We start from the raw sequence: 72,089 nt of genomic DNA on the forward strand, positions 1-72,089 counted from the left end.
TTGTTCATCTTTATGAACGTGAGTCTGTCTACATTATCAGTGGAGAGCCGCGTGCGCTTATCTGTCAGCACACCACCAGCAGCGCTGAACACACGTTCAGACAGAACGCTGGCTGCGGGGCATGACAAGATCTCCAAGGCGTAAGTGGCTAGCTCCGGCCATTTATCCAGATTGGAAGCCCAAAAAGAGCAAGGGTCCAGTGACACAGTCGTGGCTTCAATGTTTACTTGGAGATACTCCTGTACCATCGTCTCTAGGCGTTGACTATGTGTCAGACTTCTTGTCTCCTGTGGCCTTGCAAAGGATGGGCTAAAAACGTGGTGAAATGATTCCGCAAAATTGATGTTACCAGCAGATACTGTGGTTCTGTTATGGTTTGAGTGCTGAACACTTGACGGTCCCACTGTTGGCAAGTTGGAACTGTGAGATTCACTACGTGCACCACTGGTGTTTTGTGGAAAAGCACATGTAAGATTCTGCAACAGTCTCTGCTGATACTCCTGCATGCGTGCATCCCTTTCTTTGGCAGGAATAATTTCGGCAAATTTACTTTTGTACCGGGGATCTAACAGTGTGGCAACCCAGTAGTCAGGATTATTTCTAATTCTCACAATTCGAGGGTCATGTTGCAGGTAGTGCAGCAAGAAGGCACTCATGTGTGTTGCGCATCCAGGAGCACCAAGTCCCTGTTGTGTTGGTGGCGAGGTAACAATCATGCTTCCTTCCTCTGTCCTCACCCCCCAACCTCGCACAACAGAAATGTGATCAAGGTCTCCCTCATCTGATGAGTCTTCCATCAGTTCGTCCTCCACTTCTTCCTGGGCTCCTGCACCTTCCTCACTAGTTTGGCTGCTACCATGCGCCCTGGTAAAACCATCTCCCCCACCCTCACATGCCTGCCGCCTTGGTGCTGCCGACCGTCTGGACCTTGCAGATGTTAGCCCTTCCGCATACAACTCCTCCTCCTCTACTTCCTCCACCTCCTCTTGTGCCACCACCTGACTCCGAATTCTGTTTAACATGTGCTCCAGCATGTAAATCACCGGAATAGTCATGCTGATAATGGCATCATCAGCACTAAACATCTTCATCGCCATTTCAAAACTGTGCAGAAGGGTGCATAGGTCCCTGATCTGAGACCACTCCTCCAGCGTGATTTGCCCCACCTCTGGATCTCGTTGGCCCAGGCTATACGTCAGAACGTATTGCACCAGGGCTTGTCGGTGCTGCCACAGTCGCTGCAACATGTGCAGAGTTGAATTCCACCGGGTAGGCACATCGCATTTTAGCCGGTGAAGTGGAAGGCCCAACGACTTCTGTAGAGATGTAAGTCGCTGAGCTGCGGGATGCGAACGGCGGAAGTGAGCACACAGCGACCGTGCCCTCTGCAGAAGGCCATCTAGTCTGGGATAGTGGGCTAAAAATTGCTGGACAACCAGGTTCAACACGTGAGCCATACAAGGCACGTGTGTGACATTGCCCCGGCGAAGGGCCGCACCCAGGTTTGCAGCATTGTCGCACACGGCCTTCCCTGGTTTCAGGTCCAGTGGAGACAGCCATTCATGAAATTGGTTCTCCAGAGCTGACCACAACTCCTCAGCTGTGTGACTCACATTTCCCAGACATTTCAAAGTAAAAACCGCCTGATGACGTTGAGCCCTACTGCCAGCATAGTAAGGAGGTGTGCAGGATCCCTTCTGCGCAGTTAGAAAGCTTGTGGCATGACCAGACAGGCTTTGGGTGCAGGTGGAAGACCGAGAGGAGGTTGAGGAGGCAGAAGCAGTGGAGGAACTTTGACATAAAGAGGATTGACGCACAACTCGTGGGGACGGCAAGACTTGGACAGCAGCCCCTTGTCCTGCTGTCACCATAGTTACCCAGTGCCCAGTCAGCGACATGTAACGCCCCTGTCCATGCTTACTCGTCCAAGTGTCTGTGGTGAAATGCACCCTGTCACACACAGAGTTTCTCAAAGAAGCGGTGATGTTGTGTGCGACATGCTGGTGGAGCGCAGGCACACCTTTCTTTGAGAAGTAGTGCCGACTGGGCATCTGGTACTGGGGCACTGCGACGGACATAAGGTCTCGAAAATCCTCTGTGTCCACCAGGCGGAAAGGCAGCATTTCTGTAGCCAAGAGCTTGCAGATGGTGAAATTCAACCTCTTAGCTTTCTCATGGCTAGGAGGAAATGGTCTTTTACTTGTCCACATCTGAGGGACCGAGGGCTGGCTATTGTGCTTAGACGGGGTTGATAAGGGTGTCCCCGGCAAACTGCCGGTCTGTGAGGAAGATGCAGGCGGACATGTTAGGTTGCCTTGATCCAAAGGTGGTGCTATCGATGTCGGACAGCGCTCAACACCAGCTGGTGTTACCACCTCCAAAGAAAATGATGACCTGCCAATCACGCTGGCTGTTGCGGGTAAAGAGGTGGCAGGTCTGCGCTCCAAAACAGGTGTGACTGCTGTCCCCCCAGTCACAGAGGATGAAGAGGCCGCGGATGCACAAGATATGGCAGACGGTGGTTGGCCCGGCCGGCTAGGCCGCATTGTAGCACACTGAGCTTCCCACTGCAACTTATGCTTCATGTCCATGTGCCGGTTCATGCATGAAGTACTCAAACTATGTATTTTTTGGCCTCTACTTAGCTTTTGCTGACAAATGTTACAGATAACACGAGTTGGGTCATCTTTATCGATCTGAAAAAATGCCCAGGCTATGCAAGGCTTAGCACCCATGCGACCTGAAGAGCCACCACGACTTGTGGTGAGAGGCAGAGTTGTGTTTGAGGATGCAGTTGTTGACGTGCTTCCAGTACTACGTCTCTGTCCAGGAAGGCGCAACCTGACCTCGTCGTCACTAGCATCTTCCTCCACCTCCTCTGCTGACCTCATCTCTTGGCTGACTGTGGGTTGACAGTAAGTGGGATCTCCAACCTCATCATCATCACCCTGTGTGTTATCACACCCGTCGTCCTCAGAGCCAACCTGTTCCTGCCCTGACAAAAAACTAAAGTTGTTGCTCCGATCAGGTATTTGAGTCTTATCATCATCTTCCTCATTGTCTCCACCAACAGGAGTTACAGTTTGGGAATGAGGGTCTACATTATGGTCAGAACCTTCTGCGTCTGGTCCTGGATCCGACTCATAAAGATTCTGGGCATCAGTGCAGATCATTTCCTCGTCTGGATTCACAGAAGTGCTGGAGTCGACCTCTGATTCCCAGGCTATAGTATGAGTAAACAGCTCTGCAGACTCAACCATCTGTTCTACCTCATACTCAGACGGGCAGCTGGAGATTTGGGAGCTGTGAGGAAGCAAGTGCGATTTGGGTGACACCTTTGAGGACTGGAGTATTTGTGATGTTGAAGTTGATGTGGAGGAGAGCCCACTTAAAGGAGCACTTGATATCCGTTGAAGCACCTGCTGTTTTTGTGCCTCATCTGGAATTTGTAGCGATTGGCGTGGCCGTAAGAAAGGGATCTTATCACATTGTCCGCTAAAAGAAGTAGACATTTTAGTTTGGCTGGAAGATGGTCTTTCTTCTGCAGATGTTACTGTTGCTTTAACACCTACCCCACGGACACAACCTTTTTTCCCCTTCCCAACACGCCTATTCCCCTTTCCACCAGCAGCAGGCCTTTTTCCACTCATTTTGGTGGTTAACTAATTCACAACTCTGGAGTTGTTTGCACAAAAAAACAATGGATGGTAACCGAGCAGAGCTGAGTGGCCAAACTGTGGTATTAGGCCAAAACTATTGGCTGGGTTAGATGCAGAAAAAAATTATATTCAATTTGCAACCTGATGGAGGTCAGTATAGATGGACTAATACAACAAGTCCCACACACAGCTAGAAGCCCAATATTTTTTCAGAGGTAGATGCAGAAAAAAATATATTCAGTTTGCAACCTGATGGAGGTCAGTATAGATGGACTAATACAACAAGTCCCACACACAGCTAGAAGCCCAATATTTTTTCAGAGGTAGATGCAGAAAAAAATATATTCAGTTTGCAACCTGATGGAGGTCTGTATAGATGGATTAATAGAACAAGTCCCACACACAGCTAGAAGCCCAATATTTTTTCAGAGGTAGATGCAGAAAAAAATATATTCAGTTTGCAACCTGATGGAGGTCAGTATAGATGGACTAATAGAGAAAGTCCGACACACTGCTAGAAGCCCAATATTTTTCAGAGGTAGATGCAGAAAAAAATTATATTCAGTTTGCAACCTGATGGAGGTCTGTATAGATGGATTAATAGAACAAGACCCACACACAGCTAGAAGCCCAATATTTTTTCAGAGGTAGATGCAGAAAAAAATATATTCAGTTTGCAACCTGATGGAGGTCAGTATAGATGGACTAATACAACAAGTCCCACACACAGCTAGAAGCCCAAATATTTTTTCAGAGGTACTGTAGATGCAGATAAAAATTATTTTTAATTTGCAACCTGACGGAGGTCAGTATAGATGGACTAATAGAGAAAGTCCGACACACTGCTAGAAGGCCAAATATTTTTTCAGAGCTAGATGCAGAAAAAAATTAGATTCAGTTTGCAACCTGATGGAGGTCAGTATAGATGGACTAATAGAGAAAGTCCCACACACTGCTAGAAGGCCAAATATTTTTTCAGAGCTAGATGCAGAAAAAAATTAGATTCAGTTTGCAACCTGATGGAGGTCAGTATAGGTGGACTAATAGAACAAGTCCCACACACTGCTAGAAGGCCAAATATTTTTTCAGAGCTAGATGCAGAAAAAAATTATATTCAGTTTGCAACCTGATGGAGGTCTGTATAGATGGATTAATAGAACAAGACCCACACACAGCTAGAAGCCCAATATTTTTTCAGAGGTAGATGCAGAAAAAATATTCAGTTTGCAACCTGATGGAGGTCAGTATAGATGGACTAATACAACAAGTCCCACACACAGCTAGAAGCCCAAATATTTTTTCAGAGGTACTGTAGATGCAGATAAAAATTATTTTTAATTTGCAACCTGATGGAGGTCAGTATAGATGGACTAATAGAAAAGTCCGACACACTACTAGAAGGCCAAATATTTTTTCAGAGCTAGATGCAGAAAAAAATTATATTCAGTTTGCAACCTGATGGAGGTCAGTATAGATGGATTAATAGAACAAGACCCACACACAGCTAGAAGCCCAATATTTTTTCAGAGGTAGATGCAGAAAAAAATATATTCAGTTTGCAACCTGATGGAGGTCAGTATAGATGGACTAATACAACAAGTCCCACACACAGCTAGAAGCCCAAATATTTTTTCAGAGGTACTGTAGATGCAGATAAAAATTATTTTTAATTTGCAACCTGATGGAGGTCAGTATAGATGGACTAATAGAGAAAGTCCGACACACTGCTAGAAGGCCAAATATTTTTTCAGAGCTAGATGCAGAAAAAAATTAGATTCAGTTTGCAACCTGATGGAGGTCAGTATAGATGGACTAATAGAATGATGCTATGCCCAAAAGATTTTACTTCACTAGGTGCAGTAAAAAAATTGGTATTCTATACACAGGTGGTATATCTTGCAACACAGATAGGCTACTCCACTGACTAACACACTCTGCAATAGGCCAAAAAGGATTAGCTTTGCTAGATTCAGCCAAATGCTGTGAAAAAAACTTGCACAGCACTGGCACAGACCTGCCTGGCAAAAACTGATAGGAACTGATGTAACCTAGTCCTGAAAAGGACTCCAATTACAATTAGTCTTTACTCCCACAACCTATCTATTTAAGAGCACAGACCTGCCTGATAAAAAGTCGTAGGAAATGCTGTAACCTAGTCCTTAAAAGGACTGCAATCACAACTATTCCCTACTCCCAAGCTATCTGTATATTTGTGCGAAAATTGGCTTGAAATTAACAAGGTATAGCGCACACAGCAACAGCGGTGCCGTCTAACACGCAGCTGCAGCAGTGAGAAAATGGTGGCGACGGGGAAAATGGCTTGGTCTTATAGGGCAAGGACATGTGACATACACTGCCAATGACACATGCCCTTGCTTGTGTGAAAAAAAGCACTTCGCTCCGTGTGTGCGCTGCTGATAGGCTGACAGATTGCACCTCCCCACTGTAAATGCGGGAAAGAGAAAAAAAAATGGAGATCTTCATTGTTCCTGCAGAGATCCATCCCCTGCCCCTCCCCCCACCCCGCTGTACACTCAAACTGCGTATTAACATTAATTTTCATCATTACTGAGAAAAAATCCAGTTATGATTTTGGTGCACGAACAGTTATCGAACATAACCTCGAACAGCCGAATTTTTCTCAAATTGTTCGTGTTCGCCGAACGGCTCGAACACCGCCCAAAACAGCTCGAATTTGAGATTGGCGAACAGTTCGAGTAGAACAACGCTCATCTCTATTCATGATAGCGCTAACTTTGCAGCTGCTTTGGGGCTCTTGAGCGGGGTAGAAAGGTGAGCCCTCAGATTCAAATCCTCTGGGGGGCACAGTGTTTTTCAATCTGAAACAGCTTCTCAGTGGGAGTTGTATTTCACCACAGCCATATTCTTTAGCTTGGTGAAAGGACTGGCTTAGAGGGAAACCGTATCTACCCCGGCTGTCATTTCTCCGTCACCAGGTTCCGCCCATTGTCACACACGACCATGCCTGGCTGAATGTTCAGCAGTGAGAGCCACAGATCAGGCTACTGTATTACAGCTTTCAACAACTCTGCAGAGCTGGGCGGTTTGTCACCTAAGCATTAAGCATGTTATCTTCAGCACAGCCTGATGCCGCTTGGCCAAGGCAGTGCTGCAGCGCTGTCAGCTTGTGACTGATGTGGTCATTTCAGAGATGAAGGAGGAGGTGCATGAGCTGAAAAATGTGATTACGTTGAGTTAAATTGGTGACGCTGTTTTTTATACTAAAGAAAGATCCTATTGTTTTGTTTTTTTACGTTATTTTTTAAGACAAATGCATTCACCGGGAAATGTCATTTTAACATTTTACAACCTTATCTGGCAATGTGGTGTGTGACACATCATCAGACACATCCTGTTTTATTTATGATGGAGTGACTCTGAAAGTCATAAAGCCTATTTTTATAGGGACATCAGACGGCCCTTACTATTCTTAAAAGGCCAGCAGTCGGCCCTCGCTATTGTTAGAGAGCCATCAGCCGGCTTTGCTTTGTTGTTCCCATTATTAACGAGTGGGTCTCCTATACTGTTATTGCATATGCAGTGACTGCAAGGGCTGCCAAAAATTTTGACGCAACCCAATACCCCTTTGAAGAGACATAGAGGAGGGTCTCAGTAAAAAAAATGTTCCCATTATAAATGAGCGGGTCTCCTATAGTGGTAATGCACATGCTGTGACTGCAAGGGCTGCCAAAATTTGCGAAAAACCTCACTAAGAATTTAGAGCAGGGCCACAGTAACAAATACGACATGTTCCCATTAGAAAGGAGAGAGTCTGCTATACAGTTATAGGATATGCAGTGAGTACAACGGCTGACAATTTTAGGAAAAACCCCACTAAGAATTTAAAGACACATGGAGCAGGGCCACAGTAACAAGTACGACATGTTCCCATTAGAAAGGAGAGAGTCTGCTATACAGTTATAGGGTATGCAGTGAGTCCAACGGCTGACCAATTTTATGAAAAACCCCACTAAGAATTTAAAGACACATGGAGCAGGGCCACAGTAACAAGTACGACATGTTCCCATTAGAAAGGAGAGGGTCTGCTATACAATTATAGGGTATGCAGTGAGTCCAACAGCTGACCAATTTTAGGAAAAACCCCACTAAGAATTTAAATACACATAGAGCAGGGCCACAGTAACAAGTACGACATGTTTCCATTAGAAAGGAGAGAGTCTGCAATACAGTTATAGGGTATGCAGTGAGTCCAATGACTGACCAATTTTAGGAAATACCCCACTGAGAATGTAAAGACACATAGAGCAGGGCCACAGTAACGACAAATTCCCATTAGAAAGGAGAGAGTCAGCTATACAGTTATACGGTATGCAGTGAGTCCAACGGCTGACCAATTATAGGAAAAACCCCACTAAGAATTTAAAGACACAAAGAGCAGGGCAACAGTAACGACAAATTCCCATTAGCAAGGAGTGAGTCTGCTATACAGTTCTAGGGTATGCAGTGACTCCAACGGCTGACCAAATTTAGGAAAAACCCCACTAAGAATTTAAAGACACATAGAGCAGGGCCACAGTAACAAATACGACATGTTCCCATTAGAAAGGAGAGGGTCTGCTATTCAGTTATAGGGTATGCAGTGAGTCCAACGGCTGACCAAATTTAGGAAAAACCCCACTAAGAATTTAAAGACACATAGAGCAGGGCCACAGTAACGACAAATTCCCATTAGAAAGGAGAGAGTCTGCTATATAGTTATCGGGTATGCAGTGAGTCCAACGGCTGACCAATTTTAGGAAAAACCCCACTAAGAATTTAAAGACACAGAGAGCAGGGCCACAGTAGCGGCAAATTCCCATTAGAAAGGAGAGAGTCTGCTATATAGTTATAGGGTATGCAGTGAGTCCACTGGCTGACCAATTTTAGGAAAAATCCCACTAAGAATTTAAAGACACATAGAGCAGGGCCACAGTAACAAGTACGACATGTTCCCATTAGAAAGGAGAGGGTCTTCTATACAGTTATAGGGTATGTGACGCGCCCCTGGGCCTGTCTCGCGCTGCGTTGCGCATGCGGGAGCCTACCCGGAGCCGGATCAGTGGAGGGTTGTAGTCTCGTGGCGGTGACCCGGTCCGTGCCCAGGGAGTCAAACTAGACGGCAGTCTATTAGTAGTAAATAGTTGATGACTACGCCACCCGTTGAGTGCAGCCAGGGAGCTGCTGCTGCAGGGCAGACCGCTGAGGCCGGTGGTAGGATTGTGCAGCGTGATAGTATAACCCCCAACGGGAGGGGTATGGCCTCAGGGCAGCCGACGTGGATGATGGGGGTAGCAGGAACCACTCAGAGACGGTACGGTGTAGTTCAGGGTCTTTACTGGTAACAACGATAGACCCTCCCGGAGTACTTGCTAGCAAACGGGGCCTGGTCAGTCTTTGAGCAGATGGGATCTCCCCTGGCCAGGCGTAGTTGTAGGCCTCACAAACTGACTGTACTCTTCTGGCTACCTTACTAGAAGCTGATGTAAGTAGCCCACGTCCCTGAGTGTACCGTGTGGTGCTCACCCGTATGGCCGGTGACTCGGGGCCTTCTAATGGCTTCCGCTCCACGATGGCGGTGCTGGTCCCACGCGTGTGACCGTGCCTTCGGGCTTCTGGGCCAGAGGACCTGAAATCCCCTGCCTGATGGATTCTGCTGCTGGGTAGAAGTTAGTCCCCACAGCCTCGGACTCCGGGTCCGGTAAAGAATCTTCTTAGTCAGGGCGAGCGCTGCAGCTGCCAGCCCCTGACTCCTTGGAACTCTCCTGTTTCCTATGCTGCTTCTTGTCTCCACTCTCCTTGTCTGACTCACCCTGCCTCAGCCCCGGGTTTATACAGGGGAAGTTCTTCCCCTCCCAAGACTGGGCAGGAGGTGTGGCATGCACAGGATCCCTGACCAAAGGACCTCCCACTTGCTCTCAGACATAATATCTCTATCACTGTGGCAACCAGACCCCTGGGGTGTCACATTCCCCCCTAGTGAAATTTAGTACTCCGGGACTAAACACATTTAGAAAAACATAACAAAGCATAACATTAACAATACTATAAGAAAAACACATAAGATGGTTACGGCGTGTCCGCAACCGGATGCAGTCTTTGAAGAAAAGCAAAGGTGTCCATTTCACCAACACAGGGAGACGTAACCAGGTAGGGGTCTGTCCTACCCCGAGTCCTTAACAGTCTCTAGTCCATCCTGGGTTACGCTCCAACTATATACAAGGATTCCCGGTAAATCCACCAAGGTTTCCTAAAAATAACTAGAAACACAAAATTATACACAAGCAACAAGACACAGAAAAACATAAATAAAACTATTTTTACACTTCAAATTCTCCAGCGTGCGGGTAACTGGCCTCTAGTGGCCCTAGTGGACCTACGGAGCTGACTGTCTGGCCCTGAACTACAGGGTGTAGGAGCTGTCAAGGGTAAACTGGGCAGCTGTCTACCGGCTCTTTGTCTCACTAGGGGTACGGCAGGCTCACTATAAGCAGAGGGTTGATTCTCCTGTTCTACTCGTGTGGAGTCTTCTGCCTCCTGGACCGGCTGTTCTTCCAGCTCTACCCGTTGCTCCGCAGGTTCTTGGAATGATGGTTGGAGGAAGGTGAGTACGGGTACCACAACTGCACCATTGACTTGAGTCCAAGACTGAGGGAAGTCCCCGAGCACGGTACTAACCATATCTTCCCTTTCTTCCACGGGTCGATGGTCTTCTCCCGGTCCGCCTCTGCTACAGGAACCTGCCAGTACCCGCTAGTGAGATCCAAGGTAGAGAAGAAGTTAGCAGATCTTAAAGCAGCCAATGACTCCTCTATCCTTGGTAAGGGGTACGCATCCTTGTGTGTGATACGGTTGATTTTCCGGTAATCTACACACATCCTCATGGTGTTGTCTTTCTTTTTGACTAAAACTAATGGGGCTGCCCAGGGGCTACAACTATCCCGGATTACCCCAGCCTCCTTCATATCTCTAAGCATCCCCTTGGCGTGTTGGTAATGTGCAGGGGGTACGGGTCGATACCTCTCTTTTATGGGAGGATGATCTCCCGTGGGGATGCGATGTTCTACCCCCTTGACTCGCCCGAAGTCTAACGGGTGTTTACTAAACACTCTCTCATACTCTTGAACCACCCGATAGACTCCTTGTTTCTGATGTGAGGGAGTGGAGTCAGTACCCAAATGTAGTTGCTGACACCAGTCCTCCATGTCTTTCTTAGAGCCGTTACCTTCCTCCGGGTGAGATGGAGGCAAGGGTTCCACAGATTGTATAGAACTTTGATTAGTGGTATATAATTTGGCTAGCGTGGCATACCGGGGCAGGTACACTTCCCTCTCCCCGATATTTATTATGCGAATGGGCACCCTCCCATGGCGTACATTGACCACCCCCCGTGCTGTCAAAATGGTGGGCCTACTGTCTGAGTAAACTGGTTCTACCATTGCCTGGTAATCTCTACCTCTCAGACCAATAGCTGCCCGGCACCAAATCATCATTTCACTTTTTGGGGGCATGGCAATAGGAAAAGGGTCACACATTCTTACGCTACCAATCTCACCGCCGGAGAGTTCCACTTGTTGCCGTTGCATCAGTGCCCGGATCTCTTTCTGGAGCACCCGCTGCTCGCCGGAGCTGGCATTCTTGGCAACCTGCTGTAAAAGGAAAATCACCTCTGCAAGACAATTTTCAATTACATTAGTTCCTAGAGTTATTTTTGGGTGACTCTCATGTTTATCGATATCTACAATGATCAGTCCCTGTGCGGCCAGTTCGACTCTACCAATTTTGATGGTCACCTCTTTAAATCCGATCTGTGGCACGGGCTGACCATTGCTGGCGATGATACTCAAGTCGTCGTCGGGGTAGCGGGTAATATCCGAGTCATTCCAGTACTGCTTGAAGAGCACGTACGGGATGGTGGTGACCTGTGACCCGGTGTCCAGTAGGGCACTCATGGGAATGCCATCCAGTACCACAGGCAAGACTGGACGTCCTCCCACATATCTGTCGCGCCAGTTCGATGGGCCTGGTGATCTTTTTCCTGGGGGTTGGCCCTCTACCCCAGGTTGTGCCCGTTTAAAGAACAGTACCTTGCCATATGTCCGGGTTGATTGCAGCGGCGGCAGATGGGTCGTCCGTCCTCACTGTATCGGTCACTGGGTCTTCCTCTGGCCGGTGGGGTCCTCCTTGGTCGACGCCACGGGATGTCCTCCGGTCCGGATGCCAGCTGGATCTTCCCTGGGGTGGAAACCTGTAAAGACTGCACAGTTCGGGTTAGCGCAGCAACGCTCTTAGCTAGCTCTTGGACCTGATGGTGTAGGTCTGGAGCCGGGTCATTGTCCAAAGCCTGCGCATCAGCTCCCACAGGCCCTGCTGACAAGGGCGCCGCCTCCTGGTAGTAAGTGGTAGTGGGGCGTCTGTGGGTCACAACGCCACCTGGTGCCGGTTCTCGGAGCACCCGGATGGCTCTGTCCTTGAACTGTGCAAAGTCCAGATGGGGATCCTGTAAGGCCATTGCCCGCAACTGGGTTCGGTGGGCATTGCAATATAAACCCTCTATAAATTGTTCAGTCAACAGCCTGTCCTCGTTTCCCACCCCATCAGGGTCGGTCTGCTTTATGGCCCTCAGGGCCTCTTGTAGGTTTAGTGCATAGTCCCTTATACTCTCATGCGCTCGCTGCTTGCACCCGTAGAATCTAAGCTTAATCTCGGCTGAGGTGCGGGTATCAAAGGTGTCCTTCAGCCGGGTTAGTATCCCTGCGACAGTCTTCCTCCCAGGTGGCCAGGATTTTACTTCCCTTTTGGCTGCCCCGGTTAGTTGGGCCACCAGGATGCTCACTTTTTGCTCTTCTGTGAGGGGGTACACCTGGAAGAGGCTATCCAGCTTTTCTCTAAAGTCATGCAGGGTATGTGACTCCCCTGAGTACTGGGGTAGCCAAGCTGCTCCCGGGATATAGGGCATGGTGAAGGGCATAACTGCAGCAGCGGTAGCGCTGGCGGGGGTTGAGGCAGTGAAGCTCTCCTCCGTATCCGACATCTTCCTCCCCCCTAGTGGACCGTGGCCTACCTTGCGATGATCCTCTTCCGTAGGCCGCGGCTCCGCAGTGGATCGTCAGGGTTGAGGACCTTCCGTCGCGCTCCTGTGACGTCGGCGTCTGCTGGGCTCCTTCCAGGACCTTACGCAACGTCCGGACGTGAGGCGGGGCTTCAGTTCTCGCGCGCTTTCGGAGTCCACGCCCCTCTTCTTCCCGCGCGGCGTCCTCAAGATGGCGTCCAATGGCGGGAAAACTCCACGGATGGCGGGAAGAAGGTCGAAGATGGCGCCGGATGGCGGGAAACCTTCACCACTGGTAAGTTTGAACAGTCTTTGCTTTTCAGGCACGCAGTACCCGGTGGTTGCGGGCACGAAATCCTGCCGACTACGCCAAAGTTGACGCGCCCCTGGGCCTGTCTCGCGCTGCGTTGCGCATGCGGGAGCCTACCCGGAGCCGGATCAGTGGAGGGTTGTAGTCTCGTGGCGGTGACCCGGTCCGTGCCCAGGGAGTCAAACTAGACGGCAGTCTATTAGTAGTAAATAGTTGATGACTACGCCACCCGTTGAGTGCAGCCAGGGAGCTGCTGCTGCAGGGCAGACCGCTGAGGCCGGTGGTAGGATTGTGCAGCGTGATAGTATAACCCCCAACGGGAGGGGTATGGCCTCAGGGCAGCCGACGTGGATGATGGGGGTAGCAGGAACCACTCAGAGACGGTACGGTGTAGTTCAGGGTCTTTACTGGTAACAACGATAGACCCTCCCGGAGTACTTGCTAGCAAACGGGGCCTGGTCAGTCTTTGAGCAGATGGGATCTCCCCTGGCCAGGCGTAGTTGTAGGCCTCACAAACTGACTGTACTCTTCTGGCTACCTTGCTAGAAGCTGATGTAAGTAGCCCACGTCCCTGAGTGTACCGTGTGGTGCTCACCCGTATGGCCGGTGACTCGGGGCCTTCTAATGGCTTCCGCTCCACGATGGCGGTGCTGGTCCCACGCGTGTGACCGTGCCTTCGGGCTTCTGGGCCAGAGGACCTGAAATCCCCTGCCTGATGGATTCTGCTGCTGGGTAGAAGTTAGTCCCCACAGCCTCGGACTCCGGGTCCGGTAAAGAATCTTCTTAGTCAGGGCGAGCGCTGCAGCTGCCAGCCCCTGACTCCTTGGAACTCTCCTGTTTCCTATGCTGCTTCTTGTCTCCACTCTCCTTGTCTGACTCACCCTGCCTCAGCCCCGGGTTTATACAGGGGAAGTTCTTCCCCTCCCAAGACTGGGCAGGAGGTGTGGCATGCACAGGATCCCTGACCAAAGGACCTCCCACTTGCTCTCAGACATAATATCTCTATCACTGTGGCAACCAGACCCCTGGGGTGTCACATATGCACTATCACTAAGTATATGGGCTGACAAACACTTACCCCTGGGGGGTATACATGAACATACTGTATCATAAACACCCTTTAAAAAAATTATGTGGGTGTTGCATCATGGACCAAGGTCACCCTGGTGATATGGTGGTGGAGGATGAGGATGAGGAGAAGGAGGAGACCAAGAGCAAATAGCCAAAATCAGGAAGCGTATATGTGGCACCCCAGGGGTCTGGTTTCCACAGTAACAGCAATGTTATGTCTGAGAGCAGGTGGGAGGTCTCTTGGTCAGGGATCCTATGCATGCCACACCTCCTGCCCAGTCCTGGGAGGGGAAGAACTTCCCCTATATAAACCTAGGGATGAGGCAGGGTTAGTGAGTAGAGAAGAAGTAGAGACAGAGAAGAGAAGCAGATATAGGAAAAGAACATCAGGAGCTCTGTGGGAGCAGTGCTATAAGGAGTCAGGGGCTGGCAGCTGCAGAGCTCGCCCTGACTGAGAAGCTATCACCGGACCCGGAGTCCGAGGCTGTGGGGACTAATCTTTACCCAGCAGCAGAAACCGCCCGGCAGGGGATTTCAGGTCCTCTGGCCAAGAAACCCGAAGGCACGGTCACACGCGTGGGACCAGCACCGCCGTCGTGGAGCGGACGCCACTAGAAGGCCCCGAGTCACCGGCCATACGGGTGAGCACCACACGGTACACTCAGGGACGTGGGCTACTTATACCCGCCTCTAGCAAGGTAGCCAGAAGAGTACAGTCAGTTTGGGAGGCCTACAACTCCGCCTGGCCAGGGGAGATCCCATCTGCTCAAGGACTGACCAGGCCCCGATCGCTAGCCAGTACTCCGGGAGGGTCTATCTTTATCACCAGTAAAGACCCTGAACTACACCGCATCGTCTCTGAGTGATTCCTGCTACCCCCATCATCCACGTCGGCTGCCCTGAGGCCATACCCCTCCCGTTGGGGGTGATACTATCACGCTGCACAATCCTACCACCGGCCTCAGCGGTCTGCCCTGCAGCGGCAGCTCCTTCGCTGCATTCAACGGGTGGCGTAGTCGTCCAGTGTAGCACCCTGAGGATTCGGCTGCTACAGGGGTATTACACCTCAAGCCAGAGGTGTGGTATTCCACTCCCGGGTAAGGATGGAGTGTGGAACTGAGCTCAGATAGCTGCATACACTACATACATCCCATTTCCGGGGGACAGATCGACGGTACTCCCACCAATATATGTGCAGGTACGATAGTGTCTGTCCCTGGCTGGAGTGGGAGGGGGGTGGAACATCCCAGTAGTGTAGGGGCAGATAGGGGGAGCAGTCTGGGTAAGGCTAGGAGCTCATTGGGTGCTGGTCACCTGAGCTCACACATAGAGGGAGTATATAAGGTGGGCACCATCTTAGAACAGGGTCTTTTGTAGAGTGAGTCAGCCTTTGTAGAGTCAGAGGAGCAGAGCAGAGAAGCTCAGCCAGAAGGGCTGACAGGGAGTTGTGGTTACGGCTGGGCCCAGCTCCAAGGCCAAGTCTGAGAGAGAGAGAGAGGAGTCAGAAGGACCCAGAGAGAAGAAGAAGGAACCCCAAGACCCCAGAATACAAACAGCAGGGTGAAGGGTTGGCACCCAGGGTACCGGATCCCAAGCTGGTGGAGGCCACTAATCCTCAGCCAGAGACCGGAGGTCGTGGGCAGGATCTGCCACGACCCTCCATAAATCCACTAGGAGGGCATACCAAGTATAGGGTCAGGGAACCCAGAAGAGGTGCACCCACCAAGAGACCCGAGGGAGCCGGACATAAGTGGATCCCTAGTGAGAACGGCCAGAAGAGAGGGAAAGTCAGACAGGAGCTCAGGACCACGCTCCAGAATTGCTTGGGGGTTGGCCGAGTCCAGGACCTGGTGGACGCAGCACGGCTCGGGTGGTCGCTTCAGGCCAGAGTGACCATAAGAACACCCGTAAGTAAAAACCCCTGAACTGCACAGCCCGACTCTGAGTCTTCTTGCTTAGCTCTCCTGCACCTTCACAACCACCATCCTCTACATCTGACCCCCTGAGGCTATACCCCTCCCGTTGGGGGTTATACTACCACAGCTGCACACATACCACCAGCCTCAGCGGACCCTTCTGCAGCGGCGGCCTTTTGACCGCAAATCAACGGGTGGCGTAGTCGACACTAAAGAACACCAATAACATCTGTAAAGACTGCCACACACTGAGTTTGACACCCTGGGCACGGACCGGGTCGCCGCCACTCGGAGACTACAACCCCCATCTGATCCGGTTCCGGGTAATCCCCAAACAGCACTGGCCCAGGGGGCGCGTCATCCAACATCTACCGCTAATACAACGCCACTTAGTCTGACTCCCTGGGCACGGACCGGGTCACCGCCACGAGACTACAACCCTCAACAGATCCGGCTCCGGGTAAGCTCCTGCATGCGCAACGCTGTGCGACACAGGCCCAGGGGTGCGTCATATACCCATGTGTGTGTGTGAAAATGTGCATGGGAATACACCTCCCAAGAAAAGACACTGGATTTGAGTTTATGTTATGCTGCTATTATTCGGTGATGTTGAGAAGTCTGGCTCAATCCAGCCCTTGTTCACTTGTCAGCCTGTCAGCATTTTCAGTTGACAGGCGGATGCACTTATCAGTTCTAATTCCACCAGCGGCACTAAAAACCCGCTGTGATAAAACGCTAGCGGCAGGGCAGCCCGGGACCTCCAAGGCATAGAGAGCCAGTTCATTCCACGTATCCAGCTTGAATACCCAATAATTATAAGGCACAGCGGAATCAGGGAGGACGTTGTCATGGTTGGCAAGGTACTCCCTCAGCATCTTCCCAAACTTTGCACTCCTTGTGAGAGTACCCCGCACCTCAGGGCCTGTGCGATGGGAGGGTCTGATAAAACTGTCCCAGAACTTTGACAGTGTTCCCCTGCCTCTGCTGGATTGCATTTGTGTCTCTCTCGCCTGGTTGGTTGTTCAACGAACTGTGACAACTGTGTCCTGGTTGGTTGGTTGTCCAACGAACTGTGACCTCTGCCGCCAGCTTTTTCAGATGGGAATTTTTTTAATAGTTCCGCAACAAGGGCCTTCTGGTACTGCCCCATTTTTGTAGACCTGTCCGCCTCAGGAATAAGACATATAAAGTTCTCCTTGTAGCGTGGGTCTAGAAGTGTCACCAACCAGTAATGACTGTCACCCAAAATTTTGAGAACGCGAGGGTCAAGGGAAAGGCAGCGTAACATAAACTCAGCCATGCGTGCCAGATTACTAACAGGCAAGACTTCCGTGTCCTCACCAAGAGGACGACTGACCATGCTCTCCTCCTCTTCTTCTCTTTCCTCTGGCCATCCACGCTGAACAGACGGTATGACAGTTGTGCAGGTAGTACCGTCTATAGCTCCTGTTCTTCCTCCTCTTTCTCTTCCTCATTGTCACCCAATTCACGTTGGGATGAGATGAGGCTGGGCTGTGTGTAATCACGCTGTATGGTTCCTTGCTCCATCTCATCATGCTCTGCCTGCATCCTCTTTGATTGTGAGCAGAAAGCATTTCAGAAGACAGAGAAGCGGAAATGTGACGCTAATTATGGCGTCATCGCCGCTCACCATCTTGGTGGAGTCCTTAAAGTTTTGGAGGATGGTACATATGTCTGACATCCATGTCCACTCCTGAGGTCTTATGTGTGGAGTCTGAACTGAATACCGACGGCCTTGTTGATGCTGGTACTCAACAACTGCCCTCTTCTGCTCACAAATCCTTCCCAACATCTGCAGTGTTGGGTTCCAACGCGTGGGGACATCACACACCAGTCTTTGAGCTGGAAGCGGCAAACGCTGCTGAAACACGGCAAGGGCGACGGAAGATGTATGTGACTTTCTAAAATGGGAACACAGGCGGCGTATTTTAACAAGCAGATCCGGCAGCTCCGGGTAGGATTTGAGAAACCGCTGAACCACAAGGTTAAGCACATGGGCCAGGCATGGTACGTGTGTGAGCTCGCCTAGCCTCAGAGCCGTCACCAGGTTCCGGCCATTGTCACACATGACCATGCCTGGCTGTAGGTTTAGTGGTGTGAGCCACAGATCTGCCTGCTCTTTCAGAGCTGCCCACAACTCTTCAGCATTGTGCGGTTTGTCACCTAAGCATATTAGCTTCAGCACAGACTGTGCCCCTTGGCCGAGGCAGTGCTGCAGTGCTTTCAGCTTGTGACTGATGTGGTTATTTCAGAGATGGAGGCTGAAGAGGAGGAGGAGGCTGAGGAGGATGAGGGGCAGGAGCTGTAGACTGTGGGGGCAACCCTGATTGACCCCACAGCGTAATCCCCAGCGTCAGGAGTACGTGTTCCGTCCCAAGGTCCAACTGGGTCCCGGCTTCCACTATGTTAACCCTGTGTGCCGTCAGCGAGATGTACCGTCTCTGCCCACAAGCACTTGTCCACGTGTCCGTAGTTAGGTGGACTTTCCCGGTAACTGTGTTGTTGAGGCCACGGCTAATGTTTTGGGACACATGCTTGTTTAATGAGGGGACGGCAAACCGGGAGAAATAGTGGCGGCTGGGGACCGAGTACCGAGGGATGGCCGCCGCCATCAGGTTGCGGAGCGCTTCTGTCTCCACGAGCCTAAAAGGAAACATTTCGAGCGCAAGCAGTTGTGAAATGTGGGAATTTAGTACTGTGGCCTGTGGTGCGTTGGCTGCGTATTTGCGCTTGCGTTCCAAGGACTGGGATATGGACAACTGAACTCTGCGCTGGGACAAGGATGTGCTTCCTGATGCTGCTACTTGAGAGTGTGCAACGACAGGTGTAGGGCAGGAGGTATCTTCGCATGCACCATGGACAGGGGATTGGCTTGCAAGCACCATGGACAGGGGATTGGCTTGCATGCACAATAGCGGAAGAAGCAATGGTGCCACCCACAGACACTGTTCCTGGACCCTGGGGTTCGGCCCACAAAGTCGGGTCCTTTGCTGCCATGTGCCTGATCATGCTGGTGGTGGTCAGGCTGGTCATTTTGCCACCCCTGCTGATGCTGGCCTGGCAGGTGGTGCAAATGGCCTTTTTGGGGTTATCGCAGAGTCTTTAAAAAACAACCAGACTCGGGAAGACCTAACAGTTGTACTGGCAACTTCCTTCGTGTTGGTGCTGTTGAGCCCAGGGGATGGGGATGACTCGGCGCCCGGGCCTTGCCTGATTTTGGGGGATGTCGCGGTAGTCGGCTCCCGGGCCCGTACCCTGGGCCTCTTTTTAAAAGAAAGAGGTGGATAATTATGTTTATAAGTTTGTGACGCCACCTGTGGTGTCTGGTGAGGCTCACCAGCGCTGCGGCAGCCCACTGAGGCCGGTGTTAAGGCAGTTTGCGTGGTATAGCTCCCAACAGGTGGAGCTAGGCCTCAGGGCAGCGGGGATGTAAGGATGCAGGACAGATGGGACCCAGCTGGGTCCCAGAGCAAGAACAGGGACAGACACGATAGTCACTCCAGTACCTTTTACTGGTGGTATTCAAGGCACAATCCGGAGCACTGTAGGGTGAAGGGTGCATATCACTATCCTCCCCAGTGAGCGGGTGTAGGGCCTCCTGTTTCTTGCCTTTGTGTAGTAAGTTTCTGACCTGCCTGAAGCTAGGCCTAACTTTGTCTCTGTCCTGCACCGGCTGACTTTGTGGTAGGGCCTTCTCTTGGAGTACACGCTCCCAGCTTGCGGGGCCTCTGTGACTCCTGGCTCTGTTACGTATCAGTTCTTGGGTGATCCTGGGACCTGAAGTCTTCCAGGGGTCTCCGGTTGTCTCTACAGGGGGATATACGACCCTGTAGACGTGGACCCGGTGTCCGGTATATGTTTTCTGGGGTGAGCTTGTACAGCTCCTCTGCCCCCAATGCTACTCACTCCTCTAGCCTTCAGCCTCGCTTGAGGCCCTCACTAGGCTATACACACTAGCGGCAGCTTGCCGCACTTCACCGCTCTTATGGCGTCGGCACACCTTAAGCTCACTATTCTGAACTACAACTGAGTCTGGACTGTGCTCCACTGCAGGCTGACCTCTCTCAGGCTTAACTACTACAGGAACTCTCTCAACAGACTGCACTGCCTAGCTCCACCTTCCCTATTTATATCCCTAACTGGCTTCCTCTGGTGGTCTGAGATGGAAGGTGGAGGTGTGTGTGTGCTGTGGGGGCCTCTTGTGGAGGAATCCGTTCATGCACCCCTCTAGGATCTGTGGCACTCATGCGCAGCAGGGGCGCCACATTCCCCCCTAGCAAAGCTCAGCACTCCCGGGCTGAAGTATATTTTGAATAAACATGAACAATAACAATCTTCCCTTTATGGGAGGCACATTCTTAAACATTGCATACAAACATTATAAATAACAAATATATACATATATACCATAAGCAACCTCAGAATTTAAGTCTCTTTTGGTGAGGTTCCCCGAAAGGATGTCCATCTCACAGGGCAGAGTACTTGGTAGTTTGAGGGACCTGTCCCAAACCCTCAACGTAGGACCTGGGATGGCTGCAGGGCATGAAGATCCCGAGCTGGACCTCCAGGAGAGCCACTCAAGACAGGTTTTACTTCTGAGGTCACCTAGAGGGGCACTCCAGGGAGTGCAATTATTTACAAGGAATAGTTTTTGGGCTGCACATAGTCCTCAGCCACAAAGTTCTGTATGCAACAAGGGAAGCGTCCGTATCACTTAGATTGTCCATTATAAGGCAAAACACAAGTTAATAAATACATATACAGGAAAATACACAATACTATGCAATATTATACAATACCCCAGGGGCAACTATCTACACTTGTCAGAAGTTGAACTATTTTATTCAGTGTATCTGACAGGGATCTGACCTTTGGTACTACGAATGGACCTGCGTGGTACTGGAATGCGTGAGGCACTAGTACTTGCACTACCTCCCATTCTGTCAGTACTAGTTGTGGAGGGGCTGCTAGACTGCTTTGGCCTCTCTGCGGGACTGGCAAGTATACCATTAGCTGGGCCTTCCTGCTCTGCTCCTACCGGGGATCCTTCGTCCGGGAATTCTTCTTGAGCAGGCTCTTCTGGGGAACTTACAGGTTCTTCTTGCTGTGGGTAGAAGGTGATTGCAGGTATAATTACTGCTCCTCCTAGTTGGGGCCAATCTGCCGGGAAATCTCCTAAGTCAGTGTGTATTACTGCTTCTTTAGTCTTCTCCGGGATAATGGGAGGCACTTCTCCTTGGGGCTTTAGCAGGTCTGGACACAACTTTAGGTGATTCCTGGATACTGTTGCAGTCGTCCTTCCTCCGTCTCTACTAATTATGCAGGTCTTCTTATTATCAAATCTTGAATTCAACACAGTGTAGGGTTCCCTCTCCCACTGGTCATCAAGTTTGTGGTTTCTTATTTTCCTTTTTAGTACTACTTCACCAGGTGTGAAGGGTTCTGCTTGGGCACCTCTGTTGTATTGAGCTTCCTGCTTGTCCCTCACCCGTGTGAGACTGTCTTCAACACAGGCTTGTACTCTTCTGTACTGCTCCTGTCTGGCCGTGTCCCAGTCCTCAGTGGTCACATCCGCTTCTGGTTCTACAACACCAAGCTCCAGGTCCATGGGCAGCTTTCCTGGCCTTGCTCGCATGAGATATGCCGGAGTACAGTTGGTGGAACTTACTGGTATGTGGTTGTACCGATCTACTAGGTCAGGTAGTAGGTCTGGCCACTGATTTCTCTCCTCAAGTGGTATGGTCTTTAGCAGGTCGATGATGATGTTATTCATCTTCTCACAGAGATCATTGGTTTGTAGGTGGTACGATGTAATTCTTATCTTCTTACACCCGTATAGATGTCAGAATTCCTTGAACAACTCAGCCTCAAAGGCCGGGCCTTGGTCTGTCAGCACCTGCTCAGGATAACCATGGGATCTACAGAAATACGCTTGGAACGTCTTTGCTGCTGTCTCTGCCGTCAGGTCTTTGACAGGGGCGACCACCAGGAAACGTGAGTAGTAATCCACCATCGTCAGAGCATAAGAGTACCCTGACCTGCTGGGGGACAGCTTGACATGGTCCAGGGCCACGATCTCCAGGGGTCGAGTCGTCTTGATGGGTTGCAGGGGTGCCTTCTGGCTGCTGTAGTCTTTTCTTCTGAGGCCACAGGGTCCACAGTCCCGGCACCACCGCTCAATGGAGCTGCACATTCCTACCCAGTAGAATCGACATTTCAGCAGGGTCTCTAGCTTTTTTCAGCCAAAGTGCCCCGCCTGATCGTGGTAGGCCTCCAACACCATTTGGATGTCTGTCTTGGGGACCACTATCTGCCATACCATCTCATGGGTTTTTGGATTGACGTACCTCCGGCACAGCTTCTCACGGTAGATAAACAACCGGCTTCTCTCGTTCCACAGCTGATTTGCTTGCAGAGACGCTTCCTTTTCCAGGGAGGCACCTTCTTGGGTTATCAGCTCCTTGATGCGGCTGACAACCGGGTCACTGTCCTGGGTCTCTTTCCAGCTGTGGTGAGGCAGGGGGTTTAACGTCTTTCCACGCTGCCTCCTGGAGGCTCGTTGCTCGTAGATCATCCCATTCCGGTGAAAGGCAGGTAGCTCAATCTCTTCCAGGTCATCCACTTCTTCTTCTGTGTTTGACTGGTGAGGCATCCTGGACAGAGCATTGGCGTTGGCGTTCTTGCGGCCCGCCCGGTATTTAATTGTGAATTGATAATTTGACAGCCGAGCCATCCATCGTTGTTCCAGTGCTCCTAGCTTAGCTGTTTCAAGATGGGTCAAGGGGTTGTTATCAGTGAAGGTAGTGAAATTACTGGAGGCTAGATAGTGCTTGAACCTTTCAGTGATGGCCCAGACCAAGGCCAGGAACTCCAACTTAAAGCTGCAATAGCTCTCCGGGTTCCTGTCGGTCGGGTGGAGCTTCCTGCTTGCATATGCGATCACTTTCTCTTGGCCATTCTGCTTCTGACTTAAGACAGCTCCCAGTCCTTTGTTGCTGGCATCAGTATACAGCAGGAACGGTTGGCTGTAGTCAAGGTAGGCCAGGATCTCATCGCCTGTCAGGATCTCCTTCATCTCCTGAAATGACTCGGCTTGCTCCTTACCCCAGTGGAACAGGGGATTTCTGCCTTTGGGGGACTGTCCTACCTGGAGGTCTTGCAGAGGGGCTGCTTTCTTAGTGTAGTCTTTTACAAACCTCCGGTAGTATCCTACTAGTCCCAGGAACTGACGCACCTCCTTGAGGCTCTTCGGCACCGGCCATTTCTGGATGGCAGTGACCTTCTCCGGGTCTGGTGCTATCCCTTCTGGACTGACAATATGCCCCAGGTACTGTACCTTTCTCTTGAGCAGGTGGCACTTTGAGGGCTTCAGCTTCTTCCCATACCGGGATAGTAACTCAAATACCTCTGCCAGGTGCTTCAAGTGGTCCTCATACGTCTTGGAGTACACTATCACATCATCAAGGTATATTGACACAGTCTCGAAGTTGCGGTGTCCCAGGCAGCACTCCATCAATCTCTGTAACGTTCCGGGGGCATTGCAGAGTCCAAACGGCATACTGTTGAACTCGCAGAGTCCCATCGGGGTGGTGAAGGCCGTCTTCTCCCGATCCTCCTCACCCACAGCTACTTGCCAGTACCCACTAGTGAGGTCAAGGGTGGAAAAGTAATTTGCAGACTTTAAGGCAGCCAGGGATTCCTCAATACGTGTTAAAGGGTATGCATCTTTATGTGTAATGCGATTTACTTGTCTGCAATCTACACACATTCTCATGCTTCCATCCTTCTTCCTGACTAGAACTAGGGGAGCTGCCCAGGGACTACAACTATCCCTTACTACCCCTGCCTTCTTCATGTCATGCAACATCTCCTTGGCCTTCTGGTAGTGTGCTGGTGGTATAGGCCTGTAACGTTCTTTGATGGGTGGATGGTCACCTGTGGGGATATGGTGTTGAACCCCCTTAATCCTCCCAAAGTCAAGTGGGTGCTTACTGAATACCTGCATGTATTCCTGAACCACCCGGTGTACACCCTGCTTCTGGTGGGCAGGAGTGGTGTCTGTCCCAACATGGAGCTGTTGACACCATTCCTCCACCTGGGTTGCAGGGTCATTATCCTCCACTTCGTCTGGTGAGGCTAAGGACTCCGCCGTGTGAATGGAGTTGTTATTTACAGCATGTACAGTCATATGAAAAAGTTTGGGCACCCCTATTAATCTTAAGCTTAATGTTTTATAAAAATTGGTGTTTTTGCAACAGCTATTTCAGTTTGATATATGTAATAACTGTTGGACACAGTAATGTTTCTGCCTTGAAATGAGGTTTATTGTGCTAACAGAAAATGTGCAATCTGCATTCAAACAAAATTTGACCGGTGCATAAGTATGGGCACCCTTATCATTTTCTTGTTTTAAATACTCCTGCCTACTTTTTACTGACTTACTAAAGCACTTTTTTTGGTTTTGTAACCTCATTGAGCTTTGAACTTTATAGCCAGGTGTATGCAATCATGAGAAAAGCTACTTAAAGTGGCCACTTGCAAGTTGTTCTCCTGTTTGAATCTCCTCTGAAGAGTGGCATCATGGGCTCCTCAAAACAACTGTCAAATGATCTGAAAACAAAGATTATTCAACATAGTTGTTCAGGGGAAGGATACAAAAAGCTGTCTCAGAGATTTAACCTGTCAGTTTCCACTGTGAGGAACATAGTAAGGAAATGGAAGAACATAGGGACAGTTCTTGTTAAGGCCAGAAGTGTCAGGACAAGAAAAACATCAGAAAGGCAGAGAAGAAGAATGGTGAGATCAGTCAAGGACAATCCTCAGACCACCTCCAGAGAGCTGCAGCATCAACTTGCTGCAGATGGTGTCACTGTGCATCGGTCAACTATACAACGCACTTTGCACAAGGAGAAGCTGTATGGGAGAGTGATGCGAAAGAAGCCGTTTCTGCAAGTACGCACAAACAGAGTCGGCTGAGGTATGCAAAAGCACATTGGAAGAAGCCTATTTCTTTTTGGAAGAAGGTCCTGTGGACTGATGAAACCAAGATTGAGTTGTTTGGTCATACAAAAAGGCGTTATGCATGGTGGCAAAAAAACACAGCATTCCAAGAAAAACACTTGCTACCCACAGTAAAATTTGGTGGAGGTTCCATCATGCTTTGGGGCTGTGTGGTCAATGCCGGCACTGGGAATCTTGTTAAAGTTGAGGGACGCATGGATTCCACTCAGTATCAGCAGATTCTTGGCAATAGTGTTCAAGAATCAGTGATAAAGTTGAAGTTACGCAGTGGATGGATCTTTCAGCAAGACAATGATCCAAAACACCGCTCCAAATCTACTCAGGCATTCATGCAGAGGAACAATTACAATGTTCTGGAATGGCCATCCCAGTCCCCAGACCTGAATATCATTGAACATCTGTGGGATCATTTGAAGAGGCTGTCCATGCTCGGCGACCATCAAACTTAACTGAACTGGAATTGTTTTGTAAAGAGGAATGGTCAAAAATACCTTCATCCAGGATCCAGGAACTCATTAAAAGCTACAGGAAGCGACTAGAGGCTGTTATTTTTGCAAAAGGAGGATCTACTAAATATTAATGTCACTTTTCTGGTGAGGTGCCCATACTTATGCACCTGTCAAATTTTGTTTGAATGCAGATTGCACATTTTCTGTTAGTACAATAAACCTCATTTCAAGGCAGAAACATTACTGTATCCAACAGTTATTACATATATCAAACTGAAATAGCTGTTGCAAAAACACCAATTTTTATAAAACATTAAGCTTAAGATTAATAGGGGTGCCCAAACTTTTTCATATGACTGTAACTTGGCAACAGTGGCATAGCGTGGTAATGTAACCTCGTCTTCCCCATAGTTGAGAAGACGGACGGGCACCCTCCCATTGCGTACATTTACTACCCCTCTGGCAGTTAAGAGTGTAGGTCTGTGTTCTGACCTAAGGGGTTCTACTACCACCTGATAGCTCCGTCCTTTAAGACCTATTGCTGCTCTACACCAGATAAGCATTTCACTCATTGGGGGAATCACAATGGGTATGGGGTCTGTTACCCGCACATTACCAATCTTACCATCGGATAGCTTTACTTGCTGCTGGTACATCACGGCTCGGATCTCCTTCTGCAGCACCATCCTCTGCCCTGGTCTGGCGGTGTCAACTATCTGTTGGAGCAAGAACACAACTTCTCCCAAACAGTTACCAACAATTTTAGTGCCAAGTACCATATACAAATTGGTATCATCAGGATTAGTCTCTACTACAATTAGTCCCAGGTCCTTCAGTTCCACTCTCCCCACCTTCAATGCCACATCCTTAACCCCGACTAGGTTAAGGGGGAGGCCATTTGAGGCATAAACGGAAAGATTTGTAGCTGGCGGGCGTAGTTCGTCCATAGACCAGAACCTTCTGTAGAGGACGTCAGGCATGATGGTTACCTGAGATCCTGTGTCTAGCAGAGCATGTGTCGGGATGCTGTCCAGCACAATGGACAGGAAAGGTCTTCCTCCCACGAACCTGCTGTACCAGTCTGATGGGCCTGGGGAACTTACTCCTAGGTGTCGGCCCTCGGCCCCAGGGTTTTCTCGTTTAAAGGACAGCTCTGGATGGTGTGGTCGGACTTGTGGCAGCGGTGGCAGACAGGGTCCCTTGTTGGGCAGTGTTGGTTACTGATCCTCCCAGGGGGTGGGGTTGTCCTCTTCCTCCTTCTCATCCAGGGGACATCCTCAGGGCTGTCAGCTAGCAGGATCCTTCCTTTCTCCTCGGGCTCCGTCCTCAGCTGCAGGGCACTCAGCACAGTGGTCAGGGTTTTGCTCAACTGACACACTTCAGAGCGCAGGCTGTCCAGCTCACTAGGGTACGTTGCTTGCACCTTGGCTTCAGCAGCCACTGGGGAAAAGGTGGATGCTGCAGGCACTGGAGTGGCCCCACCCTGGTAACATTGGATAGCAGTTGTTTCCAGGGGCTGCAGTCCTTTTATAGCCATGTCCTTAAGGGTGTCAAAGGTGGCATCCGGATGATCAAGGGACCACCAACGCACAGTCCTGCTCTCCTCTTGGGACCTTAGTCCCCGGATAAAATGTTCTTCAGCATTTTATTTTCATCATTGATGCTGGTTGGACTAACCTGTTTCAGAGCTCGCAGGGCCCCTTGTAAGCGCCAGGCATAGTCCCGAACACTGTCCTCCGGTTGCTGAGAGCAGTTGTAGAACCTCATCCGGAGGTCTGTCTCACTACGATTCTCAAAGACAGTCTGTAACTTTTTAAAGATTGCGGACACTGACTCCTGGTCTGCGACCGACCAGGTTTCTACTTCTCGTTCCGCAGCACCAGTCAATTGTCCTAATACAACAGCGGCTCTCTGCTTGCCTGTCATAGAGTACATGTTCAGTATACCGCATATCTTCCGCTTAAATCCAGACAGGGTATCTGGTTTGCCGCTGTACTGGGGGAGCCACTTCGCTCCAGGGATGTACGGTAGGGCCATGGGTATGACAGGGGTTAGAGGCCCTGCTTGTGGAGTGGCTGCTTCAGCCTGCTCGGCGTCAGGCGCGGGTTGAACATCAGGGCCGTTGACCGGTATCCCGGCATTGTGCTGCTCCTCGGACATTCTGGCGCCCCCCTAGCGAACCGTGGCCTACCTTCTTTTCTTTTCTTCCGGTAGGCCGCAGCTCCACAGATGACGGTCTTCTTCAGGACCTTGCGTCCTACGTCAGAGCGTTCAGCTCCTTCCAGGACCTGCCGCTTCCTGGTTTGACGTCGAGGCGTGGGGCGTGTCCGGGGCTTCGCGCTCTTTTGCAGGTACGCCCCTCAATTTCCCGCGGTTACGCCCTTCTTCCCGCTCGGCAGCCCAACAACGGCGGCAATCTTCGCCACAGTTTAATAAACAGTTTTTGATTAAAGGCGCACAGTACCCGGTGGCAACGGGCATAACACTCCGCCGTTGCAGCGGGCACGCAATCCTGTTTGTGACGCCAGGAAAGAGAACTGTCGAGCCCAGGGGATGGGGATGACTCGGCGCCCGGGCCTTGTTGCCTGATTTTGGGGGATGTCGCGGTAGTCGGCTCCCGGGCCCGTACCCTGGGCCTCTCTTTAAAAGAAAGGGGTGGATAATTATGTTTATAAGTTCGTGACGCCACCTGTGGTGTCTGGTGAGGATCACCAGCGCTGCGGCAGCCCACTAAGGCCGGTGTTAAGGCAGCTTGTGTGGAATAGCTCCCCACAGGTGGAGCTAGGCCTCAGGGCAGCGGGGATGTAAGGATGCAGGACAGATGGGACCCAGCCGGGTCCCAGAGCAAGAACAGGGACAGACACGATAGTCACTTCAGTACCTTTTACTGGTGGTATTCAAGGCACAATCCGGAGCACTGTAGGGTGAAGGGTGCATATCAGGATCCTCCCCAGTGAGCGGGTGTAGGGCCTCCTGTTTCTTGCCTTTGTGTAGTGAGTTTCTGACATGCCTGAAGCTAGGCCTAACTTTGTCTCTGTCCTGCATCGGCTGACTTTTTGGGGGTACACGCTCCCAGCTTGCGGGGCCTCTGTGACTCCTGGCTCTGTTACGTATCAGCTCTTGGGTGATCCAGGGACCTGAAGTCTTCCAGGGGTCTCCGGTTGTCTCTACAGGGGGATATACGGCCCTGTAGACGCGGACCCGGTGTCCACTATATGTTTTTTTTGCCTTGTACAGCTCCTCTGCCCCCAATGCTACTCACTCCTCTAGCCTTTGGCCCTCACTAGGCTATACACACTAGCGGCAGCTTGCCGCACTTCACTTCTCTTATAGCGTCGGCACACCTTAAGCTCAATATTCTGAGCTACAACTGAGTCTGGACTGTGCTCCACTGCAGGCTGACCTCTCTCAGGCTTAACTACTGCAGGAACTCTCTCAACAGACTGCACTGCCTAGCTCCACCTTCCCTATTTATATCCCTAACGGGCTCCCTCTGGTGGTCTGAGGTGGAAGGTGGAGGTGTGTGTGTGCTGTGGGGGCCTCTTGTGGAGGAATCCGTTCATGCACCCCTCTAGGATCTGTGGCACTCTTGCGCAGCAGGGGCGCCACAGTGCTATGGAGAACGGTTGCCTGTCTTCTTTCTGCGGCCACCACACTGTTTCTTCCTGCCTGTTGGCGTGCTCTGTCTCCCTCCCCCTGTGTGCTGCTCTCTTCGCTCTGCATGTCCTCCTGCCAGGTTGGGTCAGTTACTATATCGTTCATGACCTCGTCTTCCACTTCCGCACTCTGGTCCTCCTCCTGACTTTCTGGCAATTGTGTCTCATCATCTTCCACCTCTTGTGAAACTTTCCCACCGTCGCCTTCGTGTGACCGTGGCTCCTCAAATATTTGGGCATCGCTACATGCTATCTCCTCTTGCCCCGCTTCAAGTGGATCAGGCGAGAAGCCTGAATCTATAAATGGGAAAAGTGATCAGCTCTTTGGAGTGTTCAAGTTGTCACAGAGTGCATCTTCTTGCAGTCACCACTGTACTTACGAGAGCTTCAATCAGCAAGATATCTTGAGTAAACAGTATTTACTTCATACTGGTTAAACATGAGATACAATTCAGTGTCACACCGTCCGTGTGCTGCTGACATAACACATTCAGGAAAGAGAAAGAAAACACAGGAAGTAAGAACAACCAACAATTGAGAGCTTTCCTCCCCCACATTACAGCAAGCATAAAACTTTACACACTATCGCCATCTGCTGTCTGGTTAGTATAAAGTACTCCTTTCACTTATAATAAGTCCTAATTTGTTGCATATGCCAACACCCTTTCTCAACAGTAAGGACTTATTCAATCAAACCCAACTTTTTTATTAGTCTCTGCTGTTTATCAGCATTCAACGCCTTCGTGGAGATGTCTGCTGTCATTTCTTCAGTAGGACAATACTTAACTTCAAGACTCCTTGTTCCTGATGATCTCTCAAGAAATGATATTTCACATCAATATGCTTGGTTCTTGGATTGACTCTTTCCATCTGAGCAAGAACAAGACATCCTTGATTGTCCTCTTTCAGTTTTGTTGGTTCCAACTGTGGTTGTCCTAATTCTGTCAACAATTGTCTTAACCACAGTACTTCTTGACTCGCATGTGCTGCGACAACATATTCTGCTTCTGTTGAAGACAGTGTCACAATTGACTGTTTCTTACTTGTCCAACTAATTGGTCCACCTGAGAGAAAAAAAATATGTCCACTGGTAGATCTGTCAGTTGGATCTCCAGCCCAATCTGCATCAACATATCCTGTTAAAATGCAATTATCACTTGTGGGTAATTTCAGTTTAACATTGCTAGTTCCTTTCAAATAACGCATTACTCTCTTCACGGCATTCCAATCAGCTTTATTTGGTTTTGATACCTTTCTACTCAGGATTCCTACTGCTGCTGCGATGTCTGGTCTTGTAACGGTCGCTAGATACAGTAGTTTTCCTATTGCTATTCTGTATTCTTCATTATTTGGTAGAATATTTTTTTCACTGTTCATCTCTTTGAGATAATTAGTTTCCATTGGAGACTTTACTGTTTTTGCATCCTTTAATCCAAATTTTTCTGTTATGTCTTGAATCATGTGATTTTGATTGAGTAGGAAACTTCCGTCTTCTTCTCTTTCTACCTGTATTCCTAGGTACTGTTTTACATTTCCCAAGTCTTTGATTTCGAAATGTTGCTTCAGGATTTTTAGAATGTTTTCTTTATCCCTTTCTTGTTTAAAACAAATCAAAATGTCGTCTACATATATGAGTACATAAATCCATCTATTAATCAGCCTTTTTGTGTACAAGCATGGATCAGCTTTGCTTCTTTGAAATCTTTCATTTGTAAGTACTTCCGTGATTTTGTCATTCCACGCTTTAGCTGCTTGCCTTAAACCATATATGCTTTTCTGTAGTTTGCAAACTTTGTTTGGATTTCTTTCATCTTTAAATCCTGGAGGTTGTTCCATGTAAATGTCTTCTGTTAAATCTCCATTCAGAAAAGCTGTCTTTACATCCAGTTCCATCTGTTTCATTGCTGCAACTGTAAGTAAAGTTCTTATTGTAGTGTGTTTGACAACTGGAGCAAATGTCTCATCATAGTCTTCTCCATATTTTTGAGAATACCCTTTAGCTACGAGTCTTGCTCGGTATCTTTTAGCTGTGCCATCTGTGTGGTATTTTACTTTAAAAATCCATTTACATCCTATGGCTTTTCTTCCTTCTGGTAAATCTGTTAGTGTCCATGTATTTGAATCATGCATGGATTTAATTTCTGTTTCTGTTGCTTCTATCCATTTATTAGCTTCTTCTTCAGGAAGTTTAGATATGTCTTTCCAAGAGGTAGGCTCATAGATTTTTCTTATGTTTGTCTTGTATGAGAGATGTTTTGGTGGTTTTCCTTTGTTCTCTCTCATTGAACGTATTGGTTCTGTGTCTGTTTGTAGTTGTGATTCTTCACTTTCAGTATTTTGTTCTTCATTAATTTCTACTTCTTTCTCATCAGATATTTCTTCAGTTATGTCACTATTGTTTTCCCATTTTTTGTTTCAACTGAAATCATAATGTCTTCATTTAAATCTTCAATGAATGTCACACTGTTACTCACCGTAACTCTGTCTGTTTTGGGATCTAGGATTCTATATCCTTTGCAATTTTCACTATATCCAATGAATATTCCTTCCATGGATCTGTTTTGAAGTTTGGAACGTTTTTCTGTTGGAATGAATATAAAAACTTTACATCCAAAAACTTTTAAATGATTGACACTTGGTTTCATACCTTGCCACAGTTCATATGGAGTTTTTGTCAGTTTTCTGGAAAAAAGTCGGTTCTGTAGATATGTAGCTGTCATTGCTGCCTCACCCCAATATTTCTCTGGTAGTTTGGAATCCGTCAGCATACATCTTATCATTTCTGTTAGAGTTCTGTTTTTCCTTTCTGCTACTCCATTTTGTTCAGATGTGTATGGAACAGTTTTCTGGTGTTCTATTCCATTTTGTCTTAAGTAGTGTTCTATTCTGTGACCTGTAAATTCACCTCCATTATCACTTCTGATGACAATTGGCTTCCTTTGAAATTTGTTACTTGATCTTGTTACATAGTCTACAAGTTTATCAAAAACTTCACTTTTGTTCTTAATTAAGTATGTGACTGTGTATCTTGAGTAGTCGTCTATAAAAGTCAACATGTATCTATTGCCTCCTGATGTAGTCACTTTCATCGGTCCACATACGTCAGTATGCACCAAATCAAGTGGTCTTTCACTTTTCATCTCACTTTCTTTTGGAATAGATATCCTTGTGGCTTTGGATTTTATACAACATTCACATCTTACGGTAATTGAGCAATCTGATATCTTTAAATCTTTTGTCAATTCTTTTCTCTGTAGTTCCCTTATACTGTCAGGGTGTCTATGTCCTAGATGTCTATGCCACATGTGAATACAGTTTTTGTGATCATGTGTACATACCTTCATCTGTTCTTTTGGTGTGTCAAAATGATATAATTGTTCATCTGCCTTGACTTTGGTTATCACCTTGTTTCCTGCAATAATTGCACACTCATTGTCTTTGAATTTTACTGTAAGTCCTTTTGCTGTTAAATGTTTCACAGATAATAATCCGCCTTCCAATTTTGGAACATACAATACAAGTATCTTTGAATCTTGTCCGAACTTGTTTGAACAATTTAGCATACCTTGTCCGATACCTTCTGCGGTTATTTTGCTTCCATCTGCAAGATAAATGGCTTCTTTCTTATCTAAATCATGATCAGTAAAGAAATTCTTGTCACTTGTCATATGACTCGTTGCTCCTGAATCAATAAACCAACCAAGTGATGATTTCTTGTCTGTTACTTTAAATGTGCCATTCCAATTATTCTCACATGAATCGGAAATTGTGTTTTTTACTTTCTGTGTATGCTTTTTATGTTGTAATTTTTGTTGTTCTGCTTTCCATATGGTACAGTGTTTCTTTAAATGACCTTTTTTCTTACATCTGAAGCATTCTCTTGTCTCTTTTTTATAGGGTTTTTTAAATTCTGTAGCTTTAAGAGCGTTTTCACAGTCCTTTTCAGTAGAAGAATCATTTCTTTGTTCTTTTCTTCTCTAATATTCATCTATTAGTCTTGTTTTCACAAAACCTAACGTAATGTCAGTTTCTGGTCTCATCTCAAGGGCATTTATCAAGGCTGTATACGAATCTGGTAAACTGCACAATAATATAGCTGCTACATGACTTTCTTTAATGTCTTCACCAATAGATCTTAGCTATGATATCACTTCCATCATTGAGAATATGTGCTTCTGCATGTTGTCATTTGCACTCAATCTCATACTGTAAAGCTTTCTTAATAAAAATAACTTGTGATTCAAGATAGGTCTTTCATACAGTTTTCTTAATTCTTCCCACATTCCTTTAGCTGTTTCTTCATTTCTTATATGTATTAATTGAGCATCATCCACTAATAAGCTAATGGTGGCTCTCGCTTGTCTATTCTTCTTATCCCATGTCTGATTATCTTGATCTGGTCTTTCCGTAGCAATTACTTCCCATAAATCATCCTTAGATAACAACATCTCTACTTTGAATTTCCATAACTGATAATTTTCACTATTCAGTTTAGCTACTGTGAATTTCAGTTCTGTGTTACTCATCATCTTTATATAGTCTTACTTGTTTAGAGAGTTGTACTGAAGATATTCTCCTGTTTTTTTCTTCTTGCTGATAGTTCCTGTATGTCCTGCTTGTGTTGAATTCTCTGTAATTATATCCCGCTCCTGGGATCATGAATTCCTCTGTCACTCTGTATCTGGATTTATTTCCTTCTGTTTACAGAGCTTATCTGTGTGCTCCATTATCTGGGGTTATAAACCAGGATCCTCTTATAGTGCGGGCCTGTAGTGTCTGGGCTTTAGTGTCTGGGTTCCGGCCTGGGCCCATAACCTGTCGCAGAGTGCATCTTCTTGCAGTCACCACTGTACTTACGAGAGCTTCAATCAGCAAGATATCTTGAGTAAACAGTATTTACTTCATACTGGTTAAACATGAGATACAATTCAGTGTCACACAGTCCGTGTGCTGCTGACATAACACATTCAGGAAAGAGAAAGAAAACACAGGAAGTAAGAACAACCAACAATTGAGAGCTTTGCTCCCCCACATTACAGCAAGCATATAACTTTACACACTATCGCCATCTGCTGTCTGGTTAGTATAAAGTCCTCCTTTCACTTATATTAAGTCTTAATCTGTTGCATATGCCAACACAAGTGTGGGATCAGTTGTCTCTGGGCACTCGGCATGGTGGGAGGAAGGAGGTTCAGGGTGAGGAATATGCGATCCAGACTCACAGCTACTGACAGTAGACCGTGTGGAAGACAAGGTGGTGGAGGTGGTGGCTAAGTGACTGGAAGCATTATCTGCTATCCAACCAATAACCTTTTCACATTGCTCTGTGCTCAATTGTGGTGTTCTGCGGTTCCCTATTAATTGGGACAGGAAGGTCGAGTGAGAAGATGTGGTGTTTGTTGTGGCACAATTTCAGCTTGTCCACGGCCTCGGCCTCTGCATGCACCATCATCACCATCACATCCAGTTCCCCGTCCCTTGCCACGTGCCTTGAACAGCAATCTGGTGTCAATTGCTTCACTGACACACTGAAAAAAATATTTAATGGAGGCCAGAAATGGCAGTATTTTCTGAAAACGTATATGTGATCCGTGTGACGGAGAAAACACAGTTTTAAATACCTGGCCTGTAGGTAACTATTTTGAACAGCAATCTGTTGTAATTTGCTTCACTGACACACTGAAACAAATTTTTAATGGAGGCCAGAAATGGCAGTATTTTCTGAAAACGTATATGTGATCCGTGTGACGGAGAAAACACGATTTTGAATAGCTGGATTTTTAGTGCTGTAATATAGAACTGACCTGGCTGTATTCTGCACTGCCAACAAGCAAATGGCGCAGAAAAAGTGTGTTCTCTGGATTGCTTTTTAAGCAAATAATGAGGATCAAGATCCAAAAAAAAATTATTCATGGCCTCTGAGACCTTGGCCTATTTCTAGAAATATAACAGCAGCACAAAACTGGAATGGAGCCTCTTGTGCTATATGCACTGCAGTCTGCTATATACCCTGCCTGCCTATGTACACTGTCTGCCTGATATCTCCGCAGATGGATTAGTCCTCAGAAGGACTGTTTGTTAAGATGGATATGTGTCTCTAATATAGTTTGGTATACCTACACTAACTAAAAACAAACAAATCTCTCACTATCTCAGCAGCAGCTCTCCCTACACTGTCTGATTCCGGAGTGACTATGATGAGCATGGCGGCGCCAGGTCTGATATAGACCTGATTACGCTGTGCGGCCAGCCAATCACTGTAATGCCACAACCAACATGGCTACAGCATTACAGTGAGTGGCGGGCAATCCCTGCATGTTCATTGGCTCTCTAAAGTGCGCCAAACATGCAGGGAGGAGACCCGAGTTCCCGCCGAGCAACCCAGGAAATACTCGGTGAGCGCCGAGCATCTTGAGCAGTGAGATGCTCAGGCGAGCACCGAGCAGTAGCGAACATGCTCGCTCATCACTAATTGCAGCTCATCCCCAATCACAATCATTTATTTCTAGATAATAAGAAACCCCCTTTAAAATGTGAGTAGCCCTTTAAGAACATTGTGAAAACAAAATAAAAAATCAAGAAAAGAGCCCTGGCTCTGAAGGCAGACACGCTTCATTTGCATGACACCATACCATATATTACTACTATCATGTTTGCTTTGTCAAGTGTAATTTTCAGAATTTATTTGCATTTTTCATTGTTACAAATGAGTTAACACTTTCATTGCCACCAGCCAGAGTAGACGATTCATTACACCGTCCTCTCTGGGAAAGGATGGGTTAATTAATCCTCGGGATGTCAATAAACCATCCCAGTTCTTGAAGTTACATAACGGGGGGCAGGAGAGGGGTCACTGCAGCCAATGTAATTGATTTCTCAACATGAAACCAGATAGATAATCATATTGTGGCTCCTAATTGTGTCATTACGGGACAACATGATAAACAACCGCCGGCTGCAGATTACTCCACTTTTTTGACACTTTATTTCTCAAGACTGCCGCGTCTCTGCTCGACAAATGTCAAAGCGCTATAATTTAATTTCAAGGCTGGTAGGAACGCGTTTATGTTGTGACCCGAGCCAGAGGATGCATAATGAATAATCCGACACTTAACTCGCCGCGTTTACTAGAACATCAGCGGCAAATGAATTGTTCTGACATTAAACAAATACAGAAGCGTCAGCCGTGGGCGTGACGCCCAATAATGGGGATCTAAGGTCTCGGGAGGTCAGGGAATTTGTGCAGCTCCTATCCACGGCCAGAGAGCACTGACCTGGACCATGGACCGGGGTTGCGCAAAGCCAACTGCTCATCTCTAGTCTCATTTAAATAAAGCTAACAAGCAGCACTATGTAAACTGCAATCCCTTAGACGGGGCTGACAAATTTTACGGTCAGGGAGATAACAGTCCTGGTACGTAAAATTCACACTCTAATTTTTAAGGGGCTATCTGGTTAAGCCCATTTCATAATTCTGAGACAATTGCCATCTCTGAATGACCAAAAATATCTGGGCCTTGCACAAACATTTTCATGATTTCAGAAGGGATTGTTGTAATTCTTCATTTTACCTCTTGGGGCGCTACAGGGAAATTGAGCAATTGGTGCTCAGATCACAGTAGCCACCTAGAGTTTTCATTTAGTGTAAAGCCCCCAAGTCAGGTGTTTGTTGTTGAGGTTACTGTCTATTTACATGCCCTGTAATGGATACTGGTCAACTCTTCTGGAACGTTTGGGAGGCTCCAGGAGCTGGTAAATTTCCATGGTGCAAATTAATTCTCAGGAGAAAAAGATTTAGGAGGCTTCAGTGGTGTCCAAACAAACACTCAGGAGGCTTTGAGATCGTGTGGACAAAGCATGGGGCACAGTGAATAAAATGGGCCGTGTCCTCCTGGATTATAATTCAAAAAGGTTGGTACTTATTCTTTATTGGGTCACAGGTCCATGCCTTGTTCATCCTGAAGCTTCTGGAGATTTTCAGCAGAAAAAGTTTTGAGGGGCTTTAGTAGTGCCCAAACAGACACCCAGGAGGCTTTGAGGTGATGTGGACAAGGCATGAGACATAGTCAAGAAAATGTTCCACTTCCTCTTGGAGAAAAACTCCAAAAGGTTGGCACATACTTTATTCTTTATTGGGCCACAAGTCCATACCTTGCTCATCCTGGAGGACAAACATATGAAGCCTCTCAAAATAATCTAGAAAAATTCCAGGAGGCTTCAGTGGTGTCGAAACAGACATTCATGTGGGATGGAGGTGGTATCGAAGGGGTATGGACTGTGAATATACACAAATATTTCTACACACTGCTGTTTCCTCCTGGAAACCAGCCCCAAAAGGTTGGAAAGTATCCAGTAATGGACTACAGGTGCCTACTCTGTTCATTCTGGAGGATATACAAATTAGCTCATCCCCAGAAGTAAGAGCGTTCTCTCCATTGCTGCTTATTGGAAGCAGCAACCCTATAATTCTATATCTGGACCCTTTTATGAGCTTTATAAAATTACTAAAGATATTAGTGAAACTAGACTCTGCTCCAAAAAAAAGAGATCTATTACTGTAGAAGACTGTTTGAAGGTTCTAGTCCACCATCATTATGGAGAAGGAGGGTACTGGGTGTGTTGAGTTAGCTTCAACGGTATGTTCATATAAAAAAAATTTTAGGTGGGTTTAGAGCAGATCAATTATAAAAAAACATCTGATAAAACTGCTCCAATGAATCTAAATATTCTTTTCTATGTAAAAACAACTCAAAGTTCATATGTTCAGGGTTTTTAGCATCTTCTTACCACTTCAGGTTTCCAAAAACCGCAAGTAATTAAAATAAGTCACCTGACCATTCTTCAGGCGTTTTCCATTTGGAAGACGTTCCATGCTTTACAATGGAAGTGATTGTGAAGGCAAAAACCAAACGTCTGTGCATTTTTTTGAAGAGGTTCATGAGTGTTTCAGCCCAAAATAAAATGTTCAGATTTTACTCATTGTTTAATGACCTTCAAAAAATACTTGCAAATAACCCCCCCTCTCCAAAAAAAGTTACAAAAAAACACACTCAAAAAGTGCCTCGAAAAGGTTTCAGAAAACTCCAAGAAAAAAGTGCTCACAAACCACTTCAGATGACACCAGAAAAAAATGCTTTAGGAAAAAAACAGTGCGAAAACTGTGGCACTTCCAAAAGCGCTTCCTTCTTGGAAACTTTGTTGTTTCTGCCCGAGTGAAGACAAAAAAAAACATTGTGTGAACATAGTCTAAGGAATCTTACAGACCAGCCAATTCTTCCTTGGAAAAAAAGCAAGTGCAAATTAAAGGGGTTATCTAGGTTTGGGATTCAAGCCTGCAGTCACTTATGTGACCACAAGCTTGTAAATCCTCACAGTCGCAGAGTGTGTCATGTCAGGATTATTGGGTGACGGGCGGTCATGTGACAGCAAATATGTGATTTTCATATTTCTGTCCACATTCCAACTAAACATGTCCGGCCTCATTCAATTCACTTATTTTGAGCAAAGCCACACATGTCTAGTTGGCATGTGACTGCATGTGTGGCGCCCCTGCGGGTTCAGTCGCCACGGAGGTACTGCATCTCACCTAGAGGTGTGGTACCCCTCTCTCAGGTAAGGAGGGAGTACTACCCGGGACCCACCCACCTGCATCCAACACTACACCATTCCAGACCAGCAGGAGGGGCAAGATGCACTGATCTGCTGCTGAGCCCTGTCCCTTGTTGGAAGTAGGGGGAACCGAGAGACAGGGAACCATGTAGTGGGTGTGGGTGGAGGAAGCAGTTAAGGGGAGCACTGTCAGAAAGAGTATAAGAAGGAAGGGAACCATCAAGAAGGAGTTCAGTCAGAGCCAGTCCTGCTCAGGAGAGCAGTGGAAGGGTCCATGCTCCTGGCTCCAGTGCTTGGAGCAGGAGTTGAGAGGAGAGAGAGAGGATGGGAGCAGAGGGAAGGCTCCAGAGACAGAGGGGATCCCAGGGGCACGGTGAGTGCAGGAAGCCATCAGTGCGCCCGAATCTACACGGACGTGGAGGGATCAGGCCGCAGAGGGGACCAGCCCCTAAACTAGTGGAGAACAACCAGGCTAAGCTAGATAACCGGAGGCTACTGTACTTGTGACGGGCCCCCTGGGCCGTGGGGTACCCGGTGCCAGGCCGGTGGATGCTGGGGGAATGTCACAGTGGCGGTGACCCGGTCCATGACCCAGGGCGGTCAATAAAAGGGGTTATATATAGGGGATTTATAGAGTTTTTATAGAGTTCGTGACGCCACCTGTGGAATGCGGCTAAAGGGAGCCGCCGCTGCGGAGCAGTCCTCTGAAGCTGATGTTACTGCAGCAGGGATGGTGTGACTCTCCACAGGAAGAGCTAGCTCCAGGGCAGTGTAGATGATGTTGGTTGTGCTGGGCGTTGTAGTGCAGGGGTGGATGGCGCAGCAAGAAACCCAGAGGCAAGGAAGTGCAGTCCTCAGGGTCTTTACTCACGGTTATTGCAGTCCAAGTTACAGACGTTAAAGTAACTTCCCGTGCCATGCTGCGTTTACTCAGTGAGGGGCTCAGTTCAACCCCAGGTAACTCCAGAGTACATAGCAGGACCCCCTTCTGTGTCTTCTCTCTGGCTATCTCCCTGAACCTCATACCAAGTGTCCCAGTCCAGTACCTGCGGGCCTTTGCGGGTGACGTCTGTTCCGTCCCCTGGGTCCTATATAGCTACCTTCCTGGGGAGACTAGTATGGACTGTTGGTTACAGGACATGAAATACTGCAGCCTCCGGTTTCTAGTTAAGACGTACAGTCTTTCGCTGGCTGAGGGACCGGTTCCCTTTATGCAGCCTGACCCCTCCACCTCCCAGTAGATTCGGGCGTACGGGTGGCCTCTCGCACTGCCCGTACCCCTAGGGTCCTTTCTTCTGGTTCCTGGAGCCTTCCTGCTCCCTCTCCTCTCCTTCTCTTCACCCTCGGGCCTCCCTGATTAGGCCCACTTCTGGAGCAGAGCTCCTGCAGAGCCTCTGCTCCTGTCACTTTCCTCCTCTGACTAATCTGACTTTCTAAGATGGCTTCCCTACTTATCTCTTTCTTCTATGTGCTCCCATTAACTACTTCCTCCACCCACACCCGCTTCATGGTTCCCCTTACCAGCTAGGTTCCCCCCACTCCAGCCAGGAAAGGGGCTCAGCAAGTACGTGGGAGGCATCTTGCCCCTCCTGCTGGCCTGGAGTGGTGTGTTGGATGCAGGTGTTAGGGTCCTGAGCTGTACTCCTTCCTTACCTGAGAGTGAGATGCCACATCTCTGGCTGAGATGCAACACCTCTGTGGCGACCGAACCCTCAGGGGCGCCACACTTGTAAGGTGCAGCGGCCAACCACCACAATTACATCGCCGAAAAGGAGGCCACAGAGGGTCCAGGGGACTGCACGTCGCCCGACAAGGTCCAAGGCTACCGGCTTGGGACACTGATTGTGAGGCGCAGGGCAGGAGGGTGAGAGCCAGCGCAGGGAAGACGACCGAGAAAGGAACATAGAACGGGGTCCCGCTTAAGTACTCCTGAAATACCTGAGAGCTGCTGAACCCCTTCCTTGGTGAACACAGGACGACGTGGGCGGTTATAATCTGGAAAGTGTAACCTGAGGAACTTAACAACTGTGAGTAAAACCTGAAGACTGCACCCCACTGTGTCATTGAATAATTGCTGCGCCATCACCTCCCTGCACTACACAGCACCAACAACATCTACCTCATACTGTAACATCACTATTTCCTGCCCTGGAGCTTTGCTCTGCCTGTAGAGAGCTGAACCAACTCTGTTGCGTCACCATCAGCTCCAGTGGATTTGCACCGCAGCGGCGGCTCCATATAGCCGCATACCACAGGTGGCGTCACGAACATTATATATAAAAACTTTATTCCCCTTTTCTTTATTCCTCTTTAATTGACCGCCCTGGGTCACGGACCGGGTCACTGCCACCGTGACATCCCCCAGCATCGACCGGCCCGGCTACCGAGTACCCCACGGCCCAGGGGGCGCGTCACATGTATGCAAATCACATACTTGCAGTCACGCACCCACCTGATCCTGGCTACCTCATCCTGACAGTGTGCACACTGCGCGCTGTGAGGATTCATAAAGTGACTGCAGATTTGTACACCAAGGCCGGACAACCCCTTTAATTCTCCTCTAGAAGAAATAAACTGTCTTTCCAGTTCAATCTACATAATTGTACAACCTCTACATGGGAGAAAATTCTGCAGAACGTTCATGAGAATTTCAATCTGCATGTGACTATCACGCACCCCAAAGTCACCATGGGGCAACAGCCTAATAAGGCAGTAAGTACCTCGTTACATGATATAATAAAAGAGGCTTAGTGTCCTAGAATATGCAAATCCAACATCAATCTCACATTTGTCATATGTTCCCATTGACACATCATAACAGCCCCTTTGAAAAATATATATATCTTTTTTTTTTGCAGAATGTGCAGGAAAATAACGATCAGGAAAAATTTCTAAACATATTAAACCATAAATAACTGAATATTCAGAGGAGTCAATAGATACCGATCTTTCTGCTGCGTTTGCAAAAAGAGCTATTTCATGCAAATTGACCCCAAGAGATTTCGGCAAACGGCAAGAAATTACATTGTTTATATTGGGCATGAAATAGTTGTTCAACTTCTTATTCTGAAAAGTAATTTCCCCATGAAGATTTATTCTAATGGAAACAAGTTGATCTTTAGGAACATTTAATACTTTCAGCCAATGTTGTATACATTACTTATGAAATGAGACTGAACTGTGTCTACTGTTCTCAGATCTGAAAATCGTTCTATTGTAACTATCTGACTTATTTACCCATTCTGATGTGCGCACAGTATTCTACAAATTCTTAAGAGTTGGGTCAACTTTTTTATGCATTGTAAACTAAAGGTAACCCTGAAAATGTAACATGCCCAGGACATATCTCAATTCTCCAGCTCCGTAACTTGCTATCCACTATTTTTCAAAGGGAGATTCCGCTTAAATCAGCATTCTTCCGGCACTATAGGTGCTGGAAGTTTTATTCTCTCACATCCCATTACGCTCTTGCTGATGTTAAGTGGCTTGCCTGCCCATAAAGGAGTTGTCCAATACTAAGACAACCCCCTTCTTAAATACTATATTCACCCTTGGAAAATAAAAACACCTTATACTCCCCTCCCATACTGGCACCGTTCCAGCTATGTAGTCTCCCAAGGATTGTGTGACACTGTTATGCAATGTGAGTGTTGCAGCCAATCAGTGCCACTACTGAGCTGCTGCACTCTTATTTCCTTCGAGTGAACCTCAGTCGTCTGGGAGAGGTGTGAGCTCTGCAGCCCACTAAGTGGTCATTGATTGGCGGCAGGCCTCATGAAGCATAATATTTAGAAATGAGCGGATCGTTTCTTGCAACTCCAGTCCATGGTTCAGGTCAATGCTCTCTGGCCATGGATAGGATCTGTATAAATTTCTTGAGCTTCAGGATTCTCTGGAGCAGAGTTTGATTTGCTGACCTGGCGTGAAGTCTTACCAGCCCGGCTAATCTTAAGCCGAGCCTGAGACTGATGGGTAAGGAAATTTGCGAAGCTTCTGTCCATGGCTAGGGAGCACGGACTTGGACTATGGACCACTGTTGCACAAATCAATCTGCTCATCTCTAAAAACGATGTCACACGAGCCTTGGGAAACCCAGCGCCATCATTATTGGAATGGCACCAGTATGGCATGGGAGTACAGGCTATTTTTATTTTCCAGTTGAAATCTAATATTTAAGACGGGGATGAGTTGTGGACAGCCCCTTTAACTGAAAGCCCACCTCTCGGTTATGTCTGTATGCTTCCTGTTATCTGCCTCCACTTGTCTGCTGCACAAGATGGATGGTACTCGACAACAGGCAGTGATCAACAAGTAAGAGAGAAGAGAGACACCTAGTGGCCGGCACTTTAGAGTGATTTTTCAGGATTAAGAAAGCAAATTTTTTAATACACAGATTTATAGATTGTCTATTTATCACAATATCTATACAATAAGACCATTTTTCTGAAATTACAGAGAACAAATGTAGATGTTTATGCAGCATTTGCCACTTCACAGTTTTCAAAGCCTGAAGTTAAAAGAAGTTCAAAAAGATGGAACATGTGCACAGGAAGTCATTTTTCCATTATTAGAAATATGGTCACTCCGTTTTAGCTTCTTTTTTTTTAAGCGTTTTTCTCAGGCGCAATCCACTTGAATAAGATGTTGTGTGCACATAGCCTTGTGAAGTTTTGTGGAATTGATAGTGAATTACTGGATGAATGTGTGTCACCCTGGCCTGGATGCCACAAAATGTATTAAAGCTGTGTCTGAGAGCAAGGGGGAGGTTCTCTAGTCAGGGGAACATTAGCATGCAGTACCTCCTGTCTCAGGCCAGTAGGGGGAGCAGGCTGCCCCTATAAAAGCTGGTGCTGGGGGCAGGGTTAGAGAGAACTTGATGGCCTGTCTCAGCACTGAGACTTGTCCCAGAGCAGAGCAGGGACAGACAGTTGCACTGCACCTAAGAGGAAGTGTGGCAGGAGGAGAGCCACAAGCCAGAGACAAGAGGTGAAGCAAGCCTGTCTTGGCAGATAAGAGACTGACTTTACCAGACTTTGGTGTCTGAGGCTGAGAGGATTCTACATCCTCCAGCAGATAACCAGTCCGCAAGGGACTGTATATTCCTTGGCCTAAGAAGCCTGGAGGCCCTGCCACAACCGAAGGGACCAGTAAAGCCGTACAAGGCTGGGAGCAGAAAGGAACCCACGTCGCAGGCCATACAGGCGAGAATACACGGAAAGCTCGGAAACGTGGGCTGTTACCCTATAACGAGGAGATAGCCAGAAGGAGCGCAGAAAGCACGGTAGGCCTACACCCTCACCCTGACCAGGGCCAATTTCCCTGTTGCTCTCAGACATCCAGGTCCCCTCCTAGCTGGGACTGTTTATGGGTCAGTTTACCTATTTTAGTAAAGACCCTGGACTGCAACTTGTTGTCTGTGTGCTCCTTGCTCCTCCAGCACTATCGGCACCGGGACTCTCACTACCATCACTCCCACCATCCACCACACTGCCCTGGGTCCGCACTCTTCCCGTGGGGAGTCACACCATCCCAGCTGCATATATCATCAGCCCCAGCGGTCTGCCCTGCAGCGGCGGTTCCTAATGACCGCAAATCCACGGGTGGCATAGTCGGACATTATCAGCAGAACGTAGCAGACTACCATTGGCCTGACCACCCTGAGCCACGGAACCGGGTCGCCACTACTACCCCCATCATCTCCCTATTGCCCGGATCCGAGTGCCCCACGGCCCAGGGGGCGAGTCAAATGCCAGTGCGCAGCACATGTTATCCCTATGGAAGGAGTGCTATATTATTGCACTGGTGCCTTTTAGTGATGAGCGAGGATATTCACAAGTACTTGGTACTCGCCGAGCATCTCAGTACTCGAAATGCTCGGACCTCCCCTCTCTGCATGTTTGGTGCTCTTTAGAGCTCCAATCAACATGCAGGGATTGCCTGCCACTCATTGTAATGCCGCAGCCATGTTGGTTGTGGGCATTACAGTGATTGGCTGGCCGCACAGCGTCATCAGGTCTATATCAGACCTGGTGCCGCCATGCTCGTCACAGTCACTCCGGAATCAGACAGTATAGGGAGAGGTGCTGCTGAGCTAGGGAGAGATTTGCTTGTGTATTAGGTAGTGTAGGGAGAAAAAACGTACATTACACATATCCATCTTAACAAACAGTCCTTTTGAGGACTAACTAATCCATCTGCAGAGATATCAGGCAGGCAGGGTGTATAGGCAGGCAGTGTATATAGCAGACTGCAGTGCATATAGCACAAGAGGCTCCATTCCAATTCTGCCTTCTGCTGCTGTTAGATATTTCTATACAAAGGCCCAGGTCTCAGGGGCCAGTAATACTTTTCTTTGGATCTTAATCCTCATTATTTGCTTAAAAAGCAATCCGGAGAACACCATTTTTCTGCGCCATTTGCTTGTTGGCACTGCAGAATACAGCCAGGTTCTTTCCATATTACAGCGCTAGAAATCCAGCTATTTAAAACTCTACTTTCTCCATCACACGGATCACATATATGTTGTCAGAAAATACTGCCATTTTTGGCCTCTATTAAAAATTTCTTTCTGTGTGTCAGTGAAGCAATTCACACCAGTTTGCTGCTCAAACTACTTACCTACAGGCCAGGTATTTAAAACTCTGTTTTCTCCGTCACATATAAGTTTGCTCCAAACTTAGTCTTTTGTAGTGAGCGTGGAAGATACTGTCCTCCATTTAAAATAGGCAAGGCACGTGGCAAGGGATGGGGAACTGGACGTGATGGTGATGGTGCATGCAGAGGCCGAGGACAAGGCCATGGGCAAGCTTAAATTGTGCCACAACAAACACCCACATCTTCTCACCCGAACTTCCTGTCCCAATTCCTAGGGGACCGCAGAACACCACTATTGAATCCAGAGCAGTGTCAAAAGGTTGTTGGTTGGATAGCGGATAATGCATCCAGTCACTTAGCCACCACCACCCTGTCTTCCACACGATCAAGTCTCAGTAGCCGTGAGTGTGGCTAACCCTGATCCTCCTTCCTCCCACCATGCCGAGTCCCCGGAGAAAACTTATCTCACACTTGGACACTCTGAAGAGCTGTTCACTTTTCCATTTATAGATTTGGGCCTCTCGCCCGGTACACTTGAAGTGGGGCAAGAGGAGATTGCATTCAGCGATGTCCAAATATTTGAGCAGCCACGGTCACACGAAGGCAACGGTGGGAAAGAGTCACAAGAGGTGGACGATGAGGAGACACAATTGCCAGAAAGTCAGGAGGAGGACCAGGGTGCGGAAGTGAAAGACGAGGTGGTGGATGATATAGTGACTGACCAAACCTGGCAGGAGGACATGCAGAGCGAGGACAGCAGCACACAGGGGGAGGGAGGCAGAGCACCCCAACAGGCAGGAAGAAGCAGTGTGGTGGCCGCAGACAGAAGGAAGGCAACCGTTCCCCGTAACACCAACATGAAGGAAGTTGCCAGTACAACTATTAGGTCTTCCCGAGTCTGGTAGTTTTTTAAAGACTCTGCCGATAACCCCAAAAAGGCTATTTGCACCACCTGCCAGGGCAGTGTGGCGCCCCTGAGGGTTTGGTCGCCACAGAGGTACTGCATCTCACCCAGAGGTGTGGTACCTCACTCTCAGGTAAGGAAGGAGTACAGCCCGGGACCCTAACACCTGCATCCAACACTAAACTACTCCAGACCAGCTGGAGGGGCAAGATGCGTCGCGCTTCCTGCTGAGCCCTGTCCTTGGCTGGAGTGGGGGGAACCATGTAGTGGGTGTGGGTGGAGGAAGTAAATCAGGGGAGCACTTGTTAGGAGTAGTATAAAGAGAGAAGCCATCTTGAGAGAGGGGAGCCGGTCAGTCAGAGGAGGACAGTGAGAGGAGTAGGAGCTCTGCTCTGGAGGAGGGCCTAGCCAGAGAGGCCCAAGACTGAAGAGAGAGAGGAGCAGGAGAAAGGCTCCAGGAACGTGGAAGGGACCCCAAGGGTACGGGTAGTGCTGGAGGCCACCCATACGCCCGAATCTACCAGGAGGTGGAGGGGTCAGGTCACACAGAGGGGACCAGTCCCTAAACTAGCAGAGTTCTTTAAGCCTCAACTAGGAAACCGGAGGCTGCAGTATTTCAGGTACTGCAGCCACAATCCACATGTGTCTCACCAAGAAGGTAACCATAGAGGACCCAGGGGACAGAGAAGACGTCGCCCGACAAGATCCGCAGTCACTGGTTTGGGACACTAGGTGTGAGGTGCAGGGAGACGGCCAGAAGGAACACACAGAAGTGGGTCCCGCTATGTACTCCGGAGGTACCTGAGGGTTGGCTGAACCCCTCCCTGAGTAAGCACAGGACGACGTGGGAGGTACCCTGGCCCTGGTAACTTGGAGTCTGAAAATCGTGAGTAAAATCCTGAAGACTGCACCCCACCGTCTCTGTCAATTATTGCTGCTGCGCCATCACTCCCTGCACTACACTGCACCACAAGTGCTACTTCATAACAACAACATCTACACTGCCCTGGAGCTAAGCTCTACCTGTGGGGAGCTAAACCAACTCTGCTGCATTCACACCAGCTCCAGAGGACCTGCTCCGCAGCGGTGGCTCCATATAGTCGCATACCAGAGGTGGCATCACAAACTGTATATAAAAACTATAAATCCCCTTTCTCAAATTCCCCTTTTACTGACCGCCCTGGGTCACAGACCGGGTCACCGCCACTGTGACATCCCCCCTAGCAACGACCGGCACGGCACCGAGTACCCCACGGCCCAGGGGGCGCGTCACCAGTGTCAGCAGGGGTTGCAAAATGACCAGCCTGACCACCACCAGCATGATCAGGCACATGGCAGCAAAGCACCCGACTTTGTTGGTCGAACCCTAGGGTCCAGGAACAGTGTCTGCGGGTGGCACCATTGCTTCTTCCGCTGTCGTGCATGCAAGCCAATCCCCTGTCCATGGTGCATGAGAAGATGCCTCCTGCCCTGCACCTGTCGTTGCACACTCTCAAGTAGCAGCATCAGGAAGTACGTCCACGTCCTTGTCCCAGCGTAGCGTTCATTGTCCATACCCCAGTCCTTGGAACGCAAGCGCAAATACGCAGCCAACTTCCCACAGGCCACACTACTAAATTCTCACATTTCAAGACTGCTTGCACTCAAAATATTGCCTTTTAGGCTCGTGGAGACGAAAGCATTCCGCAACCTGATGGCGGCGGCCGTCCCTCGGTACTCGGTCCCCAGCCGCCGCTATTTCTCCCGGTGTGCCGTCCCTGCATTACACAAGCACGTGTCCCAAAACATTAGCCATGCCCTCAACAACGCAGTTACCGGGAAAGTCCACCTAACCACGGACACGTGGACAAGTGCTTGTGGGCAGGGACGGTACATCTCGCTGACGGCACACTGGGTTAACATAGTGGAAGCCGGGACCCAGTCGGACCTTGGGACGGAACACGTCCTCCCGACGCCAAGGATTGCGGGCCCTAGGTCAATCAGGGTTGCCCCCACGGTCTACAGCTCCTGCACTTTATCCTCCTCAGCCTCCTCCTCCTCTTCAGCCTCCATCTCCAAAATGACCACATCAGTCACAAGCTGGAAGCACTGCAGCACTGCCTCGGCCAAGCGGTAACAGACTGTGCTGAAGCTAATATGCTTAGGTGACAAACCGCACAATGCTGAAGAGTTGTGGACAGCTCTGAAAGAGCAGGCAGATCTGTGGCTCACACCGCTGAACCTACAGCCAGGCATGGTCGTGTGTGACAATGGCCGGAACCTGGTGGCGACTCTGAGGTGAGGCGAGCTCACACATGCCTGGCCCATGTGCTTAACCTCATGGTTCAGCGGTTTCTCAAATCCTACACCGAGCTGCTGGATCTGTTTGTTAAAGTACGCTGCCTGTGTGCCCATTTTAGAATGTCACCTACAGCTTCCGCCGCCCTTGCCGTGTTTCAGCAGCATGTCCAGCTTCCGGCTCACAGACTGGTGTGTGATGTTCCCACGCATTGGTACTCTACACTGCAGATGTTGGGAAGGATTTGTGAGCAGAAGTGGGCAGTTGTTGAGTACCAGCATCAACAAGGCCGTCGGTATTCAGTTCAGACTGCACACATAAGACCTCAGGAGTGGACATGGATGTCAGACATATGTACCATCCTCCAAAACTTTGAGAACTCCAACAAGATGGTGAGCGGCGATGATGCCATAATTAGCTTCACCATTATACTTCTCTGTCTTCTGAAACGCTCTCTGCTCACAATCAAAGAGGATGCATTGCAGGCGGAGCACGATGAGATGGAACAAGGAATCATACAGGGTGATTACACACAGCCCAGCCTCATCTCATCCCAACGTGAATTGGGTGACAATGAGGAAGAGGAGGAGGAGGAAGGACAGGAGATAGTTTCATGCGCTGTAGACAGTACTACCTGCACAGCTGTCATACCATCTGTTCAGCGTGGATGGCCAGAGGACAGAGAGGAGGAGGAGGTGAGGACACGGAAGTCTTGCCTGTTAGTAGTCTGGCACGTATGGCTCAGTTTATGTTACGCTGCCTTTCCCATGACCCTCGCATTCTCAAAATTTTGGGTGACAGTCATTACTGGTTGGTGACACTTCTAGACACATGCTACCAGGAGAACTTTATATATCTTATTCCTGAGGCGGACAGGTCTACAAAGATGGGGCTGTACCAGAAGGTCCTTGTTGCGGAACTATTAAAAAAATTCCCATCTGAAAACGCTGGCGGCAGAGGGCAGACTTCGTTGGACAACCAAGGCGTACAGGCGAGAGAGACACAACTGCAATCCAGCAGAGGCAGGGGAACACTGTCAAAGTTCTGGGAGAGTTTTCTCAGCCCCTCTCATCGCACAGGCCCTGAGGCACGGGGTGCTATCACAAGGAGTGCAAAGTTTGAGAAGATGCTGAGGGAGTACCTTGCCGACCGTACCAACGTCCTCCATGATTCCTCTGTGCCTTATAATTATTGGGTATCCAAGCTAGATACGTGGATGAACTGGCTCTCTATGCTTTGGAGGTCCTGGCCTGCCCTGCCGCCAGCGTTTTATCAGAGCAGGTTTTTAGTGCCGTTGGTGGAATTATAACTGATAAGCGCATCCGCCTGTCTATTGAAAATGCTGACAGGCTGACTCTTATAAAAATGAACAAGGGCTGGATTGGGCTAGACTTCTCAACACCACCGAATGATAGCAGCGTAACATAAACTCAAATTTAGTGTCTTTTCTTGGGAAGTGTATTCCTATGCACCTTTTCACACCCAGACAAGGGTATACGCTTCCTGATTTTGGCTATTTGCTCTTGTCCTACTCTTTCTCCTCATCCTCCACCACCATATCACCAGGGTGACCGTGGTCCGTCATGCAACACCCACATAACTTTTTTAAAGGGTGTTTATGATGCCCGTAAAAAAATAATTTTATATAGTATTTTCATGTATACCCCCCAGGGGTAAATGTTTATCAGCCCATACACTTAGTGCATGGGCATTACAAGTATAGGAGGCCCGCTTCTCTCTAATGGGAACAATTTTTTATGAGGCCCTCCTCCACCTCTCTTCCAAGGGGCATTGGAGTGCCTCCCAATTTTTCGCAGCCCTTGCATTCACTGCATAGGCAAACACAATGGGAGACCCACTTCCTAATAATGGGAACATTGATTTCAGGAGGCCCTCTGACCTTCACGTCTCTTCCAAGGGGCATTGGAGTGCCTCCAAATTTTTGGCAACCCTTGCATTCACTGCATAGGCAAACACAATGGGAGACCTACTTCCTAATAATGGGAATATTGTTTTCAGTCTCTTCAAAGGGGTATTGGGGTGCATCCAAATTTTCAAAGTGGTATTGGGGTGCGTCCAAATTTTGGGCAGCCCTGGCACTCACTGCATATGCAATAACAGTATAGGAGACCCACTCTTTAGTAATGGGAACAATAAAACATAACCAGCTGATGGCTCTCTAAGAATAGTGAGGGCCGACTGCTGGCCCTTTAAGAATAGTAAAGGCCGCCTGATGGCCCTATAAAAATAGGCTTTGTGACTCTCAGAGTCCCTCTTTCATAAATGAAACACGATGTGTCTGATGATATTTCACACACCACATGGCTAGATAAGGTTGTAAAATGTTAAAATGACATTTCCTGGTGAATGCATTTGTCACGGTTGAAAGCAATGCAAAAGTGCAAAAACGAATCAAAAACGCTACATGTGAACATAGCCCAAGGTATGGAGGAGAATTTTTGTTTTTGGTTATTTATTTTGCTTTATATGCAAGTCATTACCCTGGAAAGGATGTTCCTTAACATATTTCCCAGGAAATTCCATTTTGGCTTCGTTTTTGTATGTTTTATTGTGAGTCCATAAAAATGGCGTAATACTCTGACAACGTTGTTGACAGAAGTAACCTGAGCTCCCTGAGGAAAGATATTTGAAACGTACGTCGGGGCGACAGACGGGCTCTAGCGTCAATATACAGATTCAGGTAATTACATTTAGTATTTCCCTGTTGGCGTGACCTAATCAGGTTTTTCCACTGTTGTCTATGTTTTGATGCTTATGGGCTTTTTTCCTGCATCTTTTTGCACAATATTTTATAACATTCCTTCCACTAGCGACCATGGCTTTACAAAGATAGATAATTTTATTGGCACTACTATGTTTAATTTCACTTATATCTTTGAACAAGCAATACGGTCGCATTTGTGAGTAGTATACTGCAAATTTGCAACTCCATATCCATAGCAACAGTGGTTGTGTATATATATATAAGCCCGTTCTTATATGTGAAGCACTGTGATTTGTTTTACCAGGTTTTAATGCTGTCTTAATAAAATATTGATTTTTTAAGGTTTAAATACTCGTTTTCTTTTCTCGAGGGACTTGTGTCCCATTTGAGAAGAGTAGGTGTGTCAGAAGTAACCTGGGAGTCAGAAATGCTTTCAGGGGTCTTCCCCATGCTGTTCCCATGTCATTTGAGCACTGTTCCCATCGATTTGGGCACTTTTTATGCCCTCTGCAGACCGCCAGGGGAGCCGCCTGAAAAATGCTCAAGTTTCCCATACACTTACATTGGGCTCGTTGCTCGGATCGAGTACCCGAGTATTCCAATGTGCTCGACCCAAGCAACGAGTACCCAAGCATTTTAGTGCTCGCTCATCACTAGTGCCTTTCAAATTAAGACTTTCTGCATCTGTATTTCCACTCGAAGACTTTCTCCACTGTATTTCCTTCACATTCTGCACCCGCTGCCCGTAGAATTGAGAAATTTACTTGGGGACCATTAATGAGGAAAGTTGATCACAGAGTAACTCGCTGCTGGGAATGACAGCAATAAGTTAAATTCTGCAGAACAGACAGCAAATATTCACTTTCTTGCTTCACAACTAAATGGGAGTAAAGCATTAAGGAGGCCATACCTATTAGACTATGGGCGTCTGAACCAGGCGATTGTGTCAGGCGATTGTGTCAGGGGGCCAGACGATCATTGTCCATTTGACTTATGCTGGGGAGAAGCGGGGATGGGGAGAGGTATTCCTTTGCTTTTAAGAGAAAAAAAGACAAAAATTATCATTTTTGGGGACAGGTATTGTTTGGACCGCCTCTGGAAAATATGCCCTGTTCTTCAAAACAAAAGATGCTCTTGGTAACTAGTTAATAGAAGAGGGTCTCAAATGAGTGACCCCTTCTTTATTAATAGTTTTATAATAGAGTACTTAGATTTGGATTTTGTAAGTCCCACAGACAATGAATGGAGCAGTGGTGCATAAGCTCAACTTTCAGGCTTTGCAGAGCCCAATTCTCTAGGGATCCCAGAAGTTGAATCCCCAGCGATCAGTAAGTTATCTCTCCCTGAATATGGGTATAGGGAAAGATCTGCCACTCTAGCGGGCTGGGAAAAGCTGCTGGGGACCCCCCCTATCCGACTAGTCTCTCAGAGGCTTTATAAAGAGTAACATGCCAGTGTAAGGAGACTTATAGGCCACCTAATGCTCAAAGATACATGCCTGAAATCATACAGCCAATGTCTGATAGATGTTGCCCGAACCAGGGGCAGAATTTATCACCTGTCAGGTTCCCTTTTCCCTTTTCCACTAAGTCTCTGTTTAATTGCGCTCATCTGAAGACCTTAGGACCATGTAGAACTCTCTTGAAAACGTCCTAAAGTTTTACAAATCGACTTTTTTTATTTCTTTTGCTAAATAAATCTTCCTGCTTGTTCTTCTATTTTGTGTGCTGTGTTCTGGAAATGATTGATGCTCTTGATAGTAACTTAATTTTACATTAGGTTACTGCTGTCGTTCGACATAATCTCTGAAAAATTTAGAATAATTTTGTGCTGACTTCATTTCGGTTACAGGCGCATCTGTAGGAAATTATGCATTATCACAGCTTCTTTTAAAAGTACGGAATTCTTTTTTTTTTTCTCGTTGTTGCCTAGCAACAACTCCTTTGTTCTATCAGCATTCTAAACTTCAGGAGCTGAGAAAGTAGAACATTCGTTATTAACATAATACGTCAACCTGAGGGTTCTCTCTAGCAAAAAAAATAAAAAATAGATATCTCGCGTATGTTCAGTTAAAATCACATTTTTTTCCTATTTTACGTTCTATATTTTTCCAGGTCGACAGTTTGAACAAGTTATGTATTTTCTAGTGGATAATTGTCAAACTTTTCTAAATTTCTAAAATGGGTTTAAGCGTTCTGCTGTAACATCTTGTACAGGATTGGCAATTGGATTGGCTATTGTCCACATGTAATATAGACAGGGATTGACGGGGATCATTGAGAAGCACTGAAAAGTCACCATGTCCTGCTTATAGCTGCTTTATCATTATCTCTAGCTTTGTGACATCAGTCCCGAATTCTGAAATCAATTGGGACCGTATGTGACAAATTTGGTTAAAATGGGTGGTCTTGGTTTTAAAGTTTCAGGAAACAGCGGCACGCATGTCAAGAGGTTGTTTCGGGAATGGCGACAAATCCATCCTCAAACAAGTGGTTCAAGCTGTGATACAAGACATAGATGAATAAGAGAGGCAATAATTCTGGCAAAACCACAGACTTTTCCAAATGCTGAACAATCCCTTTAAATGGGCATAATACAGATATGGCCACACAGTTTTTTAATGTAGATTTTGAAGCAGATCCACTCCAAAATCCACATCAAAAGCAGCTTCAAATACTCTACATTATGCTCATGCAGTGACGGATGTGGACGTGGTTTTGAAAATGTTGCCGCAGAGAGAAAAATAGTGAGATGATGCTTTGATGGATTCTCTCTTATAGAAAATGCTTGAGACAAAAATTGCTAACAATTCTAAATCCATAGGCATGAATATGCAGTAGGTCTGAAAGCAATAACAGCTTCTATGCTTCTTGACTTTCTACAAAATCTTGGAGGCGTCTGTGGGAATTCTTGCCCCTTCACCCAGAAGAGCATCTGTAAGGTCAGACATTGATGTTGGGGAGAGGCCGGGATCACAATCTTTAATACATCTCAAATGTTTGGATGGGGTTTAGGTCCGGGCTTTGTGCGGCCGGTCATGTTCTTCCACCAAATTCCCCCAACCATGTCTGTATGGACCTTATGCACTGGGCACAGTCATGGGGAACACAGAAGGGTCTTCCCCAAACTGTTCCCACAAAGTTGGAAGCTACAATTGTCCACAATGTCTTGTGCTGAAGTATTAAGAATTCAGTGGAACCAAGGAGGAAAGGCCGCCCCCTTGGAAATCAATCCCATAGCATTATCCTCCACCGCCATCTGTACAGTAGCACAATGCAGTCAGGAGGGTAACGTTCTCCTGGCATTTACCAAACCCAGACTCCTCCATCAGAAGCCAGATAGAGGAGTGTGATCCGTTAATGCACAGAACACGTGTCCTCCAGAGTCCAGTGGTGGCGGCTTTACATCACTCCATCCAATGCTCGGCATTATGCTTGGTGATGTACGGCTGCATACAGCTGCTCAACCATGAAGCTCCTGGCGGGGGCGCAGTGTTTTATGTTAATACCAGAGTAGGTCTGGACTCTGCAGTTATGCAGTCAGCAAAGCGTTGGTGACTTTTCTGCCCTCTGCTCCTCAGCACTCGGCCCCCGCTCTGTAACGTTACGGGGTCTCCACTTCATAGCTGAGTTGCTGCAGCTCCTTCCACTTTTCAATAATATCGCTCACAGGTGATGGGGGAAGATTTCACAGAGAAGAATTGTCATTAATGGACTTGTTACCCCGGTGGCTCCACCTCGCTGGTATCAGGGAGCTCTGCACCACCAGCCGTTCTGTCATATATTAGTAAAGGTAGTTTGCAAGGCAAGGGGCTGAAGGTTCTAATCTGGAGGTGAGGGGGTGAACATTATATACTAGGGGGGGCAAATGAGGCCAGGTGTTTTACACCAAGGGGGTGACAATTGTGCCGGGCGTTTTACACCAGGGGGGGATAATTGGGCTGGGTGTTTTACACCGGGGGGTGGGGTACAATGGGGCTGGGTGTTTTACACCAGAGGGGGGGCAATGGGGCCAGGTGTTTTACACAAGGGGGGACAATTGGGCCAGGTGTTTTACACCGAGCGGGGGACAATGGGGCCAGGTGTTTTACACCGGGGGGGGGTAGGGACAATGGGGTCAGGTGTTTTACACCGAGGGGGGAAAATGGGGCCGGGTGTTTTACACCCGGGGGGACAATGGGGCCGGGTGTTCTACACCAGGGAGGGGACAATGGGTCCGGGTGTTCTACACCAAGGAGGAAACAATGGGGCCGGGTGTTCTACACTAGAGAGGGGACTATGGAGCCCGGTGTTCTACACCGGGGGGGACCATGGGGCAGGGTGTTCTATATCAGGGAGGGGACAATGGAGACCGGTGTTCTACACCAGGGAGGGGACAATGGGGCCGGGTGTTTTACACTGGAGGGGACAATGGGGCTGGGTGTTTTACACCAAGGGGGGGACAATGGGGCCCGGTGTTCTACACCAGGGAGGGGACAATGGGGCCGGGTGTTCTACACCAAGGGGGGACAATGGGGCCGGGTGATTTACACCAGGGGGGACAATGGGGCCGGGTGTTCTACACCAGGGAGGAAACAATGGGGTCGGGTGTTCTACACTAGGGAGGGGACTATGGAGCCGGGTGTTCTACTCCGGAGGGGACCATGGGGCCAGGTGTTCTACACCAGGGAGGGGACAATGGGGCCGGGTGTTCTACACCAGGGAGGGGACAATGGGGCCGGATGTTTTACACCAGGGAGGGGACAATGGGGCCGGGTGTTCTACACCAGGGAGGGGACAATCGAGCCGGGTGTTCTACACCAGGGAGGGGACAATGGGGCAATGGAACTGAATGAGAAACCAGAATTCAATGATTAAGTAGTGCAACCTAATACTTTTCTCCATATACGTTTTTTTTCCTTTTATTTACACACGCTTTCACTTGCTTACTCTCTGATTTTCTAAGTGTGGAATTATTTTAAGACTTTGGTAAATTACTATTTAGCAGGGATGAACTATTAGCAAATTATGAAAAATTCCACAAGTAATGAATCACTTTTGACTGGTCAAGACCTCACTATTCTTTCATTATTAAGATAATGCATCACCGCTAACACATTAATGTTTCCATTTCCGGTGCCTTCAGCCCTGTAGGAGAGATGCTGGGCTGTTTGTTAGTGTAAGTAAAAGAGAAGAAACCAAATACTTAAAGTCTGGACAATATTACTCCTGCATTCTAGAGCACAAAGAGCTACTTAAAACAGATAATCCCTTGAAAGAGTATAAAAGCAGTAGATCTTGTTTAAAGAGACGGCGTTAACTTGCTACATTTACAATAAACATTCTCTAGGACATGGACTTCCTATTATTACTTAGTAGCATCACTGTATAAGATCGCGCTCATATCAGCCCTGTCCTCTATTAGGCTCACAATCTGCTGCATTTATTTCTCATATAAGCAAATAAAACAAAATTTTATAGAAAGCTAATTAAATAAGAAGGATTCATTTTGTAAACTCTAGCTGCAATAACAGTAAGTAGAAAGAAACTACAGCTGCATGCTCCCCTTGGTGTGTCTGTGAGGCTGCATGATATGAATGGGGAAGGAAAAAGTAAGGTGATCTCGGATTGACTTGGGTCAGAGAGCACAGCATTAGCATCACTCGTCGAAGTGTTAAACCATTATTAAAAGTCAGAAGGATGACAAAAATGTACCCCCAAGCAGTGTCGGACTGGTATGCCAAGGGTCCACCAGTAACTAACTCCAGTGCCCCCCTTTTCAACTACATGCAAATGTGACATTCTCCTCAGTCACAAATTCATACAACAATGAAGTGGGTAGATTGTTAAATGTATATTTAACATTTGCTTTTGTCGTTGGGTTGATATGCACATGTCGGACCAAAGCACGTTCATCTCTGGGACACAGAACCCATCTCCTTCCTGAGCGGTATGATGGCTGGACATTCCCATCTTGTTTGTACTTGCGTATAATTGTTTGTACAGATGAATGAAGCACCTTCAGGTATCCTGAAATTGTACCCAAGCATGAGCCAGACTTGTGCAAGTCCACAATTCTCTTCCTGATATCTTGGCTGATTTCTTTAGACTTTCCCATGATGCTACACAAAGAAGAAGTGTGTTTAAGGTGTCCATTAAAATACATCCACAGGTGTGTCTCTAACTAACTCAGATGTTACCAAAAAACCTATCAGAAGCTTCCAAACACATGAAATCATCATATGGGCAGTCCAGAATTGTTTAAAAGCATAGTAATCTTAGTTTAAGTAAACTTTTGACTTTGCAGTAAGTAATAAAATTGCCTTAAAACATTCTCTCTCTCATTATTCTGGCATTTGGCAAGTATTAAAAATGGTAATCCTAATTGACCTAAAACGGGAAAGGTTTATTCTGATTTCATGTCAGATATTAAGAAAAACATGCATATGTGTCTTTTTATATAGTGTATGTAAACTTCTGGTTTCAACTGTATGTATATAAAAGTATATTGTGTCAAGTAGTGCTCATATAAGAGGGTGGTGGCCCACCACAGGATTCCCCTGTTCCCATGAGGGCCAGTCCAAGCCTGTCCCCAAGACCCTTCTGAAGTAGAGCTTGGGCAGACTCTGTCTGGCTATGTATGACATGGTCAGCCATTCACTTGGGGGCCATAAGTTGCTATGTTTTGTAGCATCGGCGTTTCTGCCTCCTGCCGGGCAGAGACGCCGTTCCCCTCACAACCGCGTTCCCGGTCCGGCGTCTTCCTACTCCCTCTAGCTGCTGCTGTGGCGCGCACCGTACGCAGCTTCCTGGGCACTGTGCTTAGGGCGCGCGCGCTCCCTCCCTCTTAAAGGGGCTGCGCGCCATCCTAAAGAGTCCCCGGCCAATGGCCGGAGGACTTCCCCTTTATAAGGCACCTCCTCGAAAATGGAGGTGCCTGTGCAAGGTTGTTGTTTTGTGTGCTAACACTTCCTTCAGCCCTCAGGTCCCGCTGCCTGTCAGTCTTGCCCGCCAGTCTGTCTAACAGTCCTGCCCGCCAGTCTGTCTATCTGCCGTGCCCGCCAGCCTGCTTACCTGGAGCACCTGCCAGTTACCAGCCGTGTCCGCCAGCCTGCTTACCTGGAGCACCTGCCAGTTACCAGCCGTGCCCGCCAGCCTGCCTACCCGGAGCACCTGCCAGTTACCTGCCTTGCCTGCCAGCCTGCCAACCCTGAGCACCTGCCAGTTACCTGCCGTGCCCGCCAGCTTGCCTACCCGGAGCACCTGTCTGGCTATCCGCTGTACCCGCCTGCTTGCCTACCCGGAGCACCTGTCTGGCTATCAGCCGTACCTGCCTGCTTATCTACCCGGATCACCCGCCAGCCTTCCTGCCGTGATCATCTGCTGTACTGGTCAGCTCCTGTCATCTGATCCATGGGAGTCACCTTCTCTCACACAAGGTCGGTCCCAGAGTGGCACCTGGTTCACCTGCCCGGTCCCTCCCTGGTTCACAGAGTCGACTAAGCCGCCGTGTGACCTGGGTCGGTTCGAGTAGGCACTTAGTTACGCCCCTCTGGTCCCTCCTTGAAATGAAACACAGAGGTTCCACCACCCGGACCCGTAACAGTTTGCACAGGCCATGGAACCCGGTGGCCCCCAGGCTCCTTCGCTCTCTGACCTGTACCAAGAGGTCTCTCGCCAGAGATCTCAACTGGATACTATCCTGCCCTATCTGCGGACAGTCAACTCCCGCCTGGACGCGCTGTCCACCCTGACTGTGTCCGTCTCTAACCGAGCAGCACCAGCTCCGGCGGCACCTCAACCCAGTGGCGCTGAGGCACCCGGCTTTGGACCCCGGCTCTCTGCGCCTCCACGTTTTGGTGGTGACCCGGTCCTATATCACGGCTTCATAAATCAGTGCATGCTGCACTTTGAACTCCTGGCACACCAGTTCACCTCCAACCAGGCCAAGGTGGCGTTCATGTCTCACCTCACTGGAGAGGCGTTGGCATGGCTTAACCCTCTGTGGGAAAGAGGGGACCCCCTGGTGTCAGATCTTCTGGCTTTCCTCGCTGCCTTCCGGAAGGTCTTCGATGAGCCCGGACGAAAATCTTCTACTGCCTCCTCACTTCTCCGCCTCCGTCAAGGGAGTCTCACTGTGGGTCAGTATGCCGTACGTTTCCGAACCCTCGCATCTGAACTTGCATGGAACAATGAGGCCCTGGTGTCCACCTTTTGGGAGGGCCTTTCCGGACGGATCAAGGAAGAGCTTGCCGGTCGTGACATCCCTTCCACCCTGGACGACCTGGTGTCATTAGCTACCCAGATAGACATCCTTTCCCTGGAACGTGCTAAGGAGACGAACCGGGAGAGAAGATTTCAGCGTCTCGCTCCAACATTCCAAAAGCCAGCCTCGCAACCAGCTACCCTCAGGCATGTTCGCCAGAGCCTATGCAAATTGACCAAACCAAGATGGTCAAGTCTCGCCTGGAGACACGCCGAGCCGAGGGGAGTTGCTTCTACTGCGGAAGTATTGAGCATTTGATCCGTTTCTGTCTGGTGAGGCCGGGAAACTCCAATGTCTAGGACCGCTCGGAGAGGTCGTCCTAGGAAAGAGTAAATCCTCTCCGTCCTTGACTCTGTCTGTTTCCATTTCCAGTGGTGAGACCCGCTTCTTCGAGACTGCCCATCTGGATTCCGCATTCAACAGGTCGTTGTGAAGCGTTATCAGATTCCTACCGTACGTCTGGCTGAACCATTGGCGGTTGCCTCTGTGGATGGGAAGCTTCTCCCGAAAACCATGTTGCTTGTCACTGAGCCTGTAACCCTTCAGGTGGGAATGCTGCACTCTGAGAAGATCTTCTTTCATGTGCTGTCTGGTCTCTCTCACTCCCTCTTACTTCGTCTACCCTGGTTACAAAGACATGAGCCCATCCTGAATTGGAGATCTTGTGAAGTGCTCCATTGGGGTCAGGAATGCCATGAGTCCTGTCTGGTTCCAGTTCGTCCTGCTCGACCTCCGTCTACTCCGGCTAATCTACCTGGTCTGCTGGCACCCTACTGGTCCTATGCGGACGTCTTTGACAAAAAGGAAGCAAAGACACTACCACCTCATAGGCCGTATGATTGCCCCATCGACCTGATACCTGGTGCTTCTTCTCCCGCGGGCGAATCTACCCTTTGTCGCTGGCCGAGACCAGTGCCATGTCTGAGTATATAGAGAAGAATCTTGCTAGGGGATTTATCCAGAAATCTACCTCCCCGGCTGGAGCAGGATTCTTCTTTTTCAAGAAGAAAGACGGCTCTCTATGTCTCTGTATCGATTACAGGGGCCTAAACCAGATTACCATCAAAAATAAGTACCCCCTGCCTCTCATCTCAGAGCTGTTTGACCGCCTTAAAGACGCGAAGATTTTCACCAAGCTCAATCTTCGTGGGGCATACAATTTGGTCCGGATCCACCAGGGAGATGAGTGGAAGACGGCATTCAACACCCGGGACGGTCACTACGAATACCGCGTGATGCCCTTCGGTCTCTGTAATGCTCCAGCCGTCTTCCAGGAGCTGGTGAACGACATCTTCCGAGACCTCCTGTATTCCTGCGTGGTGGTGTACCTGGAAGATATCTTGGTTTTCTCTCTGGATCTGCCCTCACACCTGAGGGATGTTCGTCAGATTCTGCTGAGGCTCCGGAAGAATCGCCTGTACGCTAAATACGAGAAATGCCTCTTTGAGCAGACCTCTCTGCCGTTCCTGGGTTATATTATCTCCGAGATTGGTCTGCGGATGGATCCCGAGAAGGTGTCTGCCGTCTTAAAGTGGCCTCGACCGGAGGGGTTGAAGGCGATTCAACGATTCCTGGGCTTCGCAAACTATTACCGCCTCTTCATTCCTCATTTCTCCTCTTGGACTGCTCCCATCTCTGCGCTCACCCGTAAAGGAGCAAATCCCAGGGAATGGACTTCCGAAGCGGAGAAGGCCTTTGTCTCCCTTAAACAAGCCTTCTCCTCCGCTCCTGTGCTACACCGTCCGGATTGCAACAAGCAGTTCTTCCTGGAGGCTGATGCCTCCTCCTCCGGGGTCAGAGCAGTGCTCACCCAGAAATCCTTCTCCAGGCAAATGGTGACCTGCGGATTCTTCTCCAAGCTCTTCTCCTCGTCCGAACGCAACTACTCTATAGGAGATCAAGAACTGCTGGCCTTTAAGTTAGCGCTAGAGGAGTGGCGCTATTTGCTTGAGGGGGCGCTGCACCCGGTGGTCATCTACACTGACCATAAGAACCTCGCTTATTTGCAGAACGCCCAAAGACTAAATCCACTCCAGGCCAGGTGGTCTCTATTCTTTGCCCGATTCTGCTTCACTCTGCCCTACCGCCCGGCGGACAAGAACATTAAAGCTGACACTCTATCCCGCTCATTCCTGTCTTCCGACCAAGAGGAGGAGCCTCTACATATCATTGACCCCTCCAAAGTGATGTCTGTTGCTCCGTTTGACCTATCTCATCTTCCACCCGGTAAGACCTTTGTAGTGGTTCCAGATTGGAAGAAGGTTCTACTCTGGGGTCATTCATCCAAACTTGCCGGTCATGCTGGCCAGAAGAAGACCTCTCTGCTCATTGCCCGACATTACTGGTGGCCTTCCTGCGCAACGATGTTGCGGAATTTGTCGTGGCTTGTTCCTCTTGTGCCCGTAACAAGGTTCCCAGGCACCTTCCAGCTGGTCGTCTCCTTCCTCTTCCCGTGCCTTCCGCTCCGTGGCAACACATTGCAATGGACTTCATTACGGATCTCCCTGTTTCTGCCGGTTGTACTGTCATTTAGGTGATCGCCAACCGCTTTTCTAAGATGGCCCACATTATCCCTCTACCTGGTCTTCCGTCTGCATCTGTGCAGGCTAAGGATTTCATCCATCACATCTTCCGTCTTCACGTCCTACCCCTCCACATTGTCTCGGATCATGAAGTTCAATTCACTTCGCGCTTCTGGAGAGCCACGTGCAAGCTGCTGGATCTCTCCTTGGATTTTTCTTCGGCCTATCATCCTCAGTCCAATGGCCAAGTGGAACGCATCAATCAAATCCTCACCAGTTTTCTTCGACACTTTGGCAACGCTCACCATAGCGATTGGGTTGAGCTCCTGCCCTGGGCCGAGTTTTCCTATAACAACCATGAGAGCGAGTCTTCTGCTAAAACTCCGTTTTTTGTGGTCTACGATCAACACCCCCAGATTCACTTTCCCGTCTCCTCTTCAGTGGACAATCCTGCCGAGGAGTCTCTCATCAGCGAATTTACTGCAATTTGGGAAGACACCAGATCTGCACTTCTTCAGTCCTCGGAGTGGATGAAGAAGCATTCTGATAAGAGACGTCTGGATCCGCCTCAATTCCGTCCGGGAGACAAGGTCTGGCTTTCTTCCAAATATGTTCGTCTTAAGATTCCATCTTACAAGTTGGATCCGTGGTTCATCGGTCCGTTCGAGATTCTGACCCAAGTTAACCCGGTGGCTTACAAGCTGAAACTCCCGGTCACCTTACAGATTCCCAACTCCTTTCCTGTATCTCTCCTCAAACCAGTTGTTCTTAATTCTTTCTCTGACGATCCAGGTACCACCCCAGCTCCAGTCTCCGCTGAGGACGGCTTTGAGGTAAAGAACATTTTGGCCACCAAGAGGGTAAGAGGAAAGACTTTCTTTCTTATGGATTGGAAGGGGTTTGGCCTGGAGGAGAGGTCTCGGGAACCCAGGGAGAACATTCATGCCCCTCATCTTCTTAAAAAATTTCTCACGGGCTTAAAGAAGAGGGGACGTAAAGGGGGGGGGGTACTGTAGCATCGGCATCTCTGCCTCCTGCCGGGCAGAGACAACGTTCCCCTCACCTCCGTGGTTCTGGTCCGGCGTTTTCCTACTCCCCTCCCTCCCCTCCTGCTGCTGCTGTGGCACGCACCGGGCGCAGCTTCCCGGGCACTGTGCTTAGGGCGCGCGTGCTCCCTCCCTCTTAAAGGGGCTGCGCGCCGTCCTAAAGAGTCCCCGGCCAATGGCCGGAGGACTTCCCCTTTATGATGCACCTCCTACAAAATGGAGGTGCCTGTGCAAGGTTGTTGTTTTGTGTGCTAACACTTCCTTCAGCCCTCAGGTCCCGCTGCCTGTCAGTCCTGCCCGATAGTCTGTCTAACAGTCCTGCCCGCCAGTCTGTCTAACAGTCCTGCCCGCCAGTCTGTCTATCTGCCGTGCCCGCCAGCCTGCTAACCTGGAGCACCTGCCAGTTACCTGCCTTGCCCACCAGCCTGCTTACCTGGAGCATCTGCCAGTTACCAGCCATGTCCGCCAGCCTGCCTACCAGGAGCACCTGCCAGTTACCTGCCGTGCCCGCCAGCCTGCCTACCCAGAGCACCTGCCAGTTAGCTGCCGTGCCCGCAAGCTTGCCTACACGGAGCACCTGTCTGGCTATCCGCTATACCCGCCTGCTTGTCTACCCCGAGCACCTGTCTGGCTATCAGCCGTACCTGCCTGCTTATCTACCCGGATCACCCGCCAGCCTTCCTGCCATGCTCATTCGCTGTACCGGTCAGCTCCTGTCATCTGACCCATGGGAGTCATCTGCTCTTACACAAGGTCGGTCCCAGAGTGGCACCTGGTTCACCTGCCCGGTCCCTCCCTGGTTCACGGAGTTGACTAAGCCGCCATGTGACCTGGGTCCGTTCGAGTAGGCACTTAGTTACGCCCCTCTGGTCCCTCCTTGCACCGAAGCACAGAGGTTCCGCCATCTGGACCCGTAACATGTTTATGTGTGATTGAAAAAAACCTCAATCAGCTGATATTGACATTGAGGATTCGAAGAAGAAAACCAGGGCAGAAAATCAGATTTTTAAAGTTTAGTACTGCTGAATTAGTATTTCCATAGACTAAAGCACTGGCATTCTTCACATTTCAGTTGTGGTATTAATTGAAAATAGAAGCCACAACGCAGTGCCAGATACAACAACTACAACCAGAGGCTCCAATGACTTATAATGGAGTGGATTGGCTTTTTTTGTGGTGTCAGTCAATTTGGCAGGAAGAAAAGTGCTGCCGGCTATGCTATTCTAGTCATCTTCCCATCCAAATTTGAGGGAACACTTCTAGCAAATCTGAAATACTGAGTAATGCTACAGTGGGGAAAAAAAGTATTTAGTCAGCCACCAATTGTGCAAGTTCTCCCACTTATAAAGATGAGAGAGGCCTGTAATTGACATCATAGGTAGACCTCAACTATGAGAGACAAAATGAGAAAACAAATCCTGAATATCACATTGTCTGATTTGGAAAGAAATTTTATTCAAATTTTGGTGGAAAATAAGTATTTGGTAAATTACAAACAAGCAAGATTTCTGGCTCTCACAGAGCTGTAACTTCTTCTTTAAGAGGCTCCTCTGTCCTCCACTCATTACCTGTAGTACTGGCACCTGTTTGAACTTGTTATCAGTATAAAAGACACCTGTCCGCAACCTCAAACAGTCACACTCCAAACTCCACTATGGTGAAGACCAAAGAGCTGTCGAAGGACACCAGAAACAAAATTGTAGCCCTGCACCAGGCTGGGAAGACTGAATCTGCAATAGGCAAGCAGCTTGGTGTGAAGAAATCAACTTTTGGAGCAATAATTAGAAAATGGAAGACATACAAGACCACTGATAATCTCCCTCGATCTGGGGCTCCACACAAGTTCTCACCCCGTGGGGTCAAAATGATCTCAAGAACGGTGAGCAAAAATCCCAGAACCACACGGGGGGACCTAGTGAATGAGCTGCAAAGAGCTGGGACCAACGTTACACAGGCTACCATCAGTAACAAACTACACTGCCAGGGACTCAGATCCTGCAGTGCCAGACGTGTCCCCCTGGTTAAGCCATTACATGTCCGGGCCCATTTGAAGCTTGCTAGAGAGCATTTGGATGATCCAGAAGAGTATTGGGAGAATGTCATATGGTCAGATGAAACCAAAGTAGAACTGTTTGGTAGAAACACAACTCGGCATGTTTGGAGGAGAAAGAATGCCGAGTTGCATCCAAAGAACACCATACCTACTGTGAAGCATGGGGGTGGCAACATCATGCCTTGGGGCTGTTTCTCTGCCAAGGGACCAGGACGACTGATCCGTCTACATTAAAGAATGAATGGGGCCATGTATCGTGAGATTTTGAGTGCAAACCTCCTTCCATCAGCAAGGGCATTGAAGATGAAACGTGGCATGACAATGATCCCAAGCACACCGCCAGGGCAAGAAGGAGTGGCTTCCTAAGAAGCATTTCAAGGTCCTGGAGTGGCCTAGCCAGTCTCCAGATCTAAACCCTATAGAAAACCTTTGGAGGGAGTTGAAAGTCTGTGTTGCCCAGCGACAGCCCCAAAAGATCACTGCTCTAGAGGAGATCTGCATGGAGGAATGGGCCAACATACCAGCAACAGTGTGTGCCAACCTTGTGAAGACTTACAGAAATTGTTTGACCTCTGTCATTGCCAACAAAGGATATATAACAAAGTATTGAGATGAACTTTTGTAATTGACCAAATACTTATTTTCCACCAAAATTTGAAAAAAAATTCTTTCCAAATCAGACAATGTGATTTTCAGGATTTGTTTTCTCATTTTGTCTCTCATGGTTGAGGTCTACCTATGATGTCAATTACAGGCCTCTCTCATCTTTTTAAGTGGGAGAACTTGCACAATTGGTGGCTGACTAAATACTTTTTTTCCCCACTGTAAGTGCAAGGCCTTATAGTAGGCAAAACACAGATAATACAATATGTCACAGAAAGTAAATATACTGAGCTCATCTGAATGAGTTTTGCCTTGAGGCATGGTTTACACTGTCTAATCTATCTTGAAAAAAACAAATTTGTCAGTATCCAGACTTTGTTTGTCTTTATCTTATGGACAGAGGACATGAATCTCAACTCCTCAAAGTACATAAACGTCCATGTTAAAAGGGTTGTCCAGGCATAGGGTACAAGTCTGCAGTCACAGTATGTGACTGCAGGCTTATGAATCCTCACAGTGTGAGGATTCTCCGATGCCAGTGTAAGGAGATGGGCATGCTGCTCACGTTCCCCCTTGAAGAAACAAGTATAATGTTATGGGATGTAATGTGAATTGTGATGTGTGTTAAAGGTGTTAGTAATATTGGTAATGTGTGTGTTACGGGTCCGGGTGGTGGAACCTCTGTGCCGCGGTGCAAGGAGGGTCCCAGAGGGGCGTAACTAAGTATCAACCCGAACCGACCCTGGTCGGACGGCGGCTAACGACTCCGTGCAGAGGGACCAGGTGCTACTCTGGGGACGACCTTGTAAGAGAGCAGGTGGCTCCCACGGGTCAGATGGCTGGGACTGACCGGTACACAGCAAGCAGAAGTCTCTGGTATAGCTGACAGGTGGTCACGGTACGTGACAGCAGAGCAGGTAGTAGTCTCTAGGTTTACCAGGCGGGTGGTCACGGCAAGTGACGGCAGGAGCCTCCAGGTAGGCTATCAGGTGGTCACGGCAAGTGACGGCCAAGCAGGGTGAAGTCTCTAGGCAAGCAGGCAGGTGGTCACGGCAAGTGACAGCAGAGCCTCCAGGTAGGCTAGCAGTTAACAGACGGGTAACAGGCGAGCGCTCCCAGGTGAGCGGGTTAGCAAGCACGGCAGGTAGCAGGCAGGTGACAGGCAGGTGCTTCCTGGTAAGCAGGTGGACTTGCCCATAGACAGACTGGCGGATGACCGGAGACAGACTGTCGGGCTGGAGAGTAGACAAGCTGGCAGACAGGACTGGTAGTCAGGCTGAGGGCTGAAGCAGAGGTAAGTATTCTTGTGCAACAACTTTTGCTCGGGCACCTCCATTTTGGAGGAAGTGCCTTATATATGGGAGGTCCTCCGGCAATTGGCCGGGGACTCCTTAGGACGGCGCGCGCGGCCCCTTTAAGAGAGAGGGAGCGCGAGCGCCCTAAGCACAGTGCCCGGGAAGGAGCGCGCACCGGCCGCTGCAGGAGGAGGAGCGCAGGAGGACGCTGCGCAGGGAACGGGGAGGTGAGAGGGACGGCGTCTCTGCCTGGCAGGAGGCAGAGACGCCGATGCTACAGTACCCTCCCCCCCCCCTTTTACGCCCTCTCTTTTTTAGGTCTGGCAAAAAAAATTTCAAGGAGAAGTGGGGCATGAACGTTCTCCCTGGGTTCCCAAGTTCTCTCTTCTGGGCCAAACCCCTTCCAATCCACCAGAAAAAAGGTTCTCCCTCTTACCCTCTTGGTGGCCAGAATATTCTCTACCTCAAAAACGTCCTCAGCAGAAACCGGAGCAGGAGGAGTACTTGAATTATTGGAGAAAGAGTTAAAGACAGCAGGTTTGAGGAGAGATACATGGAAGGAGTTGGGAATGCGTAAGGTGGGTGGAAGCTTCAACTTGTAGGCCACTGAATTGATCTGTTTAAGAACCTCAAATGGACCAATGAACCGAGGACCCAGCTTGTAGGAGGGTATTTTAAGCCGCACATGTTTGGAGGAGAGCCAAACCTTGTCTCCCGGACGGAATTGAGGCGGATCCAGACGTCTTTTGTCAGCAAATCTCTTTATCCGCTCGGAGCTGAAGAAGTGCGGATCTAGTACTCTCCCAGATAGTGGAGAATTCACTGGCCAGAGACTCCGCAGCAGGGTTGTCCACAAAGGCGGAGACGGGAAACGGAATCTGGGGGTGTTGGCCATAGACAATAAAGAATGGGGACTTGGAAGTGGATTCGATCTCATGATTGTTATAAGAGAATTCGGCCCATGGTGGGAGGTCCACCCAATCAGTATGGTGGGCATTGACAAAGTGCCCGAGGTAGCTGGTAAGGATCTGGTTGATCCGCTCTACCTGACCATTGGACTGTGGGTGGTAAGCGGAGGAGAAATCCAGGGTGACATCCAACAGCTTACAGGTAGCTCTCCAGAAGCGTGAGGTGAACTGAACCCCTCGATCCGACACGATGTGGAGGGGTAGGCCATGGAGACGAAAGATATGGTGAAAAAAGTCCTTAGCAAGCTCTGATGCAGACGGGAGGCCAGGCAGTGGAATGAAGTGTGCCATTTTAGAAAAGCGGTCTGCGACCACCCAAATGACTGTACAACCGGCAGAAACAGGGAGATCGGTAATAAAGTCCATAGCAATGTGTTGCCACGGGGCAGCAGGTACGGGAAGAGGCAGGAGATGACCGGCTGGTAAATGTCTGGGAACTTTGTTGCAGGCACAAGATGAACAAGCTGAGACGAAGTCTACCACATCCTTACGCAGGGTAGGCCACCAGTAATGCCGGGTAATGAGCAGGAAGGTCTTCTTTTGGCCAGCATGGCCAGCTAGTTTAGAAGAATGACCCCAGCGAAGAACCCTCTCACGGTCAGGAACCGCTACAAACGTCTTACCGGGTGGAAGACGAGTCACTTCCAAGGGGGCCACATTCATCACCTTGGAGGGGTCGATGATGTGCATAGGCTCCTCCTCTTGGTCGGAGGACAGGAAGGATCGGGACAAGGCATCGGCTTTGACATTCTTGTCCGCCGGGCAGAAATGTAGGATGAAGTCGAAGCGGGCAAAGAACAAAGACCACCGGGCCTGACGCGGATTGAGTCTTTGGGCATTCTGGAGATATGCCAGATTTTTGTGATCCGTATAGATGATCACCGGGTATAGAGCCCCTTCAAGCAGGTAGCGCCACTCCTCCAGCGCCAATTTGACGGCTAGCAATTCTTGGTCTCCTATGGAGTAGTTGCGCTCAGATGAGGAGAAGATTTTGGAGAAGAAGCCGCAGGCTACCATTCTCCCGGAAGAAGATTTTTGGGTGAGCACCGCTCCGGCTCCAGAGGAGGAAGCATCAACCGCCAGGTAGAATTGTTTATTGCAGTCCGGACGGTGCAGTACTGGGGCAGAGGAGAAGGCTTGCTTTAAGGAAAGGAAGGCCTCCTCGGCTTCGGGCGACCATACCTTGGGATTTGCTCCCTTACGGGTGAGCGCAGATATGGGAGCAGTACGGGATGAGAAGTGTGGAATGAAGAGACGATAGTAATTGGCGAAGCCCAGGAATCGCTGAATCGCCTTCAACCCCTCCGGACGGGGCCACTTTAGGACCGCAGAGAGTTTCTCGGGATCCATTCGCAAGCCTGTCTGGGAGATAACATAACCGAGGAATGGAAGAGAGGTCTGCTCAAAGAGGCACTTCTCGTATTTAGCATAGAGGTGGTTCTGTCTGAGCCTAAGCAGGACCTGACAAACATCCCTCCGGTATGTGGGAAGATCCAGGGGAGAAGACCAAGATATCGTCCAGGTATACCACCACGCAGGAGTAAAGAAGATCACGGAAGATGTTGACCAGTTCTTGGAAGATGGCGGGAGCATAGCAGAGACCGAAGGGCATCACTCGGTACTCATAGTGACCGTCCGGGTTATTGAATGCCGTCTTCCACTCATCTCCTTGACGGATACAGACCAGGTTATAAGCTCCACGTAGATCCAGCTTGGAAAAGATCCTGGCGCCTTTAAGGCGGTCAAACAACTCGGAGATGAGTGGCAAGGGGTATTTATTTTTTACCGTGATCTGATTGAGTCCTCTATAGTCAATACAGGGGCGTAGCGAGCCATCCTTTTTTTTGACAAAGAAGAATCCGGCTCCAGCCAGGGAGGTAGACTTCCGGATGAATCCCCTAGCCAGGTTCTCTTCAATGTACTCAGACATGGCCCGGATTTCGGCCGCAGACAACGGGTAAATACGCCCACGGGGTGGAGTGGCGCCAGGTACCAGGTCGATCTGGCAATCATATGGCCTATGAGGTGGTAAAGTCTCTGCTTCCTTTTTACCAAAGACGTCCGCATAGGGCCAGTAAGGAGCCGGAAGACCGGGTAAATTAGCTGGGGTAGGTGGTGGACGAACCAGGCGAACCGGAACCAGGCAGATCTTATGGCAGTCCGGCCCCCACCGGAGTACTTCACCGGACTGCCAGTTCAACACGGGTTCATGTGTCTGGAGCCAAGGTAGGCCTAGCAATAGTGAGTGAGAGAGTCGGGGTAGCACATGGAAGGAGATTTTCTCAGAGTGCAGCATTCCCACCTGCAGGGTTATAGGTTCAGTGACGAGCAGGATGGTCACTGGAAGGAGTCCTCCATCCACGGAGGCGACTGACAATGGTTCAGCCAGTGATTTTGGTGGGAATACGGTATCTCTCAACCAGGGACTGGGAAATGAGGTTACCAGCAGCTCCAGAATCCAGGTGGGCGAGTTCAAAGTGACGGTTCTCTCCCCAGGAGATAGAGACAGACAAAGTCAGGGATGGAGAGGGCTTACTTTTGTCTAGGGCGACCTCTCTGAGCGGTCCTAGACACTGGAGTTTCCCGGCCTCTCCGGGCAGGAACGGATGAGGTGCTCCTTACTGCCACAATAGAAACAGCTCCCCTCGGCTCGGCGTGACTCTTGGCGAGATTTGACCATCTTGGTATGGTCGATCTCCATGAGCTCGGGTGAGTGCGCCCGGGGAGTGACAGATGAGGAGATAGGTCTCTGGAAAGTAGGAGCAAGGCGGGGAAACCTTCTCTCACGGGTGGTCTCTTTGGTGCATTCTTGGAACCGGATGTCAATCCGGGTAGCTAGTGACACCAGGTCATCCAGGGTGGTAGGAATGTCCCGGCCGGCAAGCTCGTCTTTAATCCGACTGGAAAGACCCTCCCAGAAGACTGACACTAGGGCCTCGTTATCCCAGGCAAGCTCAGAAGCGAGGGTGCAGAACCGTATGGCATATTGGCCCACGGTGAGACTCCCTTGGCGGAGACGTAGCAGAGAAGAGGCTGACGAGGTCTTTCATCCCGGTTCATCGAAGACTCTCTGGAAAGCAGTGAGGAAAGACAGCAGGTCAGATACCAGGGGGTCCCCTCTCTCCCACAGGGGATTTAGCCAAGCCAGTGCCTCCCCAGTGAGATGGGACATGATGAATGCCACTTTGGCCCGGTCGGAGATAAACTGATGTGCCAAGAGTTCAAAGTGCAGAGTGCACTGGTTTATGAAACCCCGAGCTAGCACGGGGTTGCCTCCGAAACAGGGAGGTGCAGAAAGCCGGGGACTGGGACTGGATGCCATGGTATGGGTGGGCAGCGGCGCTGCCGGAGCAGGAGTCATACCACTCGCAGCAGACGTAGGTGGAACATTCAGTGTGTCCAGGCAGGAGTTGACACTCCGCAGGTAGTTCAGGATGGTCTCCTGCTGGGATCTCTGACGGGACACCTCTTGGAATAGGTCAGAGAGCGAGGGGGCTTGGGTGCCACCGGGTTCCATGGCCCGAGCAAACTGTTACGGGTCCAGGTGGTGGAACCTCTGTGCCGCGGTGCAAGGAGGGACCCAGAGGGGCGTAATTAAGTATCAACCCGAACCGACCCTGGGACGACCTTGTAAGAGAGCAGGTGGCTCCCACGGGTCAGATGGCGGATGGACACAGCAAGCAGGCAGAAGTCTCTGGTACAGCTGACAGGTGGTCACGGTACGTGACAGCAGAGCAGGTAGTAGTCTCTAGGTTTACCAGGCGGGTGGTCACGGCAAGTGACGGCAGGAGCCTCCAGGTAGGCTATCAGGTGGTCACGGCAAGTGACGGCCAAGCAGGGTGAAGTCTCTAGGCAAGCAGGCAGGTGGTCACGGCGAGTGACGGCAGAGCCTCCAGGTAGGCTAGCAGGTAACAGACGGGTAACAGGCGAGCGCTCCCAGGTGAGCGGGTTAGCAAGCACGGCAGGTAGCAAGCAGGTGACAGGCAGGTGCTTCCTGGTAAGCATGTAGACTTGCCCATAGACAGACTGGCGGATGACCAGAGACAGACTGTCGGGCTGGAGAGTAGACAAGCTG

This window comes from Phyllobates terribilis, unplaced genomic scaffold (assembly GCF_046119375.1).
Source record: "Phyllobates terribilis strain yellow unplaced genomic scaffold, ASM4611937v1 Scaffold_7__3_contigs__length_470593459, whole genome shotgun sequence".
NCBI lineage: Eukaryota > Metazoa > Chordata > Amphibia > Anura > Dendrobatidae > Phyllobates > Phyllobates terribilis.